This window comes from Protopterus annectens, chromosome 5.part0 (assembly GCF_019279795.1).
Source record: "Protopterus annectens isolate FY-2018-M chromosome 5.part0, PAN1.0, whole genome shotgun sequence".
In the NCBI taxonomy this organism is placed as follows: Eukaryota; Metazoa; Chordata; order Ceratodontiformes; family Protopteridae; genus Protopterus; species Protopterus annectens.
The window spans coordinates 1,039,227,049-1,039,299,137 of record NC_056735.1 but is presented as its reverse complement, the minus strand read 5'-3'; positions in this window follow the sequence as shown (position 1 = coordinate 1,039,299,137).

The following is a 72,089-nucleotide window of genomic DNA, read 5'->3' as shown; positions in this document are numbered from 1 at the left end:
CATAATGGTGTGTTTCTCTTTCTGCTGCAGATGAGAGGATTCACAAGATTGAGGTGCATGCCAGGTGCTTGGCCAGGTTGCACCATGAGTGTGGTGAGTACAGATATATTATGCTAACTGTAGTGAAAGAAGCAAGAAAGAGTAAAGCATTAACTGCAATAAAGTATATACAGTAAAGTTTGTATTGCAATAAATGTGGACAGAGAGCTGTAGTGCAATAAATGAATAATGCTAACTGTAGTGCAATAAAACATGCAACAATACCATTAACTGCATTAAAGTATATATAATAAAGTCTGCAGTGCAATAACTGTGGAAGTAGAGCTGTATTGCAAGACCTGAATAATGACAACTGCTATGCATTAAAAACTTGAAACAATACCAGAAACTGCATTAAAGAATATACAATAAAGTCTGTACTGCAATAAGTGTGGAATTTGAGCTGCTTTGCAAGAAATGAATAATGTCAACTGTTCTGCAATGACACATGAACCAATATTAGTAACACCAAGGTAAATTGTGTACATCAAGATTGTCTTGTTTTAACCATTGCAGTATAACTATATGCATTCAGGCTGTAAGGTAAGATGCTGCAGTCAAGTATAACACTGTAATAGCTGTAGAATGCAAATAATGGCTGACAAATGTATTGTTTAACACATATAGTACAGTTCAAGGCTGTTTCTGGGTCGATACTGTTCACATAATGCTCTGTCTTCCACAAACAGCAGGTAAGAAAGGTATGTGGGTGAGGTAGCCCACTCCATGATCTGATATTGTTTGTTGACTTCACAAATATTTCAACCCACTAACAATATAAAATTGCTTCTCTGCCTTTTGGCTAAGATCAAGTGCAGTGTATAGTGTAGTAGTGTACACCTACATTCTATATACTAATGTATAGATTAGCTATTACCTCTGTCATGCTTGTATTTCATGCATGTGTGATCTACTGTCACTGCAGTGTAGTATATAACTGTAGTGCTACTACCAGGTCATACTTTGGTTCTAGGTGAGCTCTAGGCAAATAGCAGTCAATCAATAATCAGCAGTGACTCAGTAGCTCAGTTTGCTAAATGCTCTGTCTATGGTACATTTTGCCACACACAGGCCAGAGTTTGAATCCAGTGGTAGGTAGCAGTAAATATTACAGTAGCAGTCATGTAATGTTTACAGATTCTCTCTCCATAGGAACTACAGGTAAATGGGTGAGGTAGCCCACATTATGAATAAATAATTGTGTGTTCAGATGTCACAGATTGTTAAAATTATTAGCAGGAATATGAAAACACAGCATAAAATAAAGTAAATAAATATGATAATAATAATAAAATAAAATGAAACAAAATGTATAATCTTGGTATGGCTGTTATGTCAGAAACCTGGGTGGAAACTCCCAGATATGCTCTGAGTTAGTGCAAAATGACAAAAAAATACACTGAACCCACAGACATTGCCAACATCCTGGCAGACAGGTTCAGTGCAAACTTCTCCCCCACCCCACCAAAATGAGCAAATGACTATCCCAACAGAGTGTATCTTCCCTGATATAACAGATGCACAGGTGAGAGATGCCCTCTCCAAAGCAAAAAACACAGCATCAATGAGACCGGACGGTGTACCGGGCTGCGTTTTACATGAGCTCCAAGAAGAACTGAACCCTCACTTAAAATCACTGTTCAGTCTCAGACTTACAACAGGATATGTACCCAAAGAATGGCGTACAGCAAAAGTGGTCCCACTCCATAAAGGTGGTGCCAGAACGGACCCCTGAAACTATCGCCCTATAAGCCTAACTTGCCTGGTCTGCAAAGCTATGGAGTGTATCATCATGGAACTCATAAACAAAGACATTGGGAACCTCCAAACACTGGATCCTACCCAATTCGGCTCTGTTAAGGGCAGATCTTGCCTCTTGAACCTCGTCAATTTCTTTGAAACAGTCACCAAGGCCATAGACAAAGGGAAGGTAGTCTACACAGCCTACCTTGACCTTGTAAAAGCCTTTGACACAATACCCCACTCGGGCATCATAAATAAGCTCACCAGCTTAAATATCAACCCCTATGTCACAAGATGGGTTGCAAACTGGCTTAGGGATAGAACCCACATTGGCAGAATTGCAGGTGCCATGTCAGACTCTAAACCAGTTACAAGTGGCATCCCACAAGGCTCAGTCCTGGGACCTCTCTTGCTCAGTATATATTTCTCTGAGGTACAGACTATCACAGGAGGACTATGGCTGAAAAAGTTTGCAGATGACTGCAAACTGGGGGCCATAATCGACTCACCTGCTGACACAAGCATCCTCCAAAAAGGTCTCACAGAGACGGATAACTGGTGCCAGAGCCATGGCCTAAAGCTAAATGCCAAAAAGTGCATAGTCATCCCCTTTGGGAAAAACAAAGTGCCCACAAATTACCACATAGTTGGTAATCCATTAAGTATGGAAGTAGTAATTAGGGATTTGGGGACCCAAGTAGATTGCAATCTCTCCTTTGACAATCCCATTGCCAAAGTGGTTATAGGTTCATAGGTTCATAGGTTCATACTAGGCTATCTGCCCGAGGGCATTTACAAGCCTAGCCCATAGTTTTGTGGCTTACGCCACCCCTTTAGTATGGGGAACTATACCCATTATTTTGCTGTGCCTCTGTTGAGCAGTGACACTGAGGTAATCCCTGGGGTATATCTGCGATCTCCCATCCATTGGTCAAGATTTCTCTTGAACAAGGCCAGCGAGGTGCTCTGCCTCACATATACCGGGATTTTATTCCACAGCATAGGGAGTCTTTGGGTGATGAATCTATCCCTCCAGCACGTCCTATTAATAGCCGTGTCGAGGTTTAAGTCTCCGCCCTTGTGGCTCTGACGGATCTAGATTTTTGAGGTGAAGCATATTCATCAAATCTGGGTTTGACATGGCCTTGTATGTTAGGCAAAGGTCACCTCTGAGCAAGCGGTGGCGACTGAATAGAGCTGGAGTTCTTTCAGTCGGGCAGCATAGGACAGATGTTTGAGACCCTTTATCCTTTTGGTGAGGAACTTTTGTGGCCTCTCCAGCTGCTGCAAGTGTCGGGTCAGATACATTCCGAATGGGGCATTGTACTCAATCATTGGTCTGATGAGTGATGAGTATAGGGAGACTATGACCTCCCTTGATCTAGATGAGAATCCCTTCATGATAAGGTGGGCAATGTAGAAGGTCTTCCTAACTACTTTAGCTACATGGGTGTCGAATGACAGACTACTATCAACCTGGGTCCCCAGGTCCCTGATAACTTCTTCTGTACTCAGTGGATTGCCACCTATTTGGTAGCTAGGGGTAGCCTTGTTTTTCCCGAAGGGTATGACTATGCATTTTTTGGCATTTAACTTTAGGCCATGGCTCTGGCACCAGTTATCCGTTTCTGTGAGACCCTTCTGAAGGATATCTGTGTCAGATGTGTTTTCTACTATGCGGCCCAGTTTGCAGTTAACTGCAAACTTTGTCAGCCATAACCCACCTGTGTTTGCTTGTACTTGGAAAAGTAGATGCCAAACAAGAGTGGGCCCAGGACTGAGCCCTGTGGTACACCACTTGTGACAGGCTTTGAGTCTGACATGGCGCCAGCAACTCTGACCCTGTGGGTTCTGTCACTCAGCCAGTTTGCAACCCATCTTGTGATGTATGGGTTAACATTTAAGCTGATGAGTTTTCAATGATACCCGAGTGGGGTATTGTATCAAAGGCCTTCGCCAGATCGAGGTAGGCTGTATGGACTGCCTTTCCCTCATCAATGGCTTTGGTGACTGTTTCGAAAAAGTCAACCAAGTTTAGAAGGCATGATCTGCCTTTGACAAAGCCAAACTGGGATGGATCCAAAGTCTGCAAATTCCCTATGTCTTTATTTATGAGGTCCATTATGATCCTCTCCATGGCTTTGCAGATAAGGCTTGTCAAGCTAATGGGCCGGTAATTTCCAGGGTCGGTGGAGGCACCGCCTTTGTGAAGTGGGACCACAGTTGCAGTGCGCCACTCATTGGGTACATATCCAGAGGTAAGACTATGATTAAACAGCTGTCCTAGCTGTGGGTTTAATTCCTCGTTGAGTTCGTGGAGCACACAGCCGGGGACACCATCAGGTCCCATGGATGCTGTGTTTTTTGCTTTGGAGAGAGCAGTTCTCACTTGGGCGTTGGAGATGTTTGGGGGGCTGCAATCGCTTGGTATAGATATCTCTCCTTTTGGGGGGGAGAAGTTTGCACTGAACCTGTCAGCCAGTATGTTGGCAATGTCTGTAGGATCAGTAATCTTCACATCATTTTGAACTAGTTCTGAGCATATCTGGGAGTTTCCTCCCAGGTTTCTAACATAGCTAAAGAAGGCCTTATGATTGTCTTTTGAGTCTTTAGCTATTTTTCTCTCAAAATTTGCTTTGGATGATTTTATGAGAGCTCTTAGTTTTTTACTTATAGTGATCAAGGGTGTCTTACCTTTTAAGGATTTTGCTCTATCTTGTAGTAGCTTCCTCCTTTTGTTGTAGTGTTTGTTTATGGCTGGGGTCCACCAGAGTGGACGCTTGCCTTTGGTACAAAGAGTCTTTGTTTTGCTTGGGATTGCCTTATCCATGCAGTCCTGCAGGTGCTGGTAGAAGGCATTTGTAAGTGATTCAGCGGCTTGAGTACTGTTTTCCGTCGGCTCAGGGGCCTTAAAGGAGACCACACTAGTCTTTAGAAGTGTGAAGTCGGCTTTCGAGAAGTTCTTTACTGTGGTCTTTTTTATTTCAGGTGGGGGTGGGATGAGGACCTCCAGCGAGATTAGTTTGTGATCTGATCTCACCAGTGAGGGGTATACTTCCGGTGTTGAACATTGTGCTCCCATGTTCGTGATGATGAGATCAAGTATGTTTTCTCCTCTTGTGGGGATGGTGACTAGTTGTTCCATGGCATTTGAGTTTATGAATTCCAGGAACTTTTGGGCTAGGGTGTTTGGGCTTGAGTAGTGTTCCCAGTCTATATTAGGGTAATTGAAGTCACCTAGTATGATGGTGTTTGGTGATACATTTATCCCTCTAGTGTTTTCAGGAAGGCCATGTGAGGTTCCTGAGTTTGTGAGGGTGGCCTGTAACATGCTACAATTTGCAGAGCAGTCTTGCCTATGGTTAATTGCACCTGGATGGTCTCCGATGCATCGTCGTTGCCACCAGTCTTGAGGTGTGGGTGTCTTTGATGAATATGGATACCCCCTCCTTTCTTGGTATTGTCGGGATTTTGGGGCGGAACGCATGATCAGAGGTAAAACCTGATAGTGCTGGGGTGCTCTCAGGAGCCTTGAACCAGGTTTCTGTCACTGCACAGACATCGATGTTCTCCATACTGAGAAGGGCCTCGAGTGCGTGCATTTTGAGATTTAGACTTCTGGCATTGAGCAGCATTACCCTTAGTTTTTTCCTTTTTGTGTTCTAGGGTGGTAGGTTTAGAATTTGAGCCTTGCCTAAAAAGGCACTATGGGGTGGCAAGAGCCTTTGCCAATATCCGAATCCCAGGGTGACAGGTGCAAGCCGTCCCTCATGAGCAGCGTGGCTTGTCCAGCATGTCATCCCAGGCAGACAGACATTGGATCCCCTTTGAATGACACCAGAGTTTAAGCCAATTGTTAAAGCTGATCATCTTATCTCTGTATTGTGGCATCATTCTTGGTGAAGGTAGGATACTGCTCAAGGTCAGGGTCATACCTGCCTGGGCTACATAATCAGAGAGCTCCTCAATGTCTCTTTTCATGTAGTCCAAGGAGGTGCGTCTCAGGTCGTTTACACCAGCGTGGACAATGACTGAGTCATATTTGTACCTGCTGTTGAGAGACCTGAGTGCTTGCGTTATGTGGCGGATTCTAGCGCCCGACAGGCAGCTTACTGTGACCTTCTCCTTACTCATTCTGGTGGCGGGGCGTCAGTGTGTCTGACTATGGAGTCACCAATGACTAGTGTGTCTGGCATTGTGTTTGGCCTTAAGGGCTGTGACTGTTTGACACTCTGACTGTGAGGTCTATGTGTTGCAGGTGTTGTGTTCTGAGGTGGTGGTTGTTTGGGTGTCTGCTTTGGTGGCCTCTGCTGTTTTGGTAGATTTTTGATCAGAGCCGCCAAGTATGTCTTTGTGTGTTTATGTGTATGATTTGAGGTTGTGATGGTACTATGTGAGACTGGGTCTATAATGTGTGTGGTAACCTTCTCCTCCTGACTGGTCTTGCCAGTCCTATGTTGAGAGAGCTCAGCCTCCAGTTTGGCCGTATAGTTGCATCTCTCGCATGTATTTGTGTTTTGTGGGAGGAGGAGAGGGTTGTCTGTGTACATGAGGCAATTGTAACATTGCCTCAATATTCCCAGGTTCACCAGCTGAGCAGGAGAGGACACTAGCAACTGATCCCTCGACATGCTAGAAGGACTAGACAAAAAACTTTAAAAGAGATTCCGGGGACGTGAGTGACTGAGAAATGGGGGTTGCCTTTTGGGGTGCTATCTATAAGAGTGCCGTATCAAGGTAATAAGTACTGTAGGAGCAAGTGCTAGGTTTAACAGATAGAGAAAAGTCTACTTGGAGTCAAGTAGAGATGATCTTTTAGGTATTAGAGAAAGTGCTAGTAACAGGGATGCTTAAAGGTAAGATTGAAAAGAATGCACTCTGCAGTGTGCACTAGAGAAGTTAGATATGAAAGTAGGTAACTTGAGTTTTACCTGTTTAAAAAGTTAAGGTTTAGTGGAGAGTTACTATTTTTAAAACAGCAAGATGGACTGAAAGGGGTGGTTACTTTTGTATTTTGGTACTATGAAATACTGTAGGATGGCCAATAAATTTAAATAATTGAAGGGGTGGGATTTCAAAAGTGATGGTTTTGTGATTACTCACATAAGCCAGTGAAAGTAGAGAGAAATGAGATATATGGTCAGATTAACATAAGAGGCGGGCAACTAGAAAGACAGTGGTATTTAACAAGACAACTTAAATGGGTGGGAGGGAGGGGATAAATTCTGCCTGACTCAGAACAGAGAGAGCTGTGGTCTCTTTTGAAGTTTTAATATGCTGTTAAACAGAATGCAAGCAAAACACAAGGTAAAGTAAACAAACTACAGTATTCAAAATATAGAAAAGCAATACAGAAATACAAAAAATAACAGCAAACTAACCTTTCCTTCACAGCAAAGTGTAGCAGAGTCTGGATGAGCCTTTCTGGTAAAGCATTGTTAGAAAGACATTCTATATGGCCCACCTTATCAAGAAGTGGTTCACATCTAGATCAAGAGAGGTCATTGTGCCCCTCTACTCATCACTCATCAGGCCCATAATTGAAAACAATGCCCCATTTGGGATGTACCTTACCCGACACCTGCTACAACTAGAAAGACCCCAAAAGTACCTCACCAAGAGGATCAAGGGACTCAAACAGATGCCCTACGCAGTTAGGCTAAAGAAACTCCAGCTCTACTCAGTTGCTTACCGCATACTTTTTCAGCCATAGTCCTCCTGTGATAGTCTGTACCTCAGAGAAATATATACCGAACAAGAGAGGTCCCAGTGCCTGATGTATAAAGCCATGTCCAACCCAGAATTAATGGACATGCTCCACCTCAAGAAATCCAAATCCATCAGATCACGCTCCAGTGAATTAAACCTCAGCACAGAAATAAATAGAAAATGCTGGAGGGACAGATTCATATCCCAGAGGCTCCCCTCACTCTGGAACAAAATCCCAATCCATGTCAGACAGAGCCCCTCAATGACCCTCTTCAAGAAGAATCTTGACGTTTGGATGGGAGATCGTAAATTTACCCCTGGCATCTCTTCTATGTCACTGCTAGACAGAGGCATGGTAAACTAACCTTAAATGGGCTGTCTTCTGTGACCTACTATACAGAGGCACAGTCAACTAATCTAAGAAGGGTGGCAAAAGCCAAACACACTCTGGCTAGGCTTGTAAATGCCCTAGGGCAGATAGCCTAGTATCAACCTATGAACCTATGAGCATATGAAGTGTCTGCTAAAAGTTGCTGCAGCCAATTCCTACATTCCATGCAGATGTCCTCTGTAGTCACTGCTATTGGCTTCTATCCCTATGCCTGCCATGCAAGGCATGATAGTTGTTTGGTGTCTGTACTGTATGCATACATGTCTCTCAAGTGTCACACTGTCACGTAATGTAATTAGTAGTGTGCAATCCATCTGTAACAGGATTGCCATCAACATGATTACCTAAATTGCAAAGTATCACTACATCAGCCCACAGTACACCTTGGTAATTATACAGGCCCACCTGATATGCAAGTGTTCTGTGCAGTATCCAGTATCGTTGAAGTAGCCAACATTAACGTACAGGAAACTACATCATTGGGGGCCAGAAGCAAGAATATTATAGTGACTGCAGAAGTGCATCACAACGGAGAAGAGAACAACGTAAAAAGAAGTACATTTAATCAGCAATCCTCTTTTTTGGAGTCGGAGTCCATACACAATCAAAAGAAAAATGCCACTGAGGTTTCTGTTACCTATTAGAGAAAGGTCATTGAGCAAAGGGGCAAAAAACCAACAGATGAGAGGGAGAAGTGTTACGCGAGGAAAAAGGAAACTACAGGATGAAAGGGTGAGTCCTTATATCATAAAAAAAGCATTCAACAAAATAAGAACATAGTAGTTAATCTATCCACACATGTTTTAATGGTGGATGAAATGAATGTACTGCAAAAAGGACTCTCCTTTATACCAGCAATGGATAGTGACATTACTGATTTAGTTTTGGACTTAAAAATGTTTACGAGGAATGTTATGCTCAAAATGATGTTTGATAACAATGAATGTCAAGACAATTTGTTTAGGAAGCCGAGTTTATTCATACCTAAGCAACATGCACTTATTAATGCATTTGAACAGCTGTGCATAGATGAATTTTATAAAACTTATTATGAACAGGAAAGTAAAGAATCCAAATATAAATGGCATAATTTAACAATAAATGAGTATAAAGCTCTGCTAGACTTACAGCATAACTCTTACATTGTAATCAGCCAGCAGCTAAAGGGGACAGATAGTGCTGATAGACAAAGATGTGTATGAAATTAAAATGACTGAAATGTTAAAGGACATACAATTTTCTGAATGTATTAATAGCATACAGATAGTGCAAATGATTTATAAAGTTAATAGTAAGTTAAAGGAACTACATACTTTAGGTCTCATGGATGAGAGTCTCTTTAAATATTTGGAGACAACCAATCCTACTATTCTTATAATTCAAGGTCAACATAAGATTCATAAAAAATAAGTATAACCCCCCTATGAGACCCATTGTAGTGGGTAGGAATTGGTGCACTGAGCCCATATCCATATACTTAGAAAATAAATTAAATCCCCTTCTTAAGATATCTAATATTATCTTAGACACAGAACACTTTATTAAAGACCTATAATCCTTGTATATGAAAGAAAAACAGGAGGTAGGGAAATGTTTATTAGTTACACTAGATGTAGTATCATTATTTACTGTCATTCCCAATGACATAGGAATTAAATATGTTACTAAAATGATAACTGAAGCAGACAAATATGTTAATAGTGAAATTTAATTAATTCAAGCTCTACTATATTTGGTCTTAGAAAATAATATTTTTATGTTTGGCGCAAATACCTCTTGGCAAAAGAATGGAGTAGCGATGGGTACATTATGTGCGAATACATATGCAATTATAATTATGTCTATATGGGAAAATAAACATAATTTCTTTTATGGAAAGGTACAATAGAACAATTAAAATAATTTATATTATATTTAAATAAGTCTACACATTTTCTTAAATTTACAGGAGTTTGTTCCCAACAGGAAATAAACTTTTTAGACATTACAATTTTTAAAGAAGATGAGAATAAAATAAGTACCAAAATGTACAGGAAAGAATGCCACATAAATAAATTATTGAGTAAGGATAGTATGCATCCTAAATTTGTCTTTAAGAATGTTACACAAAATCAGTTTTATAGAGCTTCCAGATTAAATGTCAAGAAGGAAGATTTTGAACATCAGGTCAATGTTACAAGGAACGAACTAATGGAAAGAGGTTATAATGAATATAGTATAAATAGGAGTGTAAATCAAATAGAAAAATTAAGAGAAAATAAAGCCAAACCATACTTCTCAGAGTTTTTATAACATTCAAATGACATGAGTAGTAGTACTAATAAATATGGGGCTAAAGACCTAAGGCCATGTTTTAATTATTCAAGGAATATAAGAGAATATACGAATATTATAAATAAATATTGGCATATTTTAACCACAGATGAACAAATTAATACATTTTTGAGTCCAATACCACAATTTACATTAAAAAATAATTTATCTCTAAAAAGAAGATTATGTACTAGTAGAGCAATAAAAGCTCCACAGTTAATAATAGGAACTGTACCATGCAAGCAATGTACTTGGTGTAGTTATATAACAACAGAGAAAGAATTTAAACATCCAGATATGGGTAAAGTATTCTACCTAAGAGCTAGTGCTGATTGTAATATGAAGCATGTAGTGTATCTGGCTAATTGCCAAATATTCAATAAATTCTATGCGGGTAAAACCGATAGGCCTCTTAAAGATAGAATAAGAGAGCATATATATCACATTAGAAAGAGAAGTAACTTCAATGCTTTGGCAAAGCATGTAAAAGAGACTAATACCCAGCATAACTTTACATTTAGAGTATTAGGGATTACTGTTGTCAACAAGAGAAAGGGGGACATTAGAAACAAAACAGAGACCATGGAAGCAGAATGGATAGTGAGGCTCAGGGCCAATGCAGGTCATGGCCTCAATGTTGTTATTCCATTGAGACCAGTTTTAAAGAATATACCTTTACGTAGATAATGTGCATTTTATTAGTTTACTGTATGTCCTTTATATGTTTGTTATATACTCTTAGTGTATATTTTAATATATTTATTATATATGCATTTAGTATTTTTAATATAAATATATAGATATATATTTTTATATTATTATATGATGTTTTATAAGGGAATAAATGTAAAGTAATATGGCTTTAAGAACCAATTAAGCCAAATGTTTTTAGGTATAAAATGGGTGTACTGACTTAGGTAATTCATACACCTGAAGAAGCCAAATGGTGAAAGCGCTTGTATGTCTTTGTTATTAAAGCAGCCTGTCTTTCAAAGAAGCTGGAGCCTTGTCTTTGCTTAGTTACTTTTTGTATATTTGTTCCTTGGATATTTGGCAAAGACACCTGGTTGTTGCTGGTTTGTTTTTTCATATATTAACATATGTTGTCAAATTAACTGTATTTTGGGGCATGTGTTTTATTATTGTTATGTATTATAATGGTTACATATTAACATATTTTGTTAAATTACCTATTTTGTTGGCATTACGCTGTAACTGTTACTGGCATGCTGTTAACATACTGACTGTTCTGTCATTTATTGTTGTGTTTCACATAATATGCAGTGATATGTAATTGGGTTATTTCCACTGTTCTGGCATGCTGTTATTACTAACAATGTTTTGCTCATAACTAACCTATACTTATTGCTATACCTCCATCACCACAGAACGTCAGGATAGGCCAGTTTCTGGTAATCCATCTACCTTGCCTCAACTGGCTGTGGGGCTGAGTCTTAGCACATCTGGGAGCCAGGCCAGTGGTGCCTCCTCCTACAGTGTTGGGTGGTACTGTCTCAGGGGACAGGGCCCAGCCTCGTTCTGGGAGCAGTGGCAGAGGGTCTGCAGTCACTCGAAGGCAACTGCTGGTCATGGTATGCAAGATTGTTGAGAGCACTTATGAACCTTGCCTGCACCAGATTGAGGGCACACTGGCCAACCTTGTGGGACAGGCTTTCCCTGGCACACAGTCTCCAACACAGCCACCTTCATGGAAGTGAAGGAGCAGTATCGACTGTCCCATGGTTGGGGCTGTGAGTCATACTGCTACTGTCTGCAGGCACGTGCATCTCAGAGTGCACAACACCCACCCCATCCAAGGTGTTTACCACCTCACATGTAACACACCGCCCCGTCTACTGTCTTGTCTGTCATGTCTGTCTGCAAATACATCCTGTCCTACCCAACTTACCTCCTCACATGTACTTATGTCCCTTCCCCAATGTTCCACTCAAAAAAAAAAAAAAAAAAAGGACACCTGTCCCCCCCCAAAAATATCACCCGATACATAGCTCTCCATTTCGCACTGGTGTCCACAGGAAACTAATGCGGTCCAATTGGCTTGACAACACATTTATGTTGTCCTCACTCCTCTCCCTGGGGTTTAAGAGTCAAAATTCATCTACAAGAGTTGTCAAAATGCAAAGCTGTTGTACAAGAAATTGATAGCTATGGTTCTTTCCTACACCCTTCCTGCACATCCCTACTTTCTATATACTATATCACCCCCCCCCCCGGCTTGCCCCCATTTCACTACTTTCCTATCACTCCTCTTTTCTTTTCTTTATATATTTTTAGGGTGAGTTTGTGCAACTCTGCTTATTGATTGTATATCTTTATTACAGTGTTAGTCACATGTAGAAAATAAGCACCTCTGCCATGTCTCAAACACAATCCCTTGCCAACTACAACACATTGCATTAACCCATCATGCTACACAGATCTTAGGTTAAGCAGGTGTTTCCAGTAAAACATATTGATTGCCACCTACAGTCATTAAACGTGTAACTAAAATAAAAATCTAATGGGAAAATTGGAGTGTACCTTGGACTCTGGTGCAATAGTACACCAGTGGACAGCCAAAGACATAATAATGGATGTAAGTGAGGCCTATGATAGCAGGTATATGTGCCCTTTTATCAGCAACTTCTGGAAAGACACCTGCTAAGGCAGCAATAGAAAAGTACCCTGGTGCAGAAATACAAACATATAAAGCCATGCACATTCTCATGGATGTAGAAATGTTTCACACAGCCTGTATATGTGCACATATCTCTTGCAAATACAAATGCATCTGCAGTAGCTCAGTGTGGTAACATCTTGCTTGCAGTACATTTTGCCACATGCAGTCCTGGGTTCAAATCCAGTTTTCTGTTGCAGTTCAATTACATTATTGTGACAACAGCAAGTAATGACAATCATGCATTCATAATCCATACAGGTTACTACTAATTAATGAACTGCTACCCAGATTTGCTAGTCAAAAGCCTGCAGGTAGAGACACATTGCACATATCTATATAGCCTAACTATATGTTGCCTATTACTCTGGTATTGGCACAGTTGCATAACAGTTGTTACTTAATCATATGCCTCAATTGGACTTTAAAGTGTACCTTTACCCTAGCTCTGCCATACTGACAGGGCTGATACAGCTACCACACATACATGTACAGCATGCTGCCCTCTAAAGTGTTCACACTCCCCCCTATGTGTTCTATCCTGCAGCAGCAGCTGCAGCCTGTAGCATACACCGATGTACATAAAGGAAGCTGCTACAGACCTACCATACCCCCTAATTCCCTAGAACAAGGAATCTGGACACAGCCATACTTAATGTGGTGGCAAAGGTTCAGAGTTGGGGACATATTTTACAGCGTGCTCTTACAAAGATAGGTGATAGAATAACAGCTGTTACATTGGCATGCATATTTGATGGGTATGATGTCTGATATTCAAATGTGTGTCTTTTATTACTGACGTCAATCCACAGTGATTTTCCAGTGATTTCACGGATGACCACAATGTCATGGGACACTGACCACACATATTAGGGGAAACTGTGGACATACTGCATAAATCTCTACAATTGACAGCTATGATACCTACCCTCAGTGATGCTGCTGTCTCCATGCATCAGTACTGTCCATCTGAACAGCTAAGAAAGGGGCCCAGGTCTACATGAAGGCCTTATAGCACTGTGGTGGCATGTCAGTGGCTAATGATAGTACAATGCAACTGTTTTGGCTGCAATTAGCATATCAGAGCCAGACAGACATATGCTTAGGGTTATGAATGCAGCACAGTCTGACATTTGTGACTGCCTCCATCACACTGGGGACACCCTGGTTCAGTTCACTGATGCAGTTGACAGACAGTGGGCTGAGACAGTGTCTGTCTTGGACTGCATATTGTGCTGGAACATCTGGTTGGAGTTGGACATCAGACATGTGGGTGTAGGTCAACAACACCATCTGCTGAGAGTCCACATGGCCATGCACAGTCGTGCTCCCATAGTAGCAGTACCTCCAGCACTACAGATGGAAGTGTCCTGTCCACACCTTGATGTGGCAGGCCATGGGCACGTTGTCCTGGGTGGTCCCATAGGGGACACAGCCACAGCAAACAGCAGTCACTGTCAGGTACTAGCACTGCATCTCACCTTGGCCATGGTGATGCCAGTGCACTCCTGGCAGAGGCAGTTCCCATGTTCATGGCTGGAGACAGTGATCTGTTCATTCGACCATGTATGGTCCACATCTGTCCACCATACACATGTGTATGGCTAGCACTAAGCTTGATCATGTATATGCACAAACTCACACACCACTGTCACATGCATGTCACATACAGACATACACGGCACCTCTCCATGCCCCAGCTAACCTGTATTCCTTCCTGAGTCACACACATGCTGACAACTGTTTGGCACAGCCTAGGCCTCCAGCACCCCCACACCACACCCTGTGCATTTGATGATACCTGTGCCACATCCCTATCATCCGTGCCATTGATGCAAGGAAACGCCACGATGTGTCTGATGCACAGGGTGACTTTATTACTTGATATGTACTTGTGTAGTGCTGTATTGTTTTGCCATGCCAATTGTTGTGGCCCACAATAGGTACTGTATGCTGGCATGTGTCATGACTACACATCAAGCTTTGTGTAGCTTATGTTGCATGATGTACTGATGGGAATGTTACAGAATGACAGGTGTGTTACAGACCTGTATATGTTTCTGTTGCAGGGTTTTGGGGACATAAATCATGGACACATAGAAGAGCACACACTGGCATGGTAGCACAGAAGATCTATGACAACAGCAAGGTACAGCATTGCACGTGCATGGTTCCCTAGGTGCATATGTGTAGAACAGACTATCAGGGATAATGGTGGCAGTGAGCATACTCATGCATTCATACTTTGTGTTATGGTCTGCTACCCTTGCTATGTGTCACCTGGGTTTTCTGAACCTAAAAATCAACAAGGTGTGGTGATGGAGTTGACACATGTACAAATATCCCATGTCTGGTTCAGACAGGTGGCAAACAGCGGTTATGCATTTCTAGAGGGGGCAATTTTTGCATCGGCATAAAATGCATAACCATGCACAGAGATAGGTCATATGGGCATGTCTGTAGTGCTGCACAAGGATGTATTTACATATACAGGTACATGAGCTGGCTGATGTGAGATTATAACTCCTACCTATCTAGTAGTACACAATATAGCTTGGAGTACGTATCTCACATGCCACAGATATAACCTGTGGTGTGTGCTATAAGTACACACCTGTGGTGTGTATTTATCCACACACCACAGGTTATATCTGTTGTATATGTGAATGCAGGCACAGTACTTGGAGAGTATGCAAAGTAGCCTTGTGTTAGACAACATGTGTAGCCTGCAGAGTGATATTGCTTGGTATTGTTATTATATCTAGTTTCCTAGGAGTGATATACCTGTTAATAGCCCTGCTATGCATGTACAGTTACCAGTATGGCCATATGTGGCTGGTTGCAGTTAGATAAGCAGACATGTGGCCAGGGACAATATGGCTTGTCCAAGGCATGCATTTCAACCATTGTACACTGCACCTGCTCAACTGTATGTGTCTACAGGGTGACATTCCGCAGGCACAGGGGTCTGTGGGTTAGAGGATTATAAACTGTGGTGGTTTTGGTCTGGTCCCATCAGACAACTGTTGTGATGTGTAAGTGCAGATAACCCCAACATTCAGTGGTGTGTGGGGACATTCATTCATCTCCACACATTTTATATATATAGATATATATATATATATATATATATATATATATAAAATGATATATAGATATACACACACACATATATATATATATATATATATATATATATATATATATATATACACATACATAAATATATATATATATATATATATATATATATATATATGTGTGTGTGTGTGTGTGTGTGTGTAGAACAGGGATGTCTCATTTTCTGTTGCTGTGTGTGTATGCCATGTAAATGTGTTATGTAGATATACCTGCAGAGTCTGTGTATCATTGTACTTTCATTGTACTTTATACAGCTATATATATATATATATATATATATATATATATATATATATATATATATATGCCATATACTGATAGATACATTAATCATGTGTGAAGGAGAAAGGGACAGACAGAGATGTATATGTAGCTGTTTGTTTATACAGAAATATTTCCACACAGCAGGTCTTTGTGACGAAGAAACAACAGACTTGTGCTCAGGTTAGCTAAGTGTAGGAGCATAGCCAGTGTGACTGTCTGTACTTACAAGGTGCCTCCAGGCCAGAGCTACTGGTGCTCCGGTCTGGGATTTTGTGTGCAGCAGACATTGGCTGCTGCACGTTTCCACAGTACAGCATTTCCTGTACTTGTCCATGGCACTCCCTGGCTGTTTGCTGTAGTTAATATGTGACTCATACCTCTCAAATGTACAGATTTTTCAGATTGCCCAGATTTTTGCCTCATAGTTTTGGTCCGTTTTTCATAAAACTGTGGTTTTCTGGAAAATTAGTGGCAAATCATTACAGACTGAAGTTAGAAATAATGACAGACGTTTGAGTTTCAGACACAATACCCATCAGGAAATCCATGGTAATGCAAGACCTGTTATTGTATCAACTTTCTAATTTTGTAAGAGCAATATTTATTCACTGTCCCTACTTTTAGGCCTTTGTCCCATGTTTATTTATGGCTTTGTCCAGATTTCATGTTTTAAGAGGTTGACAGGTATAATTTGACTGGGGTACATGATGTAACACCACACACACAGGGTGGCAGTCTGCATACCTCTCTCTGTACATGTTTTTGCAGAATGTCTAGCATTTTTCCCCATATGTCTGGTCTGCTCCTCATACATTTTTGGTTTTCCGATAAAATACTGTAAATTGCAGTCAGTGAATTGTTGTAACTACTAACACATTTAAGTGATGACCTTTACATCCTGCAGCTAATCTGTCCTGTTGCAACCTGCTGTTATACTAGCCACCTTCTAGGTTCAGCAGAGCATGTGCAATGTCTGTCTGTAGTTGTGGCTCTTTGTCACCCTATTCTGTCTGGCTTTGTCCAGCTTTCTTGCAGTAGCAGATTGAGGGGTTTGACAGTCTGTGGGAATACCACCATACGAGTTCCTCACATGCAACAGATATAGATGCTGCAAGATTCAAACCATCAACACCATCATCCATGCTAATGTCCCTATCCCAGTGAGCCACACCAGCCACCAGACAGTGAGGTTTCATTCTTCACAGTATTAACAGCATACTGACATACATTGTCACCCCTGTGTTATGTGGAAAATACGTGTGGCCAGGTTCGCTGACACAGCCCTACAAATGTCACATCTGCTGATATATCATTGAAAACTTACTGTTATAGTAGTTGTATTGGAACACTGATGTGATAGGGGTGTCTACGCTCTGCTGGCATAGACAGTTGTTTGACTGTCCTGTGATCCCACTGTTTGCCATCTCCCTTGAATACTGTAGTGGATTTTCCAGCCATGTGGTCTAGTGAATATTATGGGGCACATACTATTGGACGGAGTACCTGTTGTCGCAAGTGGCTATTAGATCTCTGCAAGTAGCCCAGCAACTCACTATATTCATTTGTATACATGCAACAGGTCCATACATAAGCTACTATATTGTAGTACCCCTTACAAGTGATGTATAGGAGAGTGACTTACCTTGTGATTGCAGTAGTTGACAGACTTGTAGTTCAGGGCTGACTCTGTCTGATGCACACAGTAGACAGCCAATACATGGTTAGGTTCAGGTTGTGTGGGCTGGATGACATTATTTTTATGATATGTATGCGAGTCGGAGTAAGGTGTCAGTCTCTTGGGCCCAAGGTTGTCAATGCATGTGCTATGTGTTGTTTCTTGGACAAGGCCAGGACATACTGGGCACACCTATATCTGCCTACAGGGACAACCTCAGGGGGTTCCTCCTCTGAGTCCCCCTGTGGGTATGGCTGTGGGAACCTAGGCACTGGTGAGGGGAAGTGTATTCCTTCTCTTTGCTGATCCTGCTGCAGTTGTTTCTGCAGGATCATATTGTGTAGCATTGGACATACTGTGAACATCTGTGCACATGTGGCTGGAGAGTACTACAGGGCTCCACCGGATATATTGAGGCACCAGAACCGTGACTTCAGTAGCCCAGACACACACTCCTAGTTTGTGTGTGCATTTCTGATGGGTGTCATCATCCATGGTTCCAGTGCATACCCAGCATCACCTAGTAAATAGCCATGCAGGATGTTCCCCCTAGCAAATGTCTGGTACAGCTGTGATGTGTGCCAGATATGGGAGTCGTGATGACTGCCAGGGCTGCCAGCACACATATTCATGATAATGTCCTGGGGATTGCACACAACCTGGGAGTTGATGGAGTGATACCCCTTGCAGTTGACATAGATTCTACCCTCCTCACCAGATGGTACCTTGATGTGTACATGAGTGCAATTTATGGCATCCAGTACCTCACGGTAAGGTGCCACACAGTAGAAGTGTTGCATATTGCTGACCCTCTCCTCAGGGGTGTGGGGTAAATACATGTGCTCACTATCATGTGGTAGCATGGCATCTAGGAACTGGTGGAGTTTCTTGGATATTGATGCCTGCGAGCATCATGTCTCCAGCTGGACTTTGGAAAGTACCTGTAGCTAGTATCCTAAAAGCTACACATACATTTGTTTCCACAGGGATGGGTTCCCCTCTATTGGCTCTAGGTCTGACTTAAGGGTGGCAGAGCTCAGTGAGTTCTTGTAGTATGTCCCTGTCCACCTTGTAGCTCTCTACAATCTCCATCTCATGTAGCTCCTGGAAGGTTTCCCTGGGCCTGATCACTCTTCTCCTTTTCAGTGTAGGCCTATTGTCAGCAGCAGCATCAGCACTGAACTCAGCATCTGGAACATACAGATGTAGCAGACCTGCAGCAGCCCCTAGCATTCCTTCAGTTAAAAATCCCAAGTTTGTTCTCCACTGGTTCAGAGTATGGGGGAGAAATCAGATTGTAGTGTGTATGCAACCTTTATAGTGTTCTGCTGTAGATAGAGCCTGTGTGATTGGCTACCTATGATGCATTCCACTTGCCAAGTACATCATTAAGGGGTTTTAATGGACCTAGTTTAAGTGACTCAGGGGTAATCAATGATTAATATATCATTGGCTTTCTCAGACATTTTTTTTACAGCCTTCGTCATTCATCACTGCTGCATGCCACCCAAACTGAGCCACAAAGATAAACAATGCCCAGCAGTCAGTAGACACATCACCATGGACAAGCATGCTCAGCACAATGGTGCACCATAGAAACACATAAAGACATGCTGAAACACACACCTCGAGGATAAACAAAGCTTACCAGTCACTGGACACACCCCTCTGCTCAGCAGAGAGCCATGCAATGCAAACAGGTGCCACTGTACTCCACTGAGTCTGCCAACACACCCCCTTTCCATGTCAGCTACCTCTTCTGGGAACACCAACATGGTTCTGTGCCTTCATGGATGGGATCTGCGGACACGGATACCCATTTGTGCTATTCAGTAACCACACATCATTTGCATGGGGATCCGTCAACACTTCTTAGATACTGCACAGTTCCCGCCCCTGCCTCCTTCACAACAGCACCATTCCAGCATTGTAGATACTCCACATAGGGTCCTATCATGCATTACTGTCACATACTACTACATTATATTTTCACACCCTTTTTATTTTTTTTTCATAATGGCATATTTGCTTACTGTGATGTACCACACAAACATACCTTAATTATTAAAAAAAAAAAAAAAAAACATTTTAAATTAGTTTCCATATTGTTTTGGACACACAGTGGATAGTTCTACTCATATCTGTGTCTGCTATGATATTTATGTCCTTCTAAATGCACTTTTACAGCCCCTGTTGTTTGTTTAACATCCTGTACACAAAATCTTTCTGTGTACTTTATTGACACCAACACAACGTCTGCAGGACTGCCTATCTGCTTGCTGGATCAGTCTACCTCCCTCATTTGCATGCCATGGATGCTTCTGTGGATCGCACACTTGCTTACTTTGTGTAAGCAGTGTGCCACTATGCCTACACGGAAAAAAAGCCCATGTAGTCTTTATTAAATCCCCCCTTCCCCCAGAGTCTTTTCCTCTTTAACCAGTTATCATTATTCTGCTGCCTGATGGCATTTGTTCCACCTTCCTGCTCTTTACCAAAAGAAAAATGTCTGCACCTACCCTAACAGGGGTCTTCCCACTGATCATTCAACAAAAAAAAACCCCTGCTTATAAAATACCTTAATTTTGAAGCAGGTGTATTTAAACATGTCAAACCTTTGCTAGAAGCCTATAAATTATATTCATATCACATCATATCTGTTGTACTTTTCTGAAGGGACTTGCCCCTAAAATTTAGAAAGAATCATTCCAACATGAGCATTAATTTCTGCAGCCAAAAGGGGAAGTCTATATGATTGTTTAAAATGTTATTTAGAGATATGATAAGCTACAATGAAGCAGACCTCATTTTTGATTAATTTGCATGTCTATAGCACTGATAATTACAAACAGTGTTATTCCCCTTACCATTAATGACTCTTTCTTTGCTCTGGCATGCATAACACCTTCATTCACACACACACACACACACACACACACACACACACACACACACACACACACACACACACACACACACACACACTCACAGACATCCTCACACAAAACACTGACATTCGCTGTTCCTGACATCTCCCCTACCCAGTCACACTCAAGGGAACACTCACCCATTCACCCATGCACACACACACACACACACACACACACACACACACACACACACACACACACACACACACACACACACACACACACACAAAATCACAAACAACTGCTATATCACTTCCCTAACTAACCTCCATTATTGCAATAAAATAGGGAGACATAAACATTGACACACACACACACACACACACACACAACTTATCTGTGACTTCTTATACCCTTGCAATCATACACACACAAAGCCACACAAATATAAACATGCTCACCCCACCACCACCTTTCCACAGCCACATACCGCTCAATCTTTTAATGCAATATCCCTCATTGACTGTAATGGGGAAATGGAACATTTTGGCCGTGATCATTGAAGAATCCTGTTGTACTAATTCAAAGAGCCAAGCAACTCTCTGAATTGTTACAGATGACTAGCATTTGTTGGGGACTGCAAACGGTTAATTAGCATTAGCTTTACCCTGGAAATGCCTCATTAACATTTAACATGGCTGTAGAGATGGCCTACCATGATGAATCTGCTGACTGAATAGAATCACTGCAGTAGACCTCTCTCTCTCTGAATCAGAAAGGGCATCTGCCACTAGTTTCCCACCTGTGTTAGGGAGTACCACAGCAGTAGCCCTTTCTGAAGCCTACAGTTTGTTACTTTACTGATTTCTTTTAAACCTTTGGCTCTCTGTCCTTTGAGTGTTCCATAGAAGTGAAAAAGAATGTGACCATGCCTCTAGCACAGTGTTTCTAGTTGCCTCATTCTTCTAAGAACTGGTTTCACATGTACAGGATTTTGTGAACACATTCCACTCATACTGTGTAGAATAAATAATCACTGATAACACCATGATACACCAAAGATATTTTTAAAATAGTGTGCATGCAACAGAGCATACTGTTATCCGCCAGTAGACAGCAAAGTGTTCTTTATTTCTCCTTCTACTAACATACCAGAATTCTTTAAATCAATAGTGTGAACCAAATTGTTGGAAATAGCAGAGCCAAAAGTTATTAATTAATCTCGCACTGATTGTGACTTAAGGATTATTAATGTTTTGGCAGGCAATATTATGAAAGATGCTAAGACTGAGCCTCAGCCCTTTAGACTGAAGCTGTGTTGTCTTACCCTCCTGTTCTCCCTTCTGTTATCTCTATCATGAATGGGACAGCAGTAGGGCTTCAGGCCTTGTTCATCCCCTTCTCTTTTATTTTTCAGATTTGCTGGACTGTACTCCTCCAAACATGACTGCAGTAGTTAAGCTAGTTTGCTATCATCATATAAAACTCTTGCTTGCTAAAGAAACAAAGAAGATGAAGAAGAAGACAGAAAAAAATCATTTTTTTCTTAGCTTATAATATATTTGACATTTTGAGTAAGCCAGTACCCAGCCTTCCATTCACAATTTTCTTCCATTTTTCTATTAAGTGGGTTGTTTTGTAAGTGTTCTGGTTATAAAGTGAGATATCTCCCCATAAAAAGTTATTCATTTTTGTGGCAAGAGGTTCCTGCTTGTAGACAAGTGTTCTCCATTCTGGAACTCTTCAAAGGCCCCCTGCCTCTATATAGCCCTACCCTTGTAGTTTGCTTTTTCTGCCCTGCTTCTCTGGCCTTTTTCAAAGTCTTTTATGTAGAAGCACTTCCATATTGATGAAAGTTTCCTCACTGTGATAAGTTTTGTAAACATTATTCACAGTGAATGACAAACTTCATTTACTGTTATTCGCAAGGCTGCTTATAGTAACAACATATGCCACATTTATTGAAATGGCTATAGTTATATGTTTATACATTTTGGAAAAGCCATTTACAGGTTTTAAAGTGAAGTGCACTATGACAGTTTGAAAGATAACACAGATGACATTTTATCCCTTTAAATCTATATACCTGTATTGTTATTGCCTAGTTGCACCCCTACCTAATGCAAATAGGTAGTTGTTATAGAACAATAGCTACTTCCCACAAGGAACTATATGATTCTATACTTTAGCAAAGTGGATGGTCCTTGAATTTAGCCAACAGATCCAGCTGTACTGCAAGCATCAGTAAAATGGCTGCCAAAGACCTTATGCAGTTAAGCACACTGCTATTTATCCTTTTGTTTCCACCAATTCACCAACAATGTATGAAAACTCTCCACCAAATGATCTTTTCAAACATGCCCTCCAATGATCATCTGATACTCATTTATCTCACCCACTCTTTATCAAGACTACTGCATCTCATTTCTAAATCGTTTACTTCTAATTACTCACTGTTGGGTGATCATATGTAGCGTCACTCCCTTACTTTGGCCTGTTGCAGTATATTACATTGATATTTTTTTTTTATTGCCAGAATCACACTCCTCATGGGACAGCTATTCTGACCCACTTGATTCTGATTAATAGTTCCTTTTACAGCTAAGCAAAAAAAAAAAAAAACATTGGTACATGGTCAGATTTTATTTTTCCACCTTTATACAGTATCTCTGTTTATTCATAGGATCATAGGTTAAGTAATAAGATAGCTGCATTTGTAGGCCATTTCATGCCTAGCCAAATTAAACCCTATACCTTGTATCTGCAAACAAAACACCTTAGCTATTATGCCAACCTCCCAACCCAGTATAACGGAAGGTTGGACAACAGCTGTTCAGTAGAGTCTGTGCAAGTCATCTGGAGAAGCAGTTGGCTTTGTAGGAGGTGGCTGCTTGAAGAATTAATGGGACTTGTTTAGACTACACACTTGGACATTATAGAGAATTCCACTCTGTTGCGGAACTCACAGTCATAAGGGAAGGTTGGACAAGAGATTGGTCCTTTGGACCGGAAACCCTCTTTTCACCTCGGATCAGACGGCCAGGTGGCTGAAACCAAATCGGTTCTTCTTATATGTAAAGTCCTCCGACTGAATTGTTATCAAAAGAGGCCAGCCACTTTCTGATCTGTGACTGAAGGATGGGTTTTCCGCGAATCGGCGATCAGTCACGTGGGCTCAGGATATTCCATTTTTGGCGAAATTGAAGTGTATTATCCCACCAGATGTGCAGTAGCAAGCCCCTCCCAAACCCCGCCTGCGAGCATTTTGACTGCACCACCCACCATTTGATTGAAATATGCCACCATAACACAAGCCCCCTCTAGACTGACCACGTGGCTCCTACACATCCGGTGGAGGCGCAGAGGGACTCCGGTGCGAATGCACAAGCAAACTAAATGGACTTCTTTCCTAGTCAACTAATTCCCCAAGAAATTAGGCCCCCTATACACTGACCGCGTGGCTCCTACACATCCGGTGGAGGTGCAGAGGGACTCCGGTGCGAATGCACAAGCAAACTAAATGGACTTCTTTCCTAGTCAACTAATTCCCCAAGAAATTAGGCCCCCTATACACTGACCGCATGGCTCCTACACATCCGGTGGAGGTGCAGAGGGACTCCGGTGCGAATGCACAAGCAAACTAAACGGACTTCTTTCCTAGTCAACTAATTCCCCAAGAAATTAGGCCCCCTATACACTGACTGCGTGGCTCCTACACATCCGGTGGAGGTGCAGAGGGACTCCAGTGCAAATGCACAAGCAAACTAAACAGACTTCTTTCCTAGTCAACTAATTCCCCAAGAAATTAGGGTAAAAATACCCTCATTACATCTATGTAATTATTGTTAAGCGTCTCGCATGCAGGGAAAAAACAGTACCTCTCCCACTTATTCTGGCAGCCCTTGTCCAACTACAAATAACCAATAGTGGAAATATAATCTACTACTGTTTACTGAAATAAAGCTTTTGCTTTACTTAGTAGTAGATACAAAACCTAACCTAATTTCCACTAAAGTGTTCAAAATCAAACAATGATTACAGTGAATTAGCTGTTCCACTTTAGCAAGCGTTGTACCTACCGGCAGCTGACTTTAGGACCCTGTAAACTCCTGTCCAGTGTATCCCCCTGACGTCAGAGAGTTTTTTAAAGTCCTATTAGTTCTACCGCCATTTTTAAAATCTAAAAAAAAAAAAAACAGAAAGGTACTGTTTGTGTCTCCCTGCTTGGTCGCCATCTCCTACCTCAAGGTATGCAATTTTCTAGGATAAACCTGTATTTTTAGTACTAATGTGCTTGCATTTAACCAAATTTCCTCATGCAACAGTAAACTGTTTATTTAACTGCTGCCATATCTGAGGCGTTCACAGCGTTAACGCTAGCGACAGCATGTTACTGAATAGACTCGAGTATAAACTTGTACTATGAATTATAAGAGCCTCAGTTGAATATTTACTTGCTGCTTTGCAATTTTCAAGTAGCTGGACTTGTTTTAGCTTTGACCCTGTTGATTTGTTCGCTGTGTGGTTTTAGCAGCTCCTGTACATAGGTAGAAGAGAGGCTTAGCGACAGTTGTTTTTATCCATAATCTTATAGTAGCCAGTGTAATCGTAACTACTACATGTAACTGACATTGCTGAACTATCCATATCTTGTATATCAATAGTGTAATTTATGGAGGCTTCGTTACTTATCTTAACAAATATGCAGTTTGCCACATGAATACTGGACTCAGTGACTCTTGTTTTTATTACCGAAAAGCGTACATTTCGGCTACTAGGGGCCTGTTAGGCGTAACGGAACTGATTAAGGTTATAAGAGTTTATGCTTTTTGTCAGTAATTTGTACTACCTAACTCCACAATTCTATAGCTGTAGCAGTATCCTGCTATAAATCAGGATTCACTGTACTGAAAGTTTACATTGCCTAACATGTGCATACTTGACTTGCTTTGTATTTAACCTTACAAGAACTTCTCTACTTGCTATCTCTAAATACTGAATTACACTGCATAAGACATAGGTCTTCCTCAACTAATACACTACAATACCTGTAGTATAACCTATGTTTTTTCCATCTTTCTTAAACAGCCCCCTATACACTGACCGCGTGGCTCCTACACATCCGGTGGAGGCGCAGAGGGACTCCGGTGCGAATGCACAAGCAAACTAAACGGACTTCTTTCCTAGTCAACTAATTCCCCAAGCAATTAGGGTAAAAATACCCTCATTACATCTATGTAATTATTGTTAAGCGTTTCGCATGCAGGGACAAAACAGTACCTCTCCCACTTATTCTGGCAGCCCTTGTCCAACTACAAATAACCAGTAGTGGAAATATAATCTACTACTGTTTACTGAAATAAAGCTTTTGCTTTACTTAGTAGTAGATACAAAACCTAACCTAATTTCCACTAAAGTGTTCAAAATCAAACAATGATTACAGTGAATTAGCTGTTCCACTTTAGCAAGCGTTGTACCTACCGGCAGCTGACTTTAGGACCCTGTAAACTCCTGTCCGGTGTATCCCCACTCCGCTTCGCCCTCGCTACGCTCGGGCTCGCTACGCTCCCCACCCTGCCCCCATATCCCACCCGCCCCCACTATAGCTATATTTATTTTGTCCATAATCCCACCCCACTTAATCTCTGAACCAATCATAGCCTCCCTCTAGTTAATTTACCTCCTCCCACATCTCCATCTAATCACCAATCAGCTTGTTGGCCCTCACATAATATTAACCATCCTTTCTCTACATCTGGGGCAAAACAATGAAGTTCATCATCCCACTTATACCTCTTCTTCTAATGGTTACACATATACTATCATGCTATGAAAACCAAACATTGTTGGGTATTCAATTCCCAAATGGTCACACCTGCTCCCACCTAACCCCTTCCTTGAATCTGATCCCACCTTCAAATTGCACCACTACTATATTCTGCCCCAAAAGTGTGTATCTCACCCAGCGCTACCCTAAAATTACCACTTCAAAAACAGGCCTGAAGATACTAAGTAAACTACTACGACTCTTTGACCATCTGAAAGCAAGTATTACCAAAGATGGTGATATTCACCCCAACCCAGGACCATCCTCTGATTCAGACTCAGTTACCTCCATCCTAACTCCAAGAACTGCTAGTTCCCTCCTCATCCTCCATCTCAATCTAAGAAGCATAAACAACAAAGTACATAACCTACATGCTATGATAGACACTCATCTCCCAGACATCTTGTGTCTAACAGAAACATGGCTCAAACCATCTACTAAGGACGAAGAAATTCTTCCACCTGGATACAATATACTCAGGGTTGATAGGATAAAAAAAAGGGGGGGAGGAATAGCCGTAATGTTTAGAAGCACCCTGAATATCATTACTAATCCTATACAACCCCCTAAGGTCACCAATATGGAACTAACTGCCCTAAAAATTTGCCTAAATAACCAAAAGAGCATCAACCTCATCATAGTCTACATCCCACCTGGGAAAAACTTAGAAACTGTGGAGCAAACCCTAAGCTGGCTCACCTCTAACTACCCTCAAGAAACTATAGTACTAGGGGATTTCAACCTTGACTGGTCCCAGTACTCTGACCAGATAAACCCCTGCCCCATTAACCTGTATGGCTTCTCCCAAAATATAAAATCTCCCACAAGAATAGGTAATTCTCAACAAAAAGAAAGCACTATTGATTGGATTCTCACCAATAAAGACACATCTACCTATACCACAGGGACCCTCCCTAATGATCTTAGTGACCACCTTATCACCTTTATCATAAAACATAAGATGATATGTAAAAACCTTCCTATATATAAGCTAGTTAGGAACAAGAAAAAATTTGTCCTTGAACAATTTCTAACAGAACTCAAATCCTGTAACTGGTCCATCCTAAAAACACTTCCCATTGATGAGAGTGTTACACACTTTAATGACACATTCCTTAAAATACTGGACTGTCATGCACCCTAACGATCAATTAGAGCCAAAATCAGGATTGCACCTTGGCTAACTAACGACACCAAAGCTAAAATTAAGCTTAGAGACCAGGCCTGGGCAAACTGGCGTACCACCAAAGAACCCCTAGACCGTATCAAATTTCAGCAGCTAAGAAACTCAACAAAGGCATATACTACCCGTGATAAAAAAAATTACTTCCATCATCTTCAGGATAAGCACCAAAATAATCCAAAGAAGTTTTGGGCGGGTTTCAATAACCTCCTATACTCTGGGAAATCTACTAGCCCTACCCCAGAAAAACTTATAGGTAAAGATCCTGTAGTTATCGCTAATTCCTTTAACTCCTTCTTCACTGAGACCGTTCAGGCACTAGCCAGTCAGTTACCTACTTCCTCCACCTCCTTAACCAGTCCTACTGGAAAGAATCTACCAGCCTTCAGTTTTCAACCAATATCCACCTCCTATATTAGAAATCTACTAAAGAAACTCAAACCATCCTCCCTATCGGCTGATCGTCTCCCAGCTGAATACCTACAACTAGCATCCGATGTAATTGCCTATCCCATTTCAATCCTAATAAATAGAACCATCACGGAGGCCACCATCCCCTCAATCTGGAAAATATCATATGTCATCCCTCTTCACAAGGGAGGTGCCTCTATGGATACATCTAACTATAGACCGATTGCAATATTGTCGCCTATAGCAAAAATTATGGAAAGGTGTGTCCACAAGCAAATCCTACACTACCTTACCCTTAACAATCTCCTGTCAAAAACTCAACATGGTTTCTGTCCCCATCATAGTACCACGACTGCCCTCCTTTCCTTTGTTGACTCAATAAACAAAAATCGGAACAACAAATTAATTACTTATGCTCTCTTCCTTGACCTGTCAAAAGTGTTTGACATGGTCAATCACCAACTAATGCTCCACACCCTTGAATCCCTTCACCTCGACAACCTGGCCCTTAGTTGGTTTAAAGCTTACCTTTCTGACAGAAAACAAGCAGTCCAGTGGCAAAGCACATTATCTAACCTGTTCTCTAATACCATAGGAGTCCCCCAAGGCTCCATACTTGGTCCCCTTCTCTTCTCTGTATTTATAAATGACCTACACTCAGTCATCTCACAAGCAACCTGCATTCAATATGCAGACGACTCCACCCTGATCTGTTCTGATGTCTCTCTCCATAATCTCCAAAAAGTCACCCAACACTGTTTTGCAGCAGTTGAAAAATGGTTTTCAGAAAGGAAACTTATCCTAAATCCCAAAAAAACCAAGCTACTTCTTATCTTCCCCACGTGTCGAACCCCCATAGGGCTTCATCCACCTTATTCTAACAATATGACCTTTCAAGTTCAGTCTACCAATGGCACCATCATCGAGCCTGTCACTAACACCAAACTGCTTGGTGTTACTATAGACCACAAGCTCAAATTTGATGTTCACATTAGTCAAACTATTAAAATGGTGAACAAGAAACTAGGCTCCTTGTACAGAATCAAAAACTTTCTTACTCCACATTCCAAACTAACCATAGCACGGTCACATCTTCTATCCACCCTACTGTATGCCTCCCCTATCCTATCCTTCCTCAATAAAAATGAGCTCAACAAACTCTCAGTCGCATATAACCACATCGCTAGATTTGTTACTGGCTCACCTTACCGTACTCATCACTGCCTTAACCTAAAGAAACTTGACTGGCTAGAACTACCTAACCTTCTTAAACTCAACCAACTTGTTGAAGCATTCAAAATAATTATGGAACCTGATAAAACTCCCTCTCTGAACAAACTCCTGACCCCCTACTCCAACCTAAATTGCCTCCGATCTTCTAATAGTGTCCTGGTACTAACCACAAAATCAAATAACTTAGGAGGAGATGCTATCTATGCTAACTCTATCGGAAAGCTCTGGAATTCTCTTCCCAATAACCTAAGACTTTCGACTTCCCTCACCCAGTTTAAAACTAGTCTCAAGTTACTACTTAAGACCCAGTGGTTATGTCCCTGTGAAAATCCCTATTGATCATAAAACTGCCTTCTACCTAAACTCACTATGTAATTAATCTCCACCTATAATCTCTCTAGCCCCCTTTAGACCCACTCTCTATTACACGGGGGTCCTACTAGATGGTACCCTCCTGAATAACCATAGTCTTTACTTGTGCATAACCTTATATCCTTTCCCCCTAGAGACCTAAGCTCTCACCTCATCACTTACTAACATACCCTAATAACAGGGCTTTTACTGCTCATATACTTGTGAAATTAAATAAAGTGTATTAGCTACTAGTATCTGTAACTTTTTATGCTATGATTGTTCCTCATGATCTCTATGTATTGTTGTTGTTTCTGTTTTTCTTCTGTCTTTCTTAAATGTGGAGCTTTTCTCCCCGGGTCTCTGCTGAAAATGGATATATATCCAGTCGGACTAACCCGGTAAACAAATGTAAAATAAATAAAATAAAATAAAATAAACAGTAAGAATCAAGCTCTGTACTTTCTGTCTTTAGGGTAAACACCTTAACGGTTATGCCAAACCCCATGTCATAAATTAGTACCAGGGTAACAGTCTTTGTGGTCTATTCCAAGCCTATTCAATTAATCCATGTGGGAATCAAACATTATACCTTGTGCCTAAAAGGTGAACACCTTAACTACTCTGTTATCCTCTTGCCTTTAAAGAAGCAAACCCCATTACTGGACTACAAGAAACTGAAGAGATAAGCACCTTAATCCCCCACTCCAAATGCTAGAATACAGCCATGAGTAAGCCATTGCTGCTGTTTGAAAAGTATTTGCCTACTTATTGCAGTTAAATACATTCCACAAACATAATTTTTTATTGTCTTGGTAATGATTATGCAATGATCCTAAGATTTCTATAAAAACTAAATGTAAGCTGGATAAACTGCAATCACTGACTCAAGCTAAATCAGCAATATTCCAGGATTAGTTTATCTAATATATAAGCATGTTTGGGCACTTTTACCTGCCAATTTCTGTTTTGAATATAACACTATTAATGCAAGAAATATAAAACAAAATACTAAAGGATTTTAAACTATAAATGTTTAAATGATGAATGCATTGAAAGGATTGTAGCATTTATTTAATGAAACTGAAACAGAAATTCCTATCATAGCTGATTATATTTCCCTTTTTAAGATTCTTGCTCAAATAAATGTGTTAAAATGCTGTATTTTATTCAAGTAATTTACAGAATTGCTAATGGCAAATGTCATACAAAATGCATTCTCTGTATCAGCAGAGAAAGACTCGTGACTTTTATTTGTTTTTTAACATTTCTTATTGTTGGGTGCGCAAGAATTCATGACAGAGAACCAGTGCATTAACTGTTAATTCACACATGGTTAGACAAAAGGGCACTTAACCTGTTGGCTTATGGCTCAGAGCTTAAGGTTATGAATTAATGTTTTATAGATCCACATGCTGTTGTACTCTAAAGTGTTCATAATGATTGCTCACATTTGTCTGCAAGTTATAATGAATGCATTCTAACAAGAACTGCACACACCTTATGTTTGCAACTGGAAATAATTAACTTCAATGGCGTGTTTTATTCTGAAAGAGTTTCAAACCCAGCTGAAATGCTTTCACTAAGTTCTGCATTTTATTCTGTTATAGTATCAGCTTTACTAAAACTCAAATAGTTTTCTTTTATTTTTACAAAATAAACTGACTTTTAACTTTCACATTTTTGATATTTTTTTCCTTGCTAAGGATTTTCTTTTCCCAAGAGGTTCACTTCAGTCTATATAAATTTTGCCTGCAGCAATCTGGTAGTCTCCAGCTATTGCTAGAGTCATATTACAGAGAACAAGTATTATAGCTGCAGAAATTATGTTGAAGGAACTTGTAGAGATACTCAACAACTGTTTTTGTGCAGTACAAATAAAGTGCAAGAAAAACAGTCTGACACTATTCAGTGATGCACCCTCTCTGATTTCATGTCAAGAAAACTGGCCATTCCAATATAATCCTATTGGAGATCTATAATGATAGATGTTTATCAATAAAATGTCGTGCTAGTAGCATGGAACTGTATAATGTATAAGAAGAAAGATCATTAGTTCAGGTAGTCACAGCTAAATAATGCACTTCTTTTTTTCACTCTGTGACATAATTTCATCTTATGCATTGCAGAACTGCTAATACCACTCCTACAATGGAATCCCATATATAAGAAATAGGTGTAACATTCTTATATTTTTGTAATGACCTGTAAGTATTTTGTCTAATGGAATGTATGCTTTACAGTAAGGCATTTTATGAGTATGCAGGCATGCATCTCTCAGGAGGAGAGATTTTAACTGGCAACAACATTTGTTTAAAAGCTCCATGTTGCAAACATTATTTTTGATAATGCTGAATCGAATGTGGGTTATATGATTATCTGAGTGAGTACCAATGTAGAGTTTATGTTTCAGTCTTTCACCCCACTTCCTCTTCACAAAACATCTACAATCCAAAGTCCATACTGAACCAGCAAGCCTAGCTTTATGTGCTGCTAGCAGCATTAACTCCATTCCTTTCCAGTCACAAATCTCAATCTTATAAATAAAATAGAAATAAACTGTCTATACTTTTATAGTGAACTGCTCCAAGTACATATGGGCTACATATCTGTCTGTACAGCTATCAGACTTCCTGATGTCCTAATGGATTTAGGGCTTGAATGGAAATTATATCTAACAGATCCAGTTATTTGATTCCATAATTGCTGATGGCTCATTCTGAGATCCAGTGCTAAGTCCAAAATGCCCCTGTATGAAAAAGCTGTCATTAGCAGCCCTTGATAATTTCATACCTATATTGTATGAACACCTAGTAACTTACTGGATTCCTTACACATTGTTTGTCAGATTTCTAATTGTGCACTGGCAATGACTTACTTCTTTAGAGTGATTTCTCCCTTCTTTAAGTTGGTGAGATAGTGGAGTTGGAATATATATGTTTGGCGGTGTGGGGCTTGCCCCTCATGTCTGGGGGTAATGGGAGTGTCTTCCCCCCTGCAAAAAAAAGAAAAAAGAAAAAGGGAGTTTTTGCCCTTTTTAATATTTGGGCATTTTTTTCATTCTTTTGGAATGTTAATTTTTCAGGAAGTCATTATTTTATGGTATGACCAAACTTAATGTACTTGCAAAGTTAGCATTGGTATTTTATAGGATCATAAGAGATTACTAGGCTAATGGTTATAGAGCCTTTTTAAAGTTAGCCATTCATGGCCCAATTTTCCCAATTATCAATGCCCACAGATTAGAATGGGTTTGGCATATGCTTGTGCCTTAGGGCATCTACAAACTGCCCCTGTAAATAAGGGTCACAGGTGACAAACCAGGGGTGTATTTCTGCTTTCCTCTCTATTGGTCCAAATTGTGTTTGAATAGGTTTAGACAAGATCTATGTTTGACATGAACTGGGAGTCAGTTCCAGAGAAGGGATAATCTCTGAGACACATACCTGTTCCTCTAGCATGTTTTGTTTATGTCACAGATGAGGTTTAGATTCTTAAATCAGCAAATTCTCATGATATTAGTTTTGTGAATGTGCAGCAGATCCATCAGGGCTGGATCTGAGAATGCTTTGTAGGTTAGCATAGATCACCCCCTCAGTGGTCTGTAGGAGCCTGAATACAGGGAGAGGGCTTTTATAAACTCACAAAGGTTATCAAATTTAATCTTACAATATTTAGATGAATAAAACTTCCACAGGGTATGTTTTTTTTTTTTATAGCTGGGTACTCAATGACAGTGGTAAAGTTAGACAGAAGGTGCATCAGAAATAGATAGCATAGCTGGTAGGTTTTCTGTTTTAGTTTAATATTTTTTTCTGTTTGTTAACTAAGTAAATGAGTGTATTCCTCACTGGAAACTTTTCAGCTGTGATCACAGCCACAGTGGCCTAGGTAAACATGCATAATACATATGTACACATATACCCATACCACGTGCACGTACGCGCGCATACACGCACACACACACACACACACACACACACACACACACACACACACACTAAATCATATTTATAAATATATCTGTAGACAGACAAAAAGATAGTATAGTGCATGTCACAACTGGAGGAAATCAGAGATGTTATTAAGATACAGACTTACTGTGCTTAACTCCACAAGAGTAGTGATCAAAATTCAGAGTTGAATTATGGAGGTTTGAGGCCAATATTTTAATCCTGGCCTGCCATCTTGCCCAAAGGAAAAGAAGAACTACTACTAAATCAAACCAAAAAAAGTGAAAGGAAAGAAAATAGAAATTAGTTTTCGAGAGCATGCTTTTAAAAAGTGAAGTATGAAGAAAAACATATTTTAGTAATGTGTTGGAGGGAGTGATACTTATGCAGCACTGGACATAAGAAAAGGAAAAGAAAAGCTTAGTTTGATAAGCAACTCCATGGAAATAGGTAAAGGTGTCAGCAGAAAAAGTGGTTGGATCATGCATACAGTACGGCAGGGATGGAAAGAGGAGATTAGTAGCTAAGCTGGTTAAGGGTGAATAAGATGATGTAGAATTATTGTAGTGAAGAGCAGCTAAACGTTACCAGTGTTTGGTATGTGGCTAGGTAATGGGAGATGCAGGTGGGATGTGATGTGAAAGGGAATGTAAGAAGAGGGGAGAGATAAAACAATGCAGAAAGCCAGGAGATATTGAAGGGGAAAAGGAGGATGTAATAACATAAAGGGGACTGTGAAGAAAAGATTAGGAAGTGGTAAGGAAAGAGGTGAGGACAGCAAAGCACATGGTTTTTGGTAGAAAGAATGATACAGACCCAGGTTGTAGATATAATATGCAGTAAAGTGTTCTTAGATAAAGCAAGGGCTAGCATAGTTCAGAATAAACTGTGTAGATGGGCAGGAATTTTTGTCTAGCCTGGAGATTAGCTGGAGAACAGTCATGGTTAATTAATTATTTTATTGATTTATTGGTTTGTACATGAATATTAGGTTAATAGCCACGGTGGTGCAGCGGTAGCATTGTCACCTCACAGCAAGAGGTTCTCCCATTCAATTCTCGGCTGGAGGGCCTTCTGTGTGGAGTCTGCATGTCCTCCCCATGGTCGAGTGGCCTTTGAAAGACATGCGTGAATGGGCGTATCTTCGTTGAAGGTTGGGCATCGAGCTGGCACCTCAGCACCATAAAAATCTACTGTCAATCATTAGCGGACCAGAGTTTCACTGTGGTGACCCCTAACCGGGAAAAGCCGAAAGAAAAACAACATGAATATTAGGTTAAGTTTTCTGAGGAGCCATTTTAAGCCTCGCAAATATCTTGAGGTCAGATTCAAACTTTGTACTTTGTAGTTGTAAGGTAAGGAGCTTAACCATTATGCCAGCTTTAAAAGAATTGTCAGCAGAGTTGTTTGAATTAGACATTAGGAGTAGTAGGACTGATGCAATTCTAGCCAGTGTAGCTGCTTTAGCTCTTCACAGTGGATAGATTTCTATGTTACAGAGTATTAATGTTTGGCTACATTGTTGCAACATTGATCAAGGAGATTGGTCTGAGCTACCTGAAAATTAATGAGAATGGGGGCTGCATAAAGGAGTGCTGGAAGGAGAAAGTTGGAGCTACGTATTTTCTAACATTATCTGTCAGGTGCAGTTTAATCCTCTCGTAGAGGGCACCAATTTTTAATGTTTTTTTTTAATTACATCTTTTACAGGGTAATAAATGTTAAGAAGTTGCCTACTATACCTCGTAGCTTAGTGCAGGATATTAATTCAGATGTAATGTACTTGCGAATGTTGGAGTAAAGAGAGATTTCTGAGTACAGAGTTGTTTTGCGGTGAATAGGATGGACTGGATTGTCTGAGGAACTTAGAAGACTGGAATGAGATAGTTATGTTTCAGAAGAGGTAAATGAATCTTGTGTTACTTGTTACAGTCTATCCATTTTTTATCAGCACAGATCATAGTGGAGTCATTCACATATTGGACAATGTGTGCATGTTTCCTTCCTGAGTGGAGGTTATTCATAAGTATGTTGAATAAGTGAGGTCATAAAATAGAGCTAAGGGGGACTCCAAATTCTATGGTGAGGAAAGAAGAGATGTCATTGGGTATTTGCCTGAAGGACAGGTAGCCATCAAAGCAAGTGAGTGTAAATGTATCTAATCCTAGACAGGACAATTTCTGTAGCAGTTTTAGAGTGTGAAATTGTGTGAAAAGCCTTTGACAGGTCAAGGAAATTGTGAAGACTAAGTTCACCTCATTTGTGTTTTGATTTATGGTAGATATGAAGTTAAGAAGAACTGTAGTAGTGTTATGATTAGGTCAGAGACAACATGTGTCTTGGAAATAGCTGATTATTTTGTGAAATGAGGAGGAGTAGCTGTCTATGGATATTTATCTCAAGGAATTTTGATAGTGAAGGTAGAATAGCTATTGGTTTATAGTTGGTAAGACCTGTGAAAGTACTATTGCTGTGTAAGGTTCATAGGTTCATAGGTTCATAGGTTTATACTAGGCTATCTGCCCTAAGGCATTTATAAGCCTAGCCCAAAGTTTTGTGGCTTACGCCACCCCTTATATGAAAAAATACTGTGCCCATTAGTTTGTTGTGCCTCTGTCCAGCAGTGACACAGAGATGATTCCCGGGGTAAACCTACGGTCTCCCATCCACAGGTCAAGATTTCTCTTGAACAGAGCCAGCGAGGTGCTCTGCCTCACATGGACCGGGATTTTATTCCATGGCATAGGGAGTCTCTGAGTGATAAATATATCCCTCCAGCACGTCCTATTTATATCCGTGCTAAGGTTTAAGTCACTTGCTCTAGTGGTTTTGGTGGATTTGGATTTTTTGAGGTGGAGCATGTCCATTAATTCCAGGTTGGACATGGCCTTGTATGTCAGGCACATGTCACGTCTGAGCAGACGGTATGCGACTGAATAGAGCTGGAGTTTCTTCAAGCTGGCAGCATATGACAGATTTTGGAGTCCCTTTATCCTTTTGGTGAGGAACTTTTGGGGTCTCTCCAATTGCTGCAGATGTCAGGTGAGATACATCCCGAATGGGGCATTGTACTCGATCATTGGTCTGATAAGTGAAGAGTATAGGGGAACAATGACCTCACTAGATCTGGATGTGAATCCCTTCATGATCAGGTGGGCAATGTAGAAGGTCTTTCTAACCACTTTAGCAACGTGAGTGTCAAAAGAAAGGCCACTGTCAACCTGGGTCCCCAGGTCCCTGATAACCTCTTCTGTGCTTAGTGGATTGCCACCTATATGGTAGCTTGGTGTTACCTTGTTTTTCCCGAAGGGTATGACTATACATTTTTTGGTGTTTAACTTCAGGCCATGGCTCTGGCACCAGCTATCTGTTTCTGTGAGTCCCTTCTGAGGGATATCCGTGTCCGATGCACTTTCCACTATGGCGCCCAGTTTGTAGTTGTCTGCAAACTTTGTCAGCCAAAGTCCTCCCATGTTGGCCTGTACTTCTGAGAAGTAGATGCCGAACAATAGGGGGCCAAGGACCGAGCCCTGTGGGACACCACTTGTGACCGGCTTGGAGTCTGACATAGCGCCAGCAACTCTAACCCTGTGGGTTCTGTCCTTAAGCCAGTTTTCAACCCATCTTGTGACATATGGGTTTACATTTAAGCTGGTAACTTTTTCTACAATACCTGAGTGGGGTATTGTGTCGAAAGCCTTTGCAAGGTCAAGGTAGGCTGTATGGACTGCCTTTCCCTCATCAATGGCCTTGGTGAATGTTTCAAAGAAGTCGACCAAGTTCAAAAGACATGATCTGCCCTTGACGAAGCCAAACTGGGTCGGGTCCAATGTCTGCAAGTCCCCTATATCTTTGTTTATGAGCTCCATTATGATCCTCTCCATAGCTTTGCAGACTAGACTTGTTAAGCTTATGGGGTGGTAATTACCAGGGTCCGTAGAGGCACCGCCTTTGTGGAGTGGGACCACAGTTGCCATACGCCACTCCTTGGGCACATATCCTGTGGTAAGGCTGAGATTAAACAGCTGCCTTATGTGCGGGTTTAATTCCTCATTTAGCTTGTGTAGCACACAGCCGGGGACACCATCCAGTCCCATTGATGCTGTGTTTTTAGCTTTAGAGAGCAGCTTTCACCTGCGCATTTGGGATGTCTGGGAGGCTACACTCTGCTGGGATAGTTATCTCTCCTTTAGGGGGGAGGGGTGAAGTTTGCACTGAACCTGTCTGCCAGTATGTTGGCAATGTCTGTGGGTTCAGTGATTTTTGTATAATTTTGGACTAATTCTGAGCATATCTGGGAGTTTCCACCCAGGTTCCTAACATAGCTGAAAAAGGCCTTATGATTGTCCTTTGAATCCATGGCAATTTTTCTCTCAAAATTGGCCTTAGTTGATTTTATGAGTGCTCGTATTTTTTTACTAATAATGATCAGGGGTGACTTCCCTTTTATGGATTTTGTTCTATCATGTAATAGCTTTCTCCTCGTATTGTAAAGTTTGTTAATGGCTGGGGTCCACCAGACTGGACGTTTGCTCTTTGTGGAAAGATTCTTGGTTTTATTTGGGATTGCCTGATCCATGCAGTCCTGGAGGTGTTCATTGAAGGTATTTGTAAGGGCTTCCGCAGCTTGGGTTGTGGTTTCCACTGGCTCAGGGGCCTTGAAGGATACCACACCAGTCTTTTTGCTTTAGAGAAGTTCTTCACTGTGGTCTTTTTTGTTTGGGGGGGGGCGGGATGTGGATTTCCAGTGAGATTAGTTTATGATCAGATCTCACCAATGAGGGATATACTTCCGGTGTGGAGCATTTTGTCCCCATGTTTGTGATAATGAGATCTAGTATATTTTCTCCTCTCGTGGGAACAGTGACTAGCTGTTCCATGGCATTTGAATTTATGAACTCCAGGAACCGTTGTGCTAGAAAGTTAGGGCTTGAGTAATGTTCCCAGTCTATATTCGGGTAGTTGAAGTCACCCAATATGATGGTGTTTGGAGATACATTTATACCCTCCAGTGTCTTCAGGAAGGCTGTGTGGGGTTCCTGAGTTTGAGAGGGTGGCCTGTAGCATGCTACAATTTGTAGAGCAGTTTTGCCTATGGTTAGTTGCACCTGGATGGTTTCTGAAGCTTCGTGCGTTGCCACCAACCTGGAGGTGTGGGTATCCTTTATGAATATTGTGGTGTGGTCCGGGTTTTGGGGCCGGAACGCATGATATGAGGTAAAACCTAATAGTGCCAGCGTGCTCTCAGGAGCCTTGAACCAGGTTTCACTTACAGCACAGACATCGATGTTCTCCATACTGAGAAGGGCCTTGAGTGCGTGCATTTTGAGATTTAGACTTCTGGCATTGAGCAGCATTACCCTCAGTTTCTTCCCATTTTTGTTTTCTAGGGTGGTAGGTTTAGAATTTGAGCCTTGCCTAAAAAAGGCACTATGGGGGTGGCAAGAGCCTTAGCCAATATCCGGAATCCCAGGGGTGACAGGTGCAAGCCGTCCCTTGCAAAGCAGCGTGGCTTTTCAAGCATGTCATCCCAGGCAGACAGACACTGGATCCCCTTTGAATGACACCAGACATTAAGCCAATTGTTAAAGCTGATCATCTTGTCTCTATATTGTGGCATCATTCTTGGTGAAGGAAGGATACTGCTCAGGGTCAGGGTCATACCTGCCTGGGCTGCATAATCAGAGAGCTCCTCTATGTCTCTTTTCATGTAGTCCAGGGAGGTATGTCTCAGGTCGTTCACACCAGCATGGACAATGACTGTGTCATATTTGTACTTGCCGTGGAGTGACCCAAGTGCTTGTGTTATGTGGCGGATTCTAGTGCCCGATAGGCAGCTTACTGTGACCCTCTCCTTGTTCAGCCTGGTGAGTGGGACGTCAGTGTGTCTGACTATGGAGTCACCTATGACAAGTATGTTTGGTGTTGTATTTGGCCTTAAGGGCTGTGACTGCTTTGCACACTGATTTTGTGGTTTATGTGTTGCTTGTGGGGTGTCTTGAGGTAGCAGTTGTTTGGGTGTCTGCTTTGGAGGCCTCTGCTGTTTAGGTAAATTTTTACTCAGAGCCTCCGAGTATGTCTTTATGTGTTTATGTGTTTGATTCAGTGGTGTGGTAGCATTATGTGAGGCTGGTTTTGTGGTGTGTGTAGTTGCCTTCTCCTCCTGTCTGGTCTTGCCATGTAAGTTTTATTTATTTAGTTTGTTATTCGTAGATTGGGAACATATATCTCCTTAATGGATCATTTAATGAACATAGTGAATGTGCAGACTACAGCATCTGTTGTCCTTTTTATGGTGGGGTTCTGGTTTAGAATAATGCTGTGAGTTAATAGAAAACTGCAGGTTTATTGAGTTCCTGAAGTGTGTGTTGATTTAAGAGGACAAATCATCTGATTGTGATACAGCAGAGGAACCAGATTAGGTGACTTAGCCAGGATTTAGTACTTGGTTAATTGCAGACCAGAAGAGTTTTGTGTTCTTTTGATGTAAATTTTGGAGATTGATGTAATACTTTTTTTTCTCAAATGTAATCCTTTCCTTGGTGCTAGTTCTGAAGTATTTATATTTTTAGAAGTTTGTCTCAGTCTTACTTTTTCTTCAGGATTCCCCATGCTTTATCCTTTTGGTTCATACATTATTTGTCTGTAGAGCTGAGATACTGGATTTGCTTTGACTTTTTTTTTGGTTCATATGGGTACATGTATATTTAGAGTATTGACTGAAGGGGCACTGAAAAGTGAAACATTGTTATTTAGTTGAAGGGTTAGTAATTAGTTCCAGTTAATTTAATTTATGTTTGGGATGAATGCATTTTTTTAGCAGGAGGACAAACTGCAGTTTGGTTGTAGCAGAGGAGTTTATGGATACTGTGGTGGTCCCTTTTAGTGAATGTAAGGAGGTGGTTGCTTAGGAGGTCTGGGAGAGCACCAGAGGAGATAATTTTGTTGAGAAGTTAGTGATGACCCATCTAAGGAAGATTTCCTTTCAGAATACTTATTGTACCTAGTTGGGAATGTGACAAGCTGGATTAGCTCATATAGGTTTATTGCATCATAAGAGGTGTCATTTTTTATGGTCTGCCTTTCAATATTTCCATCATCCATTATGATAGTTTCCTGTGGAATATTTGAGGAAGCCCAGGAGAAGAAATTTACTGATGTATTTATATTTGTATCATTGTCTGTAGAATGAAGAGGCATGCGCTTATTTAGTTTTTGGAAGGGTTATGAATATTTCAGCATTATTTATTTTGGGCGGGGGGTTTTGTTGACTGATGAGTTAAGAGGATTATTGCAAGGTATAGTAATACTACCTGCCTTGTTTTGTTCTGTTTAATCTTAGAATAATGCATCGTGCAAGTTGAATTTCCTAATCTTTGATATTTTACTTTAGCCAAATATTGGTAGCTACAAATAATGTCTGGTGAGTTGTGTACTATCCAGGCATGGAAGTCTGATAGTTTGCTTCTAATACTTCTCAAATTTATATTAAAGAGATGTAGGATGGATGATTGAGCAGATTTAGAGTAACAAGGCAGTAAGCCAAAAACTATGGATGTTCATGTGCTAGGAGGAGCAATTAGTTCTGTGTGGACATCCCCACATATCTTGATAGTCAAGCCTGAGCATAGGATGGAGGGGCTGTTTAAATTCTGATCTTATACTGTGTCCTTCTTTTAGGAGTATGGTATTTGGAGATGCATGACTGTTTTTTTAAATAAGTGAATGTAAGAGGAGGACAACATGTCTATAGATAGATTGAATTGAGAGTGGGTGGCATTTTAAGCCTGAGAAAATGTGCCTTGAGATTGTGGTGGGTTTTTGTAGAGTTGTAGATGACAGGAGGTTAGGCATGTTACTAGTACTAGAGTAGCAATTATAAATAAGTGGGAAAGGAGCATGACTAGGTGAGGTGATATGATGAAATGGAGGAAGTACTGCTAAAAAAATTAACATATCAGTGGAGTGACAGAGCTAGGAGGAAAGGTGGTGCAGCATATGGAAGCACAGCAGGAACTTTAACTATACATGGTATCGAGAAATGACTATGGGAGTGAAGAGATTAAAGGAAAGAAGGGTAGTAAAGTGGAGTTTATACAGTATTGTTTTTGTAAGGAAGGGTAGTAAAGCAAAAATTCTAAAGTGATTTATTGTGTATGGGTGTAGAGAGATCGAGACTAACAGGTTTGACCAGTATGGTGAGATGAAGGGAAAGCTGAGAGATATTATAAAGGAAGATATGAGAAATACATATTAATCAGTTTGAATTATATGACATACTGAGAAATACATGTTGGTATTATATAACAGCAGCCTGATGGGATGAATGGAGGAAGTTGTTTTCCTTTTACATGTCAAACTATAAATGCATGTCTGTGCGTATATATATATATATATATATATATATATATATATATATATGTGTGTGTGTGTGTGTGTGTGTGTGTGTGTGTGTGTGTGTGTGTGTGTGTGTGTGTGTGTGTGTGTGTGTATAAAAAGTATATATATATATATATATATATATATATATATATATTTATATATTTTATATATATATATATATATTTATATATTTTATATATATATATATATATATATATATATATATATATATATATATATATTTATATATATATATATATATATATATATATATATATATATATATATACACACATACATATATATATATATATATATATATATATATATATATATATATCTTTATATAGAGGTTCACTAAAATGCATCAGATAGGTCCTTTGTTAATGGCTGTTTTGCCGAACACAGATGATGACAAAACACCTGATTGACATGCCAGTATGAGATCATTGTAAAAGATGGGAAGGGATTATGCCCATTTCTTTCTTTTGTATGACGCTGGAGTTGTTATATATAAGTAGTAGTGGGTATGGGACATGCAGCCTGTCAGTCTTTTGAGATTGATCAATACATATGTAAAATACATATAAGACATAAATATGTTTGTGTGTGTGTGTTTGTGTGTGTGTATGTGCATATGTTTGTATATATATATATATATATATATATATATATCTAGGATGAAGGATGGATATATATATATATATATATATATATATATATATATATATATATATATATATACAGTTATTTATAGGGTCATAGGTTCATAGGTATGTACTAGGCTAATGGCCTTGGAGCCTTTACAAGCCTATCCTAAAAAAATTGCCCAGGCATCCTGCCACCCGATGTTAGTTCACAGTACCCCTATCCAGTAGGGCAACTGGAATGATCCCTGGAGTGAACCTTCTGTTACCCATCCACTCATCAAGATTTCTCTTGAAGAGGCCCAGCTAGGTGCTCTGCTTGACATGAATGACAAGCTTATTCCAGAGTATGGGGCAGTTTTTGGGAGATGAATCTGTCCCTCCAACATGTTCTGTTAATTCTGGTAATGAGGTTGTGATTACTGGAGTGTGTAGTGCAGGGAGATAGTGATTTCTTTAGGTGTAGCATTTCAAGTAGGGCTGGGTCGGACATGGCTTTGTAAGTCAAGCAGAGATCACCTCAAACTAGACAATAAGAGACTGACAACAGCTGAAGTTTCTTGAGTCTGTCCATATAGGACATGTGTTTAAGGCCTAGGATCTGTACTTTTGTGGCCTCTCAAGCTGTTGTAGGTGTCTGGTCAGGTACATGCCAAAGGGGGCATTATATTCGATGATTGGTCTAATGAGGGATGAGTAGAGAGGGATGATGACCTCTTTCTTCCTGGATGCAAAATCTTTGGTTATAAGATGACACATGTAGAAGGACTTTCTGACCACAGTGGCAATGTGGTGGTCAAAGATGAGGTGGCCGTCGACCTGGGTGCCCAGATCTCTTATGATCTCTTCAGTGTTCAGTGGGCTCCCATCAGAGTGGTAATTCATGGGAACTGAGTTTTTTCCAAATGGGATGATAATGCATTTTTTGGCATTAAGCTTCAGGCCATGGTTCCGACACCAGTCATTGGTTTTAGAGAGGCCCTTTTGTACTATGTCTGCATCACTTGGGGAGTTGATAATGACTCCTAGCTTGCAGTCATCAGTGAACTTGGTCAGCCAGAGTCCTTCTATGTTGGCCTGGACTTCTGAGGAGTAGATGCCAAACAGGAACGGGCCCAGGACCGAGCCCTATGGGACTCCACTCGTAACTGGTTGACATTCTGACTTATAATCCACATCTTTCAATCTGTGGGTCCTGTCTGTGAGCCAATTTTCAAACCACCTAGTGATGCAAGGATTGATGCCTAGTTTGGTGAGTTTATCAATGATACCTGAGTGTGGAATGGTATCAAAGACCTTGGCCAGGTTGAGATAGGCTGTATGTACTGCCTTACCCTCATCCACAGCCTGGGTGACTGCTTCAAAGAAGTCAACCAGGTTTAGCAGGTAGGATTTCCCTTGACAAAGCCAAACTGTGTGGGTCAAGAGTTTGGAAATTGCCTATATCTTTGTTAAGCAGGTCCATGATGATGTGCTCCATAGCTTTACATACCAGACTTCTCAGGCTAATGGGGCGATAGTTCCCAGGGTCTGTAGTTGTTCCCCCTTAATGGACCAGGATAACTGTTGCAGTGTGCCATTCATTAGGGACAGAGCCTGAGGTAAGGCTGTGAATGAACAGGGCACACAGATGTGATGCCAGTTCATTTTGTAGCTCATGTAGGATGCAGCCAGGGATATTATCAGGTCCCATGGACACTGCATTCTTGGCTTTGGACAATGCAGCTTTTACCTAAGCTGCAGAAATAGTGGGTACCAGACTTTCTTCTGGTATTCTGATAGGGCCCTTGGGAGGGAGGAGTAAAGTTGGCACTAAATCTATTGGCCAATATGTTGGCTATTAACTGCTGGCTCATTATAGGAGGTGTCATTGTACAATAACTCCGAGCAAATCTGGGTATTGCCTTTGAGGTTTTGATAAGCTTTGTGGTTGTTTTTGGTGTCAGCTGCAATTCTGCCTTCATAGCTGGCTTTAGAAGATCTGATAAGGGATCTCAGCATTTTGTTAAGACTGATAAGGGAGGTTTTCCAGTCTTGTGACTTCATTTTTTTCTGCAACAGTTTCTTCCCTTTGTTGTAGAGTTTATTGATGGCTGGGGACCACCAGATTGGCTTCCTTTTTTGGAGGAGAGTGTCTTAGTTCTGTTTGGTATGGCAAGGTCCATGCATTTGTGTACATGCTCGGACAGTGCATTGGTGATTTGGCAGTCATGCAGATATTTTCCATTGGCATGGGTGCCGAGAAGTTAGCCACCTCTGTTTTTAGTAGCCCACAGTTGGCTTTAGAGAAGTTTTTCAGGGTGGTCACCTTAGCGGGAGGTGTAGGTGAGATGGAGATTTCCATGATGATCAGTTTGTGGTCATATTTAACCAGGGAAGAATTGACTATAGATGTGGAGCAATGGTCTCCTATGTTGGTGATAACCAGGTCGAGGATGTTGCTTCCTCTGGTGGGGGTCAGAAAGAGCTGGTCCAGGGCATTGGAAATGATAAATTCTAGAAAGTGTTGTGCCTGTACATTGGTACTTGAGTAGTTTTCCCAGTTAACGGAAGGGTAGTTGAAGTCACCCAGTATGAGAGCATTGGGTTTGACCTTACTAGATTCCAGGGTGCTTTGGAACTTGGAGTGAGAGTCTAGGAACATGTTTTGGGTTCTGTAGCTGGCTATGACTTGTATTGCCATCTTACCCAGTGTTAGTTGTACCTGAAGTATCTTGGATGCATTATTTTGGGTTACCAGTTTAGAGGTGTGTGTATCCTTTAAGAATATTGAAACACCAAAACCTTTGGAGCTTCTGGCAATATTCTGTGGCTGAAAGGTATGGAATGAGTTGTAGCCTGGGAGCACAGGGGTGCTTTCTGCCTCTTTAAACCAGGTCTCTGCTACAGCACAGATGTTGACATTCTCCATTTTGAGGAGAGCTTTGAGTGAGTGCATTTTGAGATTTAGACTTATAGCACTGAGCAGCATGAACCTCAGATTACATTTGTTTGCAGCTGTTATGGTGGAATATAAATACATAATTTGTAAATGTTTATGTGTGTGTGTGTGTGTGTGTGTGTGTGTGTGTGTGTGTGTGTGTGTGTGTGTGTGTGTGTGTGTGTGTGTATGTGTGTGTGTGTGTGTGCATAAATATATCAATATAGCTATGTATATTCCCCACTGTATATATCTATATATCTATATCTATATAATATATGTGTGTGTGTGTTTGTGTGTGTGTGTGTGTGTGTGTGTGTGTGTGTGTGTGTGTGTGTGTGTGTGCATGCATGCGTGCGCACGCGCGTGTGTGTGTGTGTGTGTGTGTGTGTGTGTGTGTGTGTGTGTGTGTATGTTTGTATACGTCTGTGTATGGGTTCCATTTAAATAACCAGTGGCTCAGCTCAGCACTGTTTTCTGATCTATCAGATGTAATACATTTTGAAAGTGAGAATTTCTGACAGTAGTGTTTGTCCAAAGGTGCCATCACAACATGTTGAAACTATTTTTAGTGTTTCATTGATTGCTACATTCTAGATTTTCTGAGTGAAATCATGGTACAGAGGGGACAGGGAATGTACTTTTTCCATGCTGTTATCTGTCTCCAAGTTGGTATTTGTAATTAGCAATGTGCTTGCAGCCTTCAAAAAAATGCTTCCTTTGAAGTTGTTTTGTGCTTTTGTGTGTTTGGTGTTTGAGTGTGTATACCTGTGTTGATGTTCAATTAAATGTGCTTTATGTAAGTATGCATAGTAGTGTCTGACTGGTTGTGTTTTTATCACTTGTGTTTCAGTGCTTCAGTCATGTTTATAATAGATGTACTAACAAATACTTATGTACAATATGTGTTTGCATGCATGTGTGTGTCTGAGAGTGTGTGTGTGTGAGTGTGTGTGTGTGTGTGTGTGTGTGTGTGTGTGTGTGTGTGTGTGTGTGTGTGTGTGTGTGTGTTGGGGGGGGTGTAAATGCTTTTATCAGACACCTTAGCTGTACAAAACATGCCACCAGAATTGCTTATCATATGTGTGATTCTCATAGTATTTAAGAATGTCCAAATACCATTCTTGAAATAAATGAAATGCAGTGTTAGACCCAGCTGGATGCCTGCAGCACTACCCATCAAGGTCTAGATTTTAATGATTATACATTCATTAGAAGTGTCCTGAAACTTAAGAAATGACCATGGGAAATTTTTAACATTGATGTGGACAAGTATTTTTGTTTAGCTTAATTACATTTTATCTTTTTTTATATATTTATATTTTTCTTCTTCTTTCGGCTGCTCCCATTAAGAGTCACCACAGCGGATCATCTGTTTCCATTTCTTCCTGTCCTCTGCATCTTGCTCTGTCAAACCAACCACCTGCATGCCCTCTCTCACCACATCTAGAAACCTTATCTTAGGCCTTCCTCTTTTCCTGTTACCTGACAGCTTCATCCTTAACATCTTTTTCCCAAAATACTCTGCATCTCTCCTCAGCACATGTCCAAACCAATGTAATCTTGCCTCTCAGGCTTTGTCTCCAAACCTTCTAACCTGGGCTGACCCTCTAATATACTTATTCCTATTCCTGTCCACCTTTGTCACACCCAGTGCAAATCTTAACATCTTTAACTCTGCCACATCAAGCTCTGACTCCTGCCTTTTTGTCAATGCCACTGTCTCCATCCCATATAACATAGCTGGTCTCACTACCCTCTTGTAGACCTTCCCTTTCACTCGTCTGTCACAAATCACTCCTGACACTCTTCTCCATCCACTCCATCCTCCTTGTACTCTCTTCTACACCTCTCTTCCACACTCACCATTACTCTGAACTGTTGATCCCAAGTATTTAAACTAATCCACCTTCGCCACCTCTACTTCCTGCATCCTCACCATTCCTCTATCCTCTCTCTCATTCACACACATATATTCTATCGTAGTCTTGCTGACCTTCATTCCTCTTCTCTCTAGAGCATATCTCCACCTCTCCAGGGTCTCCTCCACCTGTTCCCTACTCTCACTACAGATCACAATGTCATCTGCAAACATCATAGTCCATGGGGACTCCTGTCTGATCTCGTCTGTCAACCTGTCCATCACCATTGCAAATACGAAAGGGCTCAGAGCTGCTCCTTGATGTAATCCCACCTCCACCTTAAATGCATCCGTCACTCCCACTGCAGACCTCACCGCTGTCACACTACTCTCGTACATATCCTGTACCACTCTTACATAAATCTGTGACACTCCCAACTTCCTCATACAATACCACAACTCCTCTCTAGGCACCCTGTCATATTCTTTCTCTAAGTCCACAATGCAACTCCTTCTGACCTTCTCTGTACTTCTTCATCAACACTCTCAGATCAAATATTGCATCTTTAGTGCTCTTTCCTGGCATGAAACCATACTGCTGATCACAAATCATCACCTCCCTTCTTAACCTAGCTTCCACTACTCTTTCCCATAACTTCATGCTGTGACTGATCAATTTAATCTCTCTGTAGTTACTACAGCTCTGCACATCACCCTTATTTTTAAAAATTGGTACCAAAACACTTTTTATCCATTCCTCAGGCATCCTCTCACTTTCCAAGATCTCAGTAAACAATCTAGTTAAAAACTCCACTGCCATTTCCTCTAAACACCTCCATGCTTCCACAGGTATGTCATCTGGACCAACAGCCTTTCCATTCTTCATCCTCTTCATAGCTATCCTTACTTCCTCCTTGCCAATCCACTGCACTTCATGATTCACTATCCATACATCATCCAACCTTCTCTCCCTCTCATTCTCTTCACTCATCAGCCTCTCAAAGTGCTCTTTCCATCTGCTCAACACACTATCCTTGCTTGTGAGTATGTTTCCTTCATTATCCTTTATCACCCTTACCTGCTGCACATCTTTACTAGCGAGGTCCCTCTGTCTAACCAATTGGTACAGGTCCTTTCTCCCTCCTTAGTGTCCATCCTTTCATACAACTCTTCATACGCCTTATCCTTAGCCTTCGCTACCTCTCTCTTTGCCATGCACCTCATCTCCTTATACTCCTGTCTACTTTCCTCATCTCTCTGACAATCCCACTTTTTCTTCACCAACCTCTTTCTCTGTATACTCTCCTGTACTTCCTCATTCCACCACCAGGTCTCTTTGTCCTCCTTCCTCTTTCCAGATGTCACACCAAGCACCTTTCTAGCCATCTCCTTTACTAGCTCCGCTGTAGTTACCCAGCTATTCAGTAACTCTTCACTGCCACCCAATGCCTGTCTTAACTCTTCCCTGAACTCCACCTCACAATTACCCTTTTTCAATTTCCACTATTTGATCCTTGGTGCTGACCTCACATTCCTCCTCCTCCTCTTCTTGATCACCAATGTCATCCTACAAACCACCAGCCTATGCTGCCTAACTACACTTTCCTCTGCCACCACTTTACAGTCTCCAATATATATTTATAATTGTTCATTAATCATGATGGACTTAAATCTTTTGAATTCCACATTTTATGGTGATTTTTACATATTATTTTACATGTGTGATACCAGGGGTAATAGTAGGCTAAAGACAACTGAGATAAAATACGATGCATTTTTTTCTTTCTCTTCTATTTGGTTGAGCTGCAATCAAAGTAGTGATCTTGTGGCTTAATATTGTGTGACTCTTGTTTTTCTGAAGGTAAAAGAACAAGGAATGTATTTTGAACTGCGTTGGATCACAAGATCTGCTGTCTTCTCTTGTGAATGTGACAAAAAAGATCAGAGAGCAAGAGCTGTCTTTTCTATAAGGAATTGCTGCTATCTCTGATGGACTTAATGGCATGATTATCATTAACCTGCACCAGGGTAGAGAAGAGAGAAGGAAGCAGACTTGAATATGTAAAGGTAATTAAGTAATTGTTCTAAAGAAACACTGGTATGACAATTCAACTACTGGTTTAACCTTTTTTTTGTCTCCAGTATCAAAAAAATTATGTCATGTGAAAACCATGGGCTGAGGGAGAAAGCATTTCATATACCTGTTCTTTGCTATGATATGTCATGCTATGTTATGTTAAAAGGAGTTGATGCTGTCTTATTTGTGATGGATTCATGTGGGAATACTAGCTATCACTTTATCACTTGAAATTTCTGCTGGTGCTGTTTGTATCTGTGTGCTAGCAACTATTAAGTCTGTGTTTAATGTTTCACCTTTTCTGGTGTTTTTATGACCATGTTGGCAGAAGAGGGAAAGAAAAAACGTATTTACGTCATTTCAGCCAGATGAGTTTCCACTGGTTGTACACAATGGGCCAGATTCTAAACAGTTGCTCTGACTGTAAGTCTGCCCCGATTCTGAAAGACCTGCTCTCAGTGGAAGTGACTTACTTCGTTTGAAGGCTTATCTATAAACACGATTATTACAGGGACCAGAGTACAAAACACCTGCTCTCCGTGTAAGTGGTCAGTTACACTGAGAGCAAGTCCTTTGGAATCAGGGACAATAAGTTGATCCCATCTACTTATACTTTAGAATTCATATTTTGTAAATAATGCAAATATATTACGAAAACAAAAAATGTTAAACTGGGATTCATACGTGAAGCTTATATATATATATTTTTCATTTGGTTTGTATTATCTTTTGTTCTACCAGAGGATATCACAAGATAGAGTTTGACCAACCTTTTAAATGGGGGGGAAACAACCATTTGCCAAAAAAAGGAAAAGAAAGTAGGAATTATCTTGTGTCTGCTGTTTTTTTTTGTACGTTCGGTAGGCATGTAACCCCACGACTATAGGATGTTTGAGTTATTTTCTTATTAGGACAATTCCCACCTTTCACTTTTTTCTTTCTCTTTCAGATTACATTTTGCAGTGTCTCCGTGTTAATGTGATTCAAATTTGGTTCAGGTGGGGGTTGGAAGAGTGATGCCAACAGGAACTTTCAAACAGCTTCAGACTGACTATCAGATCACAGATGACTCTAAGAGAGTAAGACTGAGTTATTCATTTAGCAAAATGAAAATGTTATCTGCTGTGAAGATCTAAAGTGTTTCTGTCACTTGTAATTTATGACTGTTACTAGCTTTGTTGAAACTCCTATACTTTCAGAAAGAATGTGAGTGTTACAAAGGCTCAGGTACTAGTTAACATGTTTTCTTGCTCTTTTCAATTAATATGATTTTTTTTCTTTTCCAAATTGTTGATGCAAGTCTGATTTTTATTTTATGCTGATGTCTGAACTAGTTTCAAGTAGATTTCCTACTATAGATGTTGCATATTGATGGCAGTGCAGCAAAATATCTGCTGATGTGGTACTTTTCAAACTGCTATTGCCACTACAACTTCTCCTGTGTCAGTGATAATAGAGCTAAGTGACAGAAGCACTACATCACTATGACTAGTTGGTAGCATGTGCTGCAATGGTCTTCTGATACAAGGCAATTCTACACAAAATCAATGCAATGTTTGTGTAGCAGGTGTGCTGTTATCTTGCTCTTTGCACTGCATTTATATTATTACTTATTATGATGGCAGTTTGTACTGCTTTATGACCATCTAAAAAACAGCAATATTTGTTGTTATGGAAGGATCTGCATGCACTTGCCTGACTGAAACTTGTTAAGGTTCTATGGACTGCTGTAACCCCTCCCCTGGATATGAAAATATTAACCAGAGTGCCTTATTAGCTTTCTATTAGCTGTGCTACTCAGACTGTAGAAAGTTATATTCCTTCAATAACTGTACCTAGGCTTCAGTATCTATAGCCTCCAAGCTAGTGCTTATCATAGAACATTGTGCTACTACTTTTGTGTCACTCCTTGCCAAAAAACAGTTGCTTTTTGCTTAAGCACCTAGCATGGCACCTTGTCCATAACATTGTAGATTCTTTTTACACAAAAATTCCTAATAGCCATCCATACCACTGTCCATCTATTTTTAAGAGGCCTACTTTTGCATCTAGTAACCTGCACAAGATTCACAAATGGCAGGTACACTCTTAATCTTTATGCACATCCACAATGACAGTAATATTTACTGCCCACAGATCTGGATGAATGTGTCACACAATGTAATGTTATTGTCTAAGAGGAAGTGTCTTCTTCTTCTTTCGGCTTTTCCTGGTTAGAGGTTGCCACAGCAGATCATCTGTCCGCTCATGACTGGCAGTGGATTTTTACGGTGTCGAGTTGCCAGCCCGGCACCCAACCTTCCACAGAAGGCACATACACGCACATACTCACACCTAGGGCCAATTTAGAGTGTCCAATCCACCTACTGCATGTCTTTGGGAGGAAACCGGAGCACCCGGAGGAAACCCATGCGACCACAGGGTGGACATGCCAGACTTCGCACAGAAGACACCCCAGCCGAGAATCGAACCGGAGAACCTCTTGCTGTAAGGCGGCAATGCTAACTGCTGCACCACCGTGGCCGCCCTATTGTCTAATTTCATAACACTTCAATAACTTCAGTGTTATTAACTATTACAAAAAACAGCTTTCACCAAGCTGATGACTCTTTGTTCTGTACTTTCCTGGCCAAAATTTGGAGCTCCCTTCCTCTATGTGTCTGAGAAACACAGTAAGCTTCCACTCTTTAAAGGCACAAACAAGATAATACCTAAAAGGTACCTGGCTCTGTACATGCACATCTCCTGGATGATAAATATCCTGCCCCTTACTATCTCTTATTCTTCCAAGCACTATATCCTTAATTTTTTGCCCAATATCTCCTCCATGTTGACTACCTCTCCCACTTCTTCCTTTTACCTATCCTAAAACATTCTCTCTCACTTCTTAATACTACTCTTCCATTTACTCACTTCTACTGATTCTGCCAAGTTCTTTTCAAAATATGTTTCTTATCTCTAGATGTGTCTATTAATGATACTCTGTTTAACTGTTGTATATCTGACAATTGCTTGTAAACTTCTGTTAATTACTTGTATAGCTCTGTTTACTGTTTTTTATGAGGTTTTCTCCTTGGGGAAAAATACATACGTCATTACATGATGCTGCTATTAATTAATGATAATCTGTATAAATTTTGTAGATTTGTTAATTACTTGTATACCTCAGTTTACTATTTTCTTTATGTAATATTGGGATTTTTCTGGTGCTTTTCTCCCTGGCCTACACTGAAAAGGGGTACCTTTCTGTCCAGTTGGACTATCTTGGTAAACAAATGCTATAAATAAATAAAATAAGACTTCAAATCTGCTGAATTATACTTCACCCAATGGTATTTAATTAAATGGTAAAATAATGTACCACCTGGAATACAGTTTTTGGAATTATTATTCTTAATGTCTTACCAACCTATCCAAAGCTGACCTTAATAAACTAGAATCCTGCTACAACAAAATAGCTAAGTTTGCCACCAACCAACTTCATAAAACACACCACTGCTCAGTTCTCTGACAACTCGGCTGGGTGAAACTTCCCAACCTGTTAGCCCTAAAGCAACTTTCACTTGCCCATAAAATCATATACAGCCCCACTGACTGCCCAGCTCTTTCAAACCTTGCCCAGGCTAACTAACTGTAGCCTCTATAGGTCATTCCACAAACTAATGCTAAACATGACCCAGTCTCACAACTATCATGGCAATTCCCTCTACTCCTATAAAACAGCCAAGGACTGGAATAATTTTCAGCACATTCTAAAAAATCCCAACGTGTCCACATTTAAAGCTACCCTGAAAGATTATCTAAATACTAACTGACTTTGCCCCTGTTTGCTCCTGGCTAGTTGTCTCCCTGTTACTGCTCATCTGTTGTATGACTTGCATACTATCTCTCTGATTTTACATTTGGATGTTGTATACCTTTGTATAATGTCATAATTTATGTACTTCACTTATTTTACATACTAAGTTTGCTATGACCTTGTATTCCTTCTGTAAACTTGCAAAATGCATTTTTTGCTATATTTGTTTAACTACTTGTTGTTGTTGTTTGTCTTTCATCTTTTCCTGGTTAGGGGTTGCCACAGCGGAACTTCAGTCCGCTAATGATTGGCAGTAGGTTTTTACGGTGCTGAGTTGCCAGCTCGATGCCCAATCTTCAACGAAGGCACGCCCATTCACGCATGTCTTTCGGAATGCCACTCGACCACGGGGAGGACATGCAGACTCCACACAGAAGGCACTCCCCACACTCCAGCCGAGAATCAAATGGGAGAACCTCTTGCTGTGAGGCAACAACACTACCGCTGCACTGTACTTTAACTAATTTTGTACTTTACTGGAGCTTTTCTCCCTGGGTCTCCACTGAAAACAGACATTACCCGGTTAACAAATGTAAATAAATAATAATGTCATTTTTGAAGGAAAACAGTCTTCCACCTTGCATCCATAACCCCTACTTCCCAGACTGGCTTATGTAACAGCTACTGCATAATATAAAGTTTGCTTCCAAGTAACACTATGCCACTTAAGCAGGAAGTGTATTAAGAATTTTAAGACATTTCAATTAATCTAAATCAGGTGAATTATAGTTCACTAAAAGCAATTTTCTTAATTGGTAAAGTGATGAATCTACCACATGGAATAACATTTTATTAAAAGGATTAATGTTAAGAGATTCATAGTTCATAGGTTCGTAGGAGGTTACTAAGCTATTGGTCCTAGGGCTGTTATAAGCCTAGCCATGTTATACCCTTGTTCCCTTATTGACCAAGTTGTATGGTCTATATTTGCAGGATGAGTCTATGAGCAACACCAACTGCCCTTATCCAACAGGGACATAGTAATACCCCTGGGTAAATTTACAGTCTCCCATCCAGTTGAGTTCATTCCTGAGGAGTGGCAACCTCTGGGAGACATTGCTGTCACTCCAGCATGTCCTGTTAATGTCTCAGGCTAGGTTAAGATGCCTAGAGTGAGTGAATCTTGTCCCATTTCACTTGTGGATGTGTAGCATTTCCATTAGGGAAGGGTCCAGGACTGCTCTATAGGCCAGGCACAAGTCACCTATCAGCAGCTTATGAGATACAGAGTATAATGACAGGGCCTTCAGTCTTTCCATGTAGGTCATGTGTTCAAGGGCCTGAGGTTTCTTGGTTAGAAACCCCTAAGGTCTCTCCAGCTGCTGCAGGTGTCTGGTGAGGTACATAGAGAAGGGAATATTGTACTCTATTAGTAGTTTGATAAGAGATGAGTACAGGGGAGTTATAACATCCTTAGCTCTGAATGTGATGACCTTACTTATGAGATGTGCAATGTAGAAGGCCTTCCTTACTACTATGGACACATGGTGATCGAAGTTAAGGTTGCTATAAACCTGTGTTCCCAAATCTCTCACTACAGGGTTTGAGCTAAGGGGGCTACCGTTAATATTGTAATTTGCAGGGACTTCCCCTTTGCTGAAAGGGATGATAATGCATTTTTTTATGTTTAGTCTAAGTCTCTGGCTTTGGCACCAATCATTTGTCTGTGTAAGTCCTTTTGTAGTATGTCAGCATTACTGGGAGACTCAATGATTGCACCCAGTTTGCAGTCATCGGCGAACTTGTTAAGCCACTGGCCATCTATTTCACCTGGACTTCTGAGAAATAGATTCCAAACAGTAGGAGGTCCAGCAAAGATTCTTGTGGTAAACCACTGTTAACTGGTGGAGGTGGAATACCCAACTTTGACTGTATGCATTCTGTCAGTGAGAAAGTTGGCTACCTGTCTAGTGACATATGGGTTAAATCCCAGATGGGTGAGTTTCTCAATGATGCTGAGTGGACAATTGTATCAAAATCCTTGGCTAAGTCAAGATGGGCCGTATGTGTTTTTTTGCCTTTATCCAGGGATTTGGTGACATCCTTCAAGAAGTCCACCAGGTTTAATAAGCACGATCTACCCCTAACAGACCAAACTGGGTTGGGTCAAGAGTTTGAAGATCACCAATGTATTTGTTCATAAGTTCCATGATGATTCTCTCAATGGCCTTGCAGATAAGGCTGGTTAGACTTATGGGTCTATAGTTCCCATGGTCGGTTGATGGACCCCCTTTATGCAAGGAAATTACTGTTACTGTTTACCACTCAGCAGGGACAAAGCCACTACTAAGACTGTGATTGAAAAAAAGTGCCAAGTAGTTCCACTAGAACCTGTTTTAGACTACTTATTTTCTTGTTTTAATTAAATTTTATTTTCTTGTTTTAATTACATAATTGGTATTACATAGTTGGTATTATTTGTTTTTTGTTAGATTTGCATTACCTGACCTGAACTAATATCTTTGTATTTTTGCTCTTTGCCTATATCATAAGTGATTATTTTACATGTATTTCTATAACCATGCTTTAATCTGTGGAGCTTTTCTCCCCGGGCCTCCACTGAAAATGGACATCGATCCAGCTGGACTAGCCCGGTCAACAAATGTAAAATAAAAATAAATAAATAAATAAATAAACTTAATTTGCAGCCTGGGATATTATCTGGTCCCATACAGGTTGTGTTTTTGGCCATGGAGACTGCAGTTATGACTTGCTCTTTGGAGATACTAGGTAGAGGACTGGTGAGATGTATACTATGGGTTTTTTCTGGTCGGGACAGGGGGGGTGAAGTTTATGCGAAATCTGTCTGGTAGGAGGTTGATGATGTCCTCAGGGCCAGTATGAGTGATACTGTCCACTACTAGTTTGGCATAAAGCTGGGCCTTCCTTTTTAGATTCCAGACATAGCTAAAGAATGCCTTGTGATTATCCTTAGCTAGGGATGCTAGTTTAGTTTTGTAATTGGCTTTAGAGGACTTTTCAATATATCTAATTGGCATGTTCAAGCTGTGGAAGGTGTCCTTTCTCTGCTGAGTCAGTTCCCTCTTATTCTTGGACATTAGTTTCTTCCTCTTGTTGTATAACCTATTTATACTTTATGTCCACTAGGGTGACTTGTTTTTTTTTATGTGATGACCTTGTTTTGATCCTTTCAGGTACAGCTGAGTATACATTTCTATAGGTGTTTATACATGCCACTTGTGTACACGTCTATATAGGAGTCATTGTTGACAGTGGTAGTAGGGGGTTTGAAACATTTTATGCCATCACTTAGGAGGCTATAGTTTGCTTTAGAGAAATGTTTCATTCTTTTAATCTTGGGGGGGTAAGTTATGAATGTTACTTTGAACAAGACTGATTTATGATCGGACATTACCAGGGAGGGCAACACACAGGGGGTAGTGCAGAGACCCCCTATGTTGGTTAATACTAAGTCTAGGACATTCAAGCCCCTTGTGGGGGTGCAGACTATCTGCTCCAGAGCATTTGTATTAATAAAGTCCAGGAACCTTAGGGTGAGCGTGTTTGTGCTCATATATGACTCCCAGTCGAAGGAAGGATAGTTGAAGTCACCATGACTAAGGTGTTTGGTTGTACAGTGAGTAACTCAAGTAGGTCCAGGTAGACAGAGTGGTTCTTGTGGTTCATGGTGGGGGACCTATAGCTAACAATGATATGGAAGGGGGTTTTACCTACAGTTATTTGGACTTGGTGTAGCTCTAGGAGTCATACTGTTTGACTAGTCTTGAGGTGTATTTGTCTTTAATGAAGATGGTCACACCTCCACCTTTGGTTCTTTCATGCTCATTTTGAGGTCTGAACATGTGGAAGGCATTGCAGCCTTGCATAGCTGGGGTGCTCTCTGCATCCTTGAACAATGTGTCTGTGACTGCACAGGCACTGGCATCTTCCAAGGTAAGGAGTGCTTCCAATGACTGCAGTTTTCAATATAGACTCCTAGCGTTAAGCAGCATAACCATGAGTTTGTCTCTAGTGACTTTTTTATGTTGGGAATTTTGTTATGACATTGCCTAAAAAGGCACTATGGGGAAAGCAAGTACCTTTGCCAGTGACTGAAAGCCAAGAGGTGACAGGTGAAGACCATCACTGGCAGAGCAGTGTGGCCTGTTGACCATATCTTCCCAGACTGACAGATACTGGATCCCCCTGGATTGACACCCAAATCTAAGCCAGTTGTTGAAGTCAATCATTTTTTGTTTATATTAAGGCATCATCCTAGGTGAGGGTAGAATACTGCTTATGGCTAGGGACATACCTGCCTGGGACACATAATCTGTGTAATGAAAGTTCAGTCATGTCTGACTTCATATAGTCCAGTGAGGTACATCTCAAGTCATCCACTCCAACATGGACAATGACAGAGTCAAAACAGTACTTGTTGTTGAGAGTTTTGAGTATATTTGGGATCTGATGGATCCTGGCACCTGACAGGCTGCTGACCGTGACCTTCTCCTTGTCCTGCCTGGTGAGGGGGACATCAGTGTGTTCACTATGGTGTCACCTTTGACACAGACATTTGGTTTTGAGGTGTTTTGCCTTATGGGTTTATTGGCTGAGACACTGTCATGCGTATTACTATGTGTAGTGGATTCTGTTGGGTTTGCAGTGTGTGCAGTAGGTTTTCACTTGGGAGGTCTCTGATCTTTAGGTAGGCTTCTAGCAAGTACCTCCACTTATGTGGGTTTATGTGTTGTGAGCTTGTTATGTGCAAGTGGTGACATGTGTGCTGACAACCTGTTTGATATCTGGTTTGTTGTTACATGAGAGAATTGATTCCAAATTCATAGTATAGATACATCGCTCACATGTTGTATTTGTTTGTTTTAGCAATAATTTCTGTCAGTATACATGAGGCAATTGCTACATTGCCTCAGAATGCCCATGTCAATCAGCCTGACTGGAGAAATGGTGGGAAACTGTCCATCCATTATGACAGGTATATACTGTAGTAACTAGTGGGGAAATGGGCTAGATGGACCAGGTTTTGCTGTAAGACTAGCAAAAAGTGACTATTCTATGGAGGGCTAGGGGTAGAAAACTGCATTAATGTTTCACAATGCACAACTGAGTTACTTACAGGGCAGCAGTGCACAACTTTGTTGCACACGGTGAAGCAGGGGTGCCTAGGAGGGTTCACTAGCAGATATCTAGGGAAAACTGTCTTTCTAGGTATTTGCTTCTTTGCATGGCTATACACAGCTGTGCTAATCCCTGTTGTGTGATGTGCAGCTATGTGCAAACATGAGGCTTAAATACAAGTGAAATTAAATGATTTTAAAACAAAGTAACCAATGGGAAAGCCCAAGACTGAGCTTAATTCCAGCAATCCCCAAATCATATGTCTCCTAGGCTGCACACTTCTGCCACAAGGGTGCAGGGGGACCTTCTTAATGTAAGATGGTTAGTTATAGTGCTCAAGTGATACCAAACAGTCTAGATTCAGTAAGCCTAAATCTAGCCTATGCTATAAAATGCAGAAGTAATAGAAATTCAAAGTGCAGAAAATCACAATCACAACAGCAAGAAACAGTTTAAATAAAATAGCAGTTCAGTAGAATACTGTTCTCAAAGTGCAAAGCAGGCTTTCAAAATTCTTATTTTTCAGCAGATTTCAATGGATATCTTTTATTTAGTTCCAATTCACTCCAGATCTCTGTCTAAAGTCACCAGTCTCTGGAGCAGCTCCAGCAAACTGAGCACAAAGCTGCACAAACAAGATGCTTAAATACAAGCAAAGTTAAATGGTTTTAAACAAAGTAACCAAAGGGAAAGCCCAAGACTGAGCCTTATTCCAACAATCCCCAACTTAGATGGGTCCTTGGCTGCTCACTTCTGCCACAAGGTTGCAGGTGGGGCCTTCTTAATGTAAGAATGCTGGCTTTAGTGTTCATAAGATACGAAACAGTTTAGATTCAGCAAGCCTGAATCTAGCCTATGCCATAAATTGCAGAAGTACTAGAAATTCAAAGTGCAGAAAATCACAGTCACAACAACAAAAAACTGTTTAAATAAAGCAGCAGTTCAGTAGAATACTCCCACAAGAGTGTAGACCACAAACCTTCATGGTGCGAAATAATGGGTCTGGAATCCAAGTGCTTCAACCAGAACAATGTCACTTAGAATAACAGGCACAATAAGCCTTCACCGGCAATTCCCAGCTCAGAAGGACAGAGGCTACCAATTCCTCACACAAGAGTGTAGACTACACAACCTCTTAATGTAAAATAACTGACCCGAAGTCCAAGTGCTTAAACCAAAATTAAGAGGTTTAGAATAACATTTACAATTTAATCAGGCTACTAACAAGCAGTAATAAATGCAGCAGAATAAATGTAATTGAACACTTTTAAGATAGGGTTGCCACCCCTCCATTTTTTTTCGGACTATCTGGAAATCAAACTGATTCTCCGGTAGTCCGGAAAACACTGTACAAACTCTGGTATTCTGTTTCAAAAAGGAAACAGACTATCAGAGTTTGTAAATTGGCTGATTTACTATGCTTTTTTTACAGCAGGAATGAAAAAAGAGGGCATTCCTGCCAAGTGATGGCATTGTGACATCACAAAATGGGTGGAATGTGGGCGGGAGAGGGGCTGGGTGGGGTTACTGGTGACTCAAGGGGCATGGCTTTACTCCGGTTTTAGCCATGAAGGAAGGTGGCAACCCTATTTTACACTCCTCCCAGTCCCATCTCATCAGCTCATTCTACTGAGTACAGGGATATTAGTTGGGAAGGCCTACCACCTAGTTTCTTAACCTTGAATTGTCTTCTGTTTCCTCCCTTCCCACTTAACTTAAAAGAAAGAAATTGCACTTTATTCAACTGCTTTTACTGTATTTGTGTTACTTCCTACTTTATTATTTTATTTGGCTTTTGATGCTTGTTCTATATAATTCAAATTAAATGAGGAATGCATTTCTCAGTTTCCCACACTAATTAGCTGATGTTATTCATTGTTTGCAAAGGAATGCTTTGCTAACTTTTCTAACTGACCCTAGCCAATACCTCTTAAAAGTTCCTGACCACCAGTGTATTCTCTGGACATATTAAATCATTGCATTTTTAACTAGATTGACTATAATGGACAGAAGCTCATACTACAAGTGTGTAAGCAGATATTGTCACTTTTAGTAAAATACTACCCTTGCAACGTGATCGTTATTAATTATTAAAATTGATAAGAAGGTGCCATATGACAAAAAGTAATCCTAGCCAAATTACAACTCAGTGTTCTTAAAACTCAGTGTTTTGGCTCACTCACACACTCACAGCATGTATTGCATGTTCGTTGTTGGTATTGTCAAACTGTATCAACAGTACTAGAGCACATTGCTTTCTATATACTATGAAGTAACAGTAGCCTTACAGTGTAAGACATTCCCATAAGCCAGTTATTTCTAATTTGTGAATTTTGTTTTAACATATTTGTATATTTGGCCTAGGTACAGCTGTCTTCTAGATCAGCCACATTTCCTCCTCTTTCAGGACAGTTTCCCTAGCTGACTCATAACTGTCACTAACTCAAAAATTTAGCATAACCTTTTTATTTATTTTATATATTGTTTATTTATGTATCTGTTTTTAGATCAAAATATGTATAACCCTGTGTCTACGATGCTTGTAAAAGATTAAGAACTATTTTGTTTTGGTATGTGCACTGTAACAGAAAGGGATAGAGACAGAAGTCACATAGATGATGAGCTAACCGTAAGAGAAAGACTTAAGAGGTCATCATAGAAGAATCTGTTTGGCTGATATAATCATCTAGACTGCCTGCTTTACTGAATTGTTACTCTTCCAGTCTTCTATGAATACTGAGCAAAAGCTGCTTCGTATAGAACTTGCACCAGCACTTTATCTTTGTATCATTCTAGACTAGTCCTAAGAACTGCATATTTAATACAAAGGTGCTACTTTACTACTGGGTTGTCAGCTTTGGAATACAGCTATTGTGAATGATGTAGTGCATCTCTGCAAACCTGTAAACCATACTCATTTTAAACTGAACTTGTTCACCCCCTATGAAATTCAAAATCTGGCTTGCAAAGTGGTTGCCCCTTAACTGAGGCATGACTCTGTGTCTAAAGCATAATATATATAAAAAAAAAAAGGAGACCCCATTACCTGCAAGGTAATAACTGTCTTTTGATCAGCTCTGCATTAAGGTAATAGGAGTTTCTTCTAGTGTATGCAACTTGATATAGGCCAGAGAAAAAATATTACAGGTACAAACTCCATGTTTTATTTATTTGTTTTTTTTTTTATAACTCAGTACTTAATGGAGAGCAGAGAAATCAAAGATCAAATCCATTAAAGAGGACAGTCTGGCTTCATTGTAACTAAGGTAACCATCTTGTCAATTTTAACCAGTGCTGTACCCCAGTAAACATAAACAAATACATGCATGCATACGTATATACATACATACAAACATTTTTGACCTAAGTGTACTTCTTGTCACTGTGTTTTTTTTTTCTTCACTTGTTCCAAAGCTGAGTAAGACAATGTAAATAAATTTGTAAATGGTGTATGTATAGTTTTTTAAATGTATGTTAAACCATTAAACTTACAAAGCCATGTATTATTTCCATATATCCTGGCAAAGTCAGGATTGTGAGAGTGCCTTTGCTAGGAGAACAGTCACCTGCGGGGTATTTTAGGGCTCTGTGCTGGGGCTGCTTCTGTTTGGCATCTAGTTCTCAAAGGTAGAGGCTAGTGTCAAGGACCTTTGGCTGACAAGGTTCCCAGATGAATGCAAATTGGGAGCTATCATAGATTCTCCACATGACACAGACATCTTACAGGAGGTTGTAACAGACAGGTGACTGGTTGAAGAGTCATGGATTGGGCTCAATACCAAGAAAAGTATTATAGTGCTTTTTGGGAAAACTGCTACCGAGGTTAATTACTTCATCAACAAGACATGCCTAGGAGCTGACCTCAGTGGTCAGGGATATGGGAGAATGTGTGGATAGTGAAATGGACTGTGACCAACATGTAGCCAAGAAAGCAAAAAGATTATTCTGTGTTGCTCACCTTATAGCTGGAAGCATGGCATATGAATCCAGGGTGGTCTTGGTGCCACTTTATTTGGCCCTTATTGGACCATCATTGAGTTTGGTGTGCCCTTTTGTGCATGTCTAACCAGACATATGCAACAGTCGGAAAGCCTGCAGAGATTCCTTACCCAGAGAATCTAGAGTATAAACACACAGTCCTGTATGGATCACCTTAAGGTCCTGTCTCTCTGTGCCCAATCTCCTGTAGGTTACTCAGAGGCAAACTTTGCCTGGCATGCATGACATCCCCTGATCAAGATCTGGTGGTCCTTTTGCACATCTGTTGGAAAAATGGCATCAGAAGCACTGGATCCAAGGATTCAAATAAAATGTACATAAATAAGACATGCTGGTGAGACAGGTGTGTGTTTCTGGGGATCCTAGTGCTCTGGAGCAGGCCCCTCTCCATATGGAGCAGGGTCCACCTCTGTTCCTATTTGACCATAGCCTTGACCGTTGGATGGGAAGTTAGAAATTCACCCCAGGTCTGACCCCAATGTATATAATAAACAGAGGCTGACAGTAATGCCCAAACTAATATACCCCACCACATAACTTCTAGAAACTTCCTAACTAACATACCTCCTCCTAATAAACTTTCATGATACATAGTGACAGAATTGCACTGGGTTGTATGGCTAGGCTTATAAAGATCCTGGTGGTCATTAGCCTAGTATATATGTATGAGGCTATTATGTTGTGCTCTGTTCCAATGTCTCTTAATGCTGGGATGAACTTAAAGATTTTCAGTCATCTTTCTCTTACTAAGTTTGTTAATTAAAACAGCTTGTAACTGGTTATCTGTTTCACAGATTAGTGACTGAAGCATTTCTAGCCTCATCTGCATTTTATTCTGATGATTATATAACTTAAAAATTGAAGATCCTCTGCATCAAAGCACATTCAGTCAATAAATTACTTTGATGGTGTGTTTCACTAAAAAGGAACAAAGGAAGAAAAAAGTGTTTTTAAAGGGTGAAATCGCCCCCTTCCAAATGGGAAACCTGCATCCCCCAGAACCCTGTCTCTCTCTCTTTATATATAAATATATATATATATATATATATATATATATATATATATATATATACGTATATGTATGGTTTTACTGAAAATATGTTTGTCTGACAAACACAGAGGTGTGATTTAATGTCGACAGCAAGGATGGCATAATGGTACATTTGTCGACAGTATGGAACATTGATACAGGTAAGCATGGCTGTGGGGGAGGTGAGAGCCTGTATATGTTTGTATATGTGAGGGTTAGGGTCGGGATGAGTGAAGGATGGGTGTTGTGTGCTTGTCTGAGAATTTGTGCATTTTAGGGTATGGGTTATGTTAGGGGATAGATGTAGTGTTGTTTGCATGTGTTTTTGAATGTTTGTGTGTCTGAGTCTTTCTTGTGTAGTGACAGTGTTACAGGAAGGTTTTTATGACATTAAGGTGAAGGGTTATGGTTGGAGGGAGGGGCAGCATTAAGCTTAGTGTTAGCAACATTATTAAGGTGGTGCAGGGGGTTTCACCACCACCAACTAACTTAAATATACTAACTCCACAGTTGCATAATGGAAAAGAGAATACTCCTGGCACACTGAATCACTGCTGGTACACACACACCCACACACACACACACACACACACACACACACACACACACACACACACACACACACACACACACACACACACACATTCAGACATGGAGGTGCAACATTAGCAAGGAACTAATACTGATTAGCACTAATTTGCATTATAATTTTTATGCTCCAAAATCAAACTAACAGCCATTTTCTAGAGGTTTACATAGTTTTTCAATCAAATGTAATTCCATCATCTCTGGTTTAGATCAAATAAGTTTTCAATCAAATGAGCTACTGTTTTTGTTTTTAGATCAAATAAACTTTAGATCAAATGAACTGTAATAACTATCTCTCTCTCTCTCTATACATATATATATATATATATATATATATATATATATATATATATATGGGTCCAGGACTAATGCTCGCGCAGCCGTTTCACCGAATGTGAAATGGCCGGACATACTTACAAGAAAGTGCTTTTCACCGAAGAAGCACTTTTGTGTAAGTATGCCTGTTGCGGAGATCGCACTACAGTGGGGATAAGAGAAAATTCCCTTTTCCCCACTGTATTGCGACCTCGTAGTGAGAATATAAAAGTAGGGGGGTGTGGGGGGTGCAGGGAGGCTTGCCCCCCTGCAAAAACGTAAATGTATTTTTTTTTAACACACTTTTACAAAAGCATGTTTTCGGTGAAAGCGCTTTCATTAAAGTGTGTTTGGGGATAGTGGATTCAGACTGTTGAATTTTTGTTCAACAGTCCTAGATCCTCTGAGATTGTACAACAGCAGGGAAAAGGAAAAACTTTCTTTACCCTGCTGTTCCCTGATCTCAAAGAAACATACCGCCGACACAAAAATTAAATGAGAGTCAATTAAACAAACTGAACATTTTTTTTTTTGACAAAGCTAACCATTTGACCGTTGTCACAACACGCATATAGAAATATACATTTCCTAGCCTTATTACAAAGTCAGTTAATCTGTTGTGGTAAATACTATAAACTTCTGTCAGCTGTCTTCATTAATTCGGGAATCTAATGTGGTAAATAGTATAACTTCTGTTAGGGGCCTTTCTCCAGTGGATTAAGGTTAACAACATTTTTCATGTCCTATTTTCTTCAAACAGAATGCAAATAAAATAATATTAGGACATATTATTACACAAGAATATCTTTAAATGAATATGGTACTTCTCCCGTATACTGCTCTTGGGTCTTCTGTACTTTCTGTCAACAAAATGATATTAGAAATTGTGCATAGTGTAAAAGTTTGACACAGATTATAAAATATTTGTCTGATCAGGCCACTTATCTGATTAATAAATTAACAGATAATATCAAATAATAAATTCTTTTTCTCAGGCCTGCTAAGCCTAACCCCTGTACCCCAACTTGGATGCTAAAATAAAATTGTGTGTGTGTGTCTGTGTGTGTGTGTGTGTGTGTGTGTGTGTGTGTGTGCGTGCGTGTGTGTGTGTGTGTGTGTGTGTGTGTGTGTGTGTGTGTGTGTGTGTGTGTGTGTGTGTATGTGTGTTTATAAATATATGTATGTATGTATCTATCTATATATCAGCCCCACTAATTACATACTACAGTTTGTTTAATATATGAGGTCACTCCCGTATCTCATTCCCAGAGCACAATCTCATAAGACTGAAAATATAATATGAAGGACAAAAAATACAAATTAAAAAAATAAATAAATATTACAATTCCAAAAGACTTTTGTATCTGTTTTCCTAAGTTAAAGGTTGTATATACTTCTATATAAGACTTGTCCCTGCCAGAAAATTAAATAAGGAGCTATTTATTTGCTGTTAACTCCCTTATGGTCTTTGTTCTTAAATGGTTTAATACTTAAAACAAGAAACAACTTGAAAGTATATAATCATGTTTGTTTTTGAAAATATGTACTACAAAGTGCATCAGATTTGTTTGATTACTTATAACTCTAATTTGATACAAAAATAACTTCTCCAACTTTTGGGGTTGAGCAAGTTAGCCTGTATGATTCTTAAGATGGAGAATGTACCACAACACTTCCTCCTTAAGCACGACCTCAGAGGACTAAAAAAACTATTTGTTTTTTTCAGAACAATGTTATTTTATTTCCCTGAGACTGTATGACATCATATTTAGAATAATTTAGTAGTATGAGTCTGAAGGGACAAGGCTGCAACTGAGATCTTCTGTTGTCAAATAATGCATATTTATACTGTAATCCATTTAGGTAGTTTTCAGACTTCCATGTGTTGGAAATTATAATCACATTCATTTCATTTATTTTTTTACAATTCAATACATCATAATAGAAGCTTAGGTACATATTTTTAACAATCCAGTGTATCATAATAGAAGCATAAGGTGCATATTTTTCACCTGACTGAGAGCACATTGAATCTTTTTTTTCTCTGCAATATAGAGTCTGTATTTTAATTTATGCATGCTGTCAATATAAATATTTAACTTGTTCTTACTGTATTTAGTACAGGCAGTGAAATGTAAGTTAATTTGAATTTCCTTCTTTTGAGTTTCCAATGTGGTAAAATTGTTCATTTTTGTGAATTACAAATCATTTACAGTTGTTTCTGTATTTTACATATCAGCTTTGCTGACAATTCCCATTTTCTTGTAAACAGTTCTCTTCTTTAATTTCAGTGACCAAATCTTCCTTTTTTTGTTCCTTTTCAGGGCAACTATAATTCCAATTCATCTGATCCTGGTAGATTTTTTTTACTTTTAGTTTCATGTGTAGAAATGTTTTCAATATACTAATGCCTTTGTATAATTAAATTATTCTTCTGCTATAAAACTTGTCTGGAGCTTTTTCTTGAGAGGCTACCACTGAAAATGGGCCTCTTGCCTAACTAAACATTCCCATCACCCAAAAATAAATAAATAAATAAATAAATAAATAAAAGGCAGTGGGCATGTTAAAAGATATAAATCACTCCTCACAGTGCCATTTTTTTTTACTCTCACAGTACTTACAACTGTAGAGCAATAATACAGATGGGGCATTTTCCATAAACAAAAAAGTATAACCATAAGTAGGGACCATTCACAAGCCTGGATGTAATGAAAAAGCCTTCCCTATTGAGAAACTCAATGCACTGTATTACTCTTTAATATGTTGTATGCTAACTCTCTTTCCTGATTAATCAGAATTGGGGAAGTAATGGGATGTGTATTTTGAAAATCTTATAATATGTTAACATCAAATGCATATAGAAACAGAAATTTATTAAAATGAAAATGACAAATGCTAGCTAAATAGTTTTTAGGCTGAATAATAAAGAATGCAAGATCCGCTGTGGCGACCCCTAACTGGGAAAAGCTGAAAGAAGAAGAATAATAAAGAATGCAAGTATTGATGGGAATGGTATGATTTTCTACAGTGTATTTATTTATTTATGTTTTGTGTTTTTTGTTTTGTGACATCCCACCTCTGGGCCAGTAATCAAGGAGCCCGAATCCTCACCACTTACATTCACTTGGAACAAAAATGGATACACCCAGAATTTCCAGCTGCAGCTCTCTGCATCAAGCACAATGTCCCTTAAGAGGACACAGAGAACACATTCAATCCTGGGTCTGGGTATCCTCTGTCTCCCTCCCCAGAAAGACTCCCCATTGGCAAAGCTGCAGAGTTGAGTGTCCAAGCAAATTCCTCCAGCACCCTCTTTTTGAAACCAGTTCTTTGTTTCTCTGCTCTAAGTAGCTGATACACACAAACTTTGAGATTTGATTTTTACACACGCACACACACACAAACACACACACACACACACACACACACACACACACACACACACACATACACACACACGTACACACCTATTAAAGGCTGGTGCAAATTTACTAGCTATGGCTATTGGAAAGGTACCCAGTTATACTGAGTGAAAAAAATATTAATACAATTGTAATATTGACCAAACAGCCAGGCTTTCAGTAGTGGCCATGATGTCAGCAATAGATATAAGTACTCTCAAAGGTTAAAACAATTCTCTAAAGGACCAGCAACAATGAAAGGTTTAAATATAATTAATAATAAATAAAAGAAGATGAATATACTAAATATCTATTTACAATAAATACCAGAGTTTCAGCCAAAGGAAATATTACAAATAACACAGGTGGACAGGTTTACAAAGTTAAATAAAAACAATACTTAACTAATCTCACTATATTTTTCTGACTGATCTAAAGAATTGTTATTCCCTGGTTACTTAATAGAGCAAGACAAGATGAAGTAGGTGAGAGCTCCATCTTTCTCAGGTTACAAAAACAGAGTGCCATGAGACTTCAGTCTCACCTGGTATTAAAATAAGATGTTTTGTGATGGATTACAGAATGATATCACATACATCTGGTAATCTGACTTCTGATTCCCATGCCACCCCCTTGGCTAAAAGCTGTCAGGGTTTAGCACATATGTGTCAATAATGCACACACAGAGTCTTGTTAATATCTTCTGCAACTCCTGGAAGTCATAAAACAATTTCAAACCTCCACCCTTCCAGAGTAACAATTAGTTCACCCCAATGACAATGTGTAAAAATAAATCAGAGTTTTCATTTCTTTTTTTCCGTTCTTCTTTACTTAAGTATATAACATTCAATAAGAACAGCCAACAGATTATTGCAGCATATTTAAATCAGCATAATCAAAAAAATACACGTGAAACATAACTATCAACATGAGTCATCTAAACCAGTCTTACAATTGAACAAGTCTTGCATCAGACTAGACTACTTCCTATCCTGAACTTCACATATTATATCCTTTTTTCTAGTAATTTTCCTCTGTAGACTACATTCATGCCCCCTAACATTGTTTTTCAGGCTATATCTTGTTTTGTAGCTTCACAGATGTCTTATCTTTTGATTCTTCCCTTGAGAAAATAACAAAATAATCTTTCCTTGAAGAAGGAACAAAACAAAAACTATTTGTAATCTTTGCTTAGCCAGCAAGGTTAATATTCTGTGGAAGATTCTTTGTTTCTGCTTTTCTAAAATGTATGCATAAATAAAATACCATTTCTTAGTTAGCAAGGTCAACATTCAGTGAAAGATTATTTGTTTCTGCTTTTCTGAAATGTATGCATAAATGAAACACCATTTCTCGGCCTGTTTTATTCTTTATGCTTGTCTAATGCCTAACTACTGTTCAATGAAAAACTCTGACCTAAGAGTTGGGCCTGAGGTCCCTGACAAAAGTCTATAGGGACCTACTTCTGTAGTTACCTCACAAATGTATCATGTCTGTATGACAAACCACCATTATCTGGTTTGAGCATATGGTCTTCATGCTACCTGCCACTAGAAACTTGGCAAGACAAAGTCTACTGAGTAATATTATAATGCTTAATGCTATTAAAATCAAAATGACTACTAGAAGATATTATAAAACTGTCCCACTTCAACCCTGGAATAGGCTTGCAAACCAATCCGTCCATGAGGTGTCACCATACTTTGTACCTTAGTCATTACCTCACTCATAATCTGTAAACGTGTTTTAATAGAATTGCTCTCATCTTGTTTATAACTACAGCATTCCTTCCCGATCAACCCACAAGTCCCCTGATGGGACGTTAGCAGGTAATCAAGGGCCATACAGTTCTGGAGGACCATCATACACATCATGGTCATTTCCAAAATGATGTCCTTTATGCTTTCAAAGATACTATTAGCCAAAACCTCCAGTAACTTGGCTAACTTGCACAGTTGCCAAATGACTTTAACTGTTCCATATGCAGCAAGGATACCTGCTCCAGCTATTACCCCATCACCTAGATCCATAGCTTTCAGAGTTTTTAAATCCAAATTCTGATGTATATGCGATGTATCTAAAACCTGTACCTTATCCTTAAAATCAGTATCCAGGTCTCTCTTGATTCTGTGATTTCTGAAACTTATTGAACGAGGTTGTTCTTTAAAATATCTTTTGGCTGGTATTACATATCCTATATAACATGAACCATACCCACTTTGTCGTAGCCATTTATAGACTCTTTTCCCACACATATAATACATGTGCCTTAATGCATAGTTAGAATGCCAACCCTGTTGTTCCAGAAGTATGCATGAAAATGCCATATACTGTTTCAATTTGTTTCTGTGAGTCTTCAGTCAAGTTAGACAAAGTATAAACTGTTAATCCTGCATATTTTCCTTCCCCATCTCTAAATGCTGCAATAGTAAAATTACACTGACTATTGCCTATGTTCTCTACCTTAGGAGTCAGTACATCATTGTACCATGATTCCTCTCTCTTATAGCAAATGAACCCTTTTCCTGCTGACCACAGAGTTAAATATTGGGTACTATTAACATTGATTTCTTTAAATATTGTACTGTTCAGTTCATTTTTTTTTTCATTATTCAGCCTGTTTGGCATAATGGCTATTTCCTAAAGAGTAATCTAAACTGGTACTAGAGGGAGAACTTTTCCTGCCACTGGCACATGCACACAAATCCAACTCTGAGATAAATTAAAAACATGTGCATAAGTAAACTGAAGCTTATTAAATGCATTATAAGGTGGATTCCAGTTTTTCCATTTTAGCACCTTCCTCTTTGCCCGTTGATGCTCTGGGATATAACCTGAATCTAAAACTCAGTTTTTAAAACTTGATATTTTAATGTCACTACCATGCATGAATACAAACCTGCATCTGACTTATACACTTGTGTTAGTCTTAAAGAAAATATATCTTCAAAAATCTGACACAAGTCAATGTACATTCTACTGACAAGCTGTTTTTCTACTAAAAAGTCTGTAACATGTATAACATTCCATGCAAACAAAGAATTATTGTTTCTGTACCACTGATATTCTACTACATCTAAAGAAGTGTTAAAAATAATAAGCTGTAAAAGTTTTGTTCTCTGGCATATAAACAGTCACTTGTCATCTTCAGGTGTAGTTTTTCTGTCTGTAATCCACTTGCACTAGATGATTGAAGGATCCCAGACCTTGCAAAGTATAAAATCAAGCCAAACAACAATATCAAGGTGAACCCTGCACTCCATTGTCCCAAGTCACTGCTGAGGTATTGGAAAGGCCTCCCTACAGTTTCAATGTCCTTTGCTGTGTCCCTTTTACAATTAGGCCTTCCAATCCTCCCATCACCCATCTCTTTTGTAAGGCTGGATGGCTGCTGTTGACAGATGGCCATTTTAAAAGACAATATTCAAAAATCTAAAACAGGCAATATGTTCTATATTACGACCTGTAAAGTACAAAAAGCAGCATCATTTTCTTGGATCAGCACTCTTAACAAGCTTTAATTGTTCAACGTGTATAATTTTACATTTCCTGTCTCTATGTTTTTTATCACTCCTCTTGATTTGATACGCTAGAGGCCCTACCTGTTTGACTATAGTGTATAGTACTTTTCAATTTGAAGCAAAACAGCCTCCGGACACAAATCGCTTTAACATAACCCATTGGCCCTGTTTTAACTGAACAATGTCAGCTGGATCTCCTAACATTTCATACATCCTGCCTGCATGAAATAGACTCATGTTGTTGATGGATTCCTGCAAAGCTTGTAACCAGCCCTGATGATGTGTCACTGTGCAATAAGAAGGCCATGAACCCAGAGATGGGTCAAAAGGAAAATTCAATGGCATTTTTCTTCCTGTCATTAACTCAAAAGGTGAAATTCCTGGCTTAGCATTAGGTGATGCTCTTATTCCCAGCAAAATAGCTGCAAATGCATGACCTAGTTAGGTCCCTTTTCCATACAATCTTTAGTAAGTCTCTCCCTAATGGTCCTATTAATTCTTTCTACAATTCCATTAGGCTGGGGGTGGTATGGAACATGAAATCTCTGCTGTATCCCTAACAGGTTACGCACTTCTTTCATAACCTGACTAGTGAACTGAGTACCA